Genomic DNA, 72,089 nt, shown 5'->3' with positions numbered 1-72,089 from the left:
TACTTAACCAACTACTCTAAAAATATTAAACACACAATCGATACCCTCACACTTGAATGATTACTTATTCTCAAGCAATTTGAAAATTAAAAATGTAAGTTTATCATTGAAAACCATGCTCAAAATTGAACATTTCTCCATGACGAGTGAGTTGCAATCAAATATAAGGAGTCTAGACAAGTAACAATCAAGCAATCTTACAATTCAAGTGCTAAAGTCATCCAACTCTTGAAATGCGAAGTGTGTAACTATGTGCTTTGTCATGTATCAAGTTCATTGCAAACAATCTAGTTCAGATCATGCAAATATATATGAAATGAGCATCCCATATTCTTGCTCTTCTTACTAATTCTCCACTAATGTTGACAATCCAAATCAACTTCAATCAAGTAGGACTTTCAAGCTTGTAATGTTAGGCTTCGGTATTGCCTAACAAATGAAAGGGGAATGGATAAAAGTAAAGGATAAGAGAGTTTAACAAATGTATTAGCTCACAAGAAATGAACTTCCTTGATAATCAAATATCACATCCCCTCAAATATACTCATTATATGCACATGAGGTGTGATATCAAAAGAAGCATAAGGCATATATATACTCTAATTTCGAACATTCTTTTCATGCTCTTCTTTCATCATTTGCTATTTTATTTCTCTTCATTCATTTTTCAATCATTTTTTCTCGAAAATTTTTATTTCTTTTTTTCACTTTTTCCTTTTGTTTTTCATAATGAAAAGCAAATCACACAATCACATTCTTATCAATCAAGACATCATCTAAACTCCTCTTTTTATCACTATTAATCCCTTATTTCATCTCACAAGTAGAAAATATACATTTAAAACTCTCTTACAAGAGATATTCAGAGTTGCACAAATATAAATTCAAACATGCTCATGATGTAGGAAATTGAGATTTAAAGAAAGAAATTGAATGGTGGCTCTCTTGATTCTTATACATTTTAAGCTCAAAGGCTTGCTAGTGATTAATGAAATAAGATAGGCTTGAAAGGCTCAAATAGACAAAAGAAATTCCTCTATTACCGTCTTTAAGTCAATTTAGACTGTGCAGAATTTAGCCTCAAGAAGTAATAAAACAAGTTCAAGGATGAATGAAAGAAAAAATTTCACATGATCATTTACTAAACATTCACAATTTACCAAAAAAATGGTTTCAAAGTGTTCAAAAACTTCATCATTCATGATGTGGATAAAACAGCAAAAGATTACTCAATTACACAAATATTACTCAATTTATTCTCTCAATCATAACGTATAAAGACCTGTACAAAAACATTTGAACTAAAATCTGGAATATGAATAATAGTCTTGGATCTCAGTTATAGAACAAAGCTTCAATCAAATGTAAATAAAGCCCAAGGGAATCAAAGTTTAGTTCTGAAAGGTTTTAGATTTCTAAGAAGATTTCCACCTCTGTCATGCACTATTTTAATTTCATGAAAACCCTAGTCTTCTATTAGTATTGAGAGGAATCATTCATATTTCACATTTAAAAATTCATTTTTTATACTTTTTAATTCAATTATTCTTTTTGACAAACACTTGGAAAGCCCTGGTTTTGTAGACCTAGTGGCCGAAATTTTGTCATATTTTCAATACTTGAATTGGTGAGATGGTATGGCAAATTTTAAACTACTAGATCTACATAGATCTGGTCTACCCAAGTGTTTCTCTTCTTTTATACCATAGGTTTTCATTATAGATCAAATACGCTGCACACGCATGTAATCATGCGCAAACAAAGGCATAATAGGACAAGAAAATTCTAGACTGCGCATCATAAGGTTATAATAGTTCATGAATTTATATTCATATGTAAGTTTATCATTATTGTGAGGACCCGCAAATTTTCTACATTTTTTTCCTCAAAAATGCCTTTTATTTGAAAATTATTATTTATTAAAGCTCTACTATCTAATTGTTCAACTATAAGTGCAGATGAACCTAGAAAATAGGGTTTTCCGCTTCGGTTTCATGACTTGAGCAAAATTAGGGTTTTTCGATTTTTCCGCCGGATGAATTTTCGGTACTGGCCGAGGATCAATTTGATGATTAAAAGTGACTTTTAAATGAGAAATAATATGTGAGTAGTAGCCATGAGATAAGGTTAGTAAATGGAAAGTAAAAACCCTAGTACGTGAGTTTTAAGAAAAACGGCGCGAACCGGCGGGTCCCGCGCACTACCGATTGAACCACCACTTGATCACCACTTTCTTGCCATACAAGTTTATCATTAATGGAGCAAAATATCTTCCCCCTCTTAGCCCTCCTATTGGCCGAAAATTAGAGGTTAGAAATGCAACAAGAGAGAGAAAAATTTGTGGTCAAGATTAGTCCAAGTGTTAGCCAAACTTGTGGCTAGAATTAATCCTTAGCTTTCCAACCTTCTTATAACACAAGCTTAGCTTAATTTCCTTCATTAATTCTGCATCTTGGCTGAAATAAGAGAGAGAGAGAGAGACAAAGAGAGTTCATCTCATTCTCCTTCATTTCTTCTCCAAATCTTGAAAAGTTTCTTCTATTCGCGCAAATCTACTCCGATTAAGTTGTTATCTAGCACAAAGGCTACCTACCGGTGTAATTTTCTTGAGGATCAAAGGCCTTGAACACTTGTTTCTAGTCTCCTTGGAAAGGTATACATGCTGGAACCTTGACTCTCCGATTAAATTCACGATTAGTTGCTAAATATGTCACATATGGTTGAATTATTGAGGTATGTGGTGAAATAGAGGCTTGGGTCATGATTTTCCATTTTATTGGAATATTTTTCAGCTTTCCTATGATTTCTCTAGTGCTTAAAATTTGGGGCTTTGATGTTTAAAGTTTAATATGGGAAGTTAAGATGGTGAAGCAAGCCAAAAACAAAGAAGTTAGCAATTGATTATAAGAATTCCAGATTTCTGGAATTTCATGTTTCACTTCTGTCCGGTTTTGTAGCCTTATCTTAGAGGCCGAATTGGCCTTAGGTCAAAGAAGGAAAGTTGTATAGAATGGTGTTTTATAGGTGCCTATAAAATTTCAGCTCAATCGGAGCAACGTAGGATGTGAAACGTCCAAAATACCCTCACTGTTTTAAAAATTTCCCAGCAGTCCGTTTCATCAGTTAAGTCCAGTTTATCACGTTTTTTGACTAGTATTCATTCTGATTTAGCTTTTTGCCAAAACATGAAAGTTGTAGTATTCTGAATTATCTTTCAAATGCCTCTAAGAAAACCTGATTCGGACTTGTGTACTCTGAGATATGTCCATTACAGTGTAATGCATTTAAACAGCCGACGAATTGATTTTTGGTTTAGTAATTTGAGAATTTGACCAAGTTACATTAGAAACTGGACTAAGTTACCTTCATGAACATTGTAGCCCTGTGTCTTAGCTTCGAAACGGCATAAGTTGCGTCTTAATCCGATAAGCGTAGCCTCGGATAAGTTATTTCCGCTTTCATACGTCAAATCTGTCTTTTGCTAAATTGAATTTCTGCACTTGTTATTTCTGTATTTCTTATTCTTATGATATTGTGAGCCTATGGAACGGCTCTTGACTTGAATTGCTTATGTGTGATGTTGGGTTGTGGTTGAGGAAAAATAATGAAGCCAAAATGGCTGGAAAATTAGGTAAACACAAAGGGCATGCTGCCCAAATTTTCGCCCGAAAGCTAAGGTTTATTTGAACTTGTAAAATACTATGACCGTTTTTCCATCTTAAAAACATGATCCTTCTTCAATTGGAAACTCCAAATGTTTACTTACTCTTACCAAATAAAGAGGAGTAGTTTAGGATTTTCTTGAGTATTTTGTCCTCTCTTTTTCATGAATTTCATTAAGACAATTAGTCTATAATATCTACTTGAATATAAGATAAGTTTCAACCACATAAACGATTCCGAAAATGGTATTTCCTAGTCTATCTAGTTGGATTTTGATTTGTCTTTAGCTCAAGTGTTTCCATTAGAAAATTTTATAACCCTTTTGAGTTGGTTTTATGTGTGGTCTATGAAACCCTAGTTATTTTTATCCACGAGTCCAAATGTCCACGTTCCACTTTAAAGTCTTTTTATACGTTCTACTCATCATGCGACGAGTCTCTTTGATTGCACCTAATTGGTTGTGACAAATGAGTGGTAATATTCTTTTCATTTAATCTTAGGTTTTCTCGGTGACTAAAGATAATATCCGGAAGGATATTTTGCACGTTGTTGTGCGTAAATAGGTGAGTGTTCTATATACATTTTGTTCCTATGACTATGTGGATTGTTGGATCTATGTGGTTATTTGTGACTATTTGATTACATGTTACTTGTTTTCTATGATTTTTAAAATGAACTTTTGCTAGGTGAGTGTGTACTTTATCGCACTCGACCTAAATAAATATGAAATTTTCGGTGATTAAATGTTGAAATACTAGTTGCGCATGAATGTAAGCCTTTTGGCTGAACTGGGCCCTTGCCCTTGTTACCGGTCGTCTCGAGCCAGAAGCGGACTCGGTCGAGCGATTAGGAACCTGGGTGAATTTGGTATACTCGAGTATTACCTTGTAGACCGGCCATGTCCGGGTAGGTGGAGTCCGGCCAACGTCCGGATGGGTGGAGTCCGGCCAACGTCCGGAAAGGGATGAATGAACGAACGCAGGCACGAGGGTTTTACTTCTCAAAAAGGAAATTTTCAAATAATTGGAGGAATAAGGGGAAATGTCAGGGGAACGAACGAACGAACAAAGAGCTCCTTGGGAGCCCGTATCCTTTTAATGAATGCATTATCATTGCTTTATATTGGACATGTTTTCTGGATTAATTGTTATTACATGACTACTGTTCCTTGTTTAATTACTTGTTTATATATATAGAACCTCACTGGGCTTTTTAGCTCATACCACGTCAATTGTTTTCCTTAGCAGGGGAAGGCGAGCAAGGACGAGCGTTCGGTATAGTCTAGTTGATCTAGTTCTTTGGCCTTGTAATGGTTCTCGCCCTAGTGCTTGGCACGGGCTGGTTGTATGAGGAATGAGAACCCTTGTATATTCGATGGTTGTACTTGAATGGTAAAAACTTTGAAGACTTCTGGTGTGTAGAAGTTTCTTATCTCTTACTTGAGCATCTATTGTCTATGGATGTATATACATGATTCGAGTTCCATAGTGAGTGAGTCCTGGCGAGAGATGGGCAGGCGATCCGTCGAACCCTTTGGTACGCCTTAGGGGGAGGTGGGGTCGTCACAATTATACTATAGAAATAGATAGAATATATATGTTCCATTAACTTGACTATAAGTGAAGAATAGCAAAGTACTTACTTCTGTAGTTAAGGATGGCAAACTACACTTAAAGTGAAAGTTCAAAAATATTTTACTGTAAACTACATTTTAAAGTCCACCTTCTTTTCTTTCTTTCTCATGCCTAGTTCCCTTGTTTCCTTTCAACAATTTTGAATATAGTTGCTTCTTTTGAACTCTACCAATGATACACACATTTTCTTATAGAGTGAATCTTATATATATTGACAATATATACACTATTATCACCATTGGATCCATGACACGCACAAAAGTTGGATTTTAAATTTAAATTTTGTATAGTTGTCGTTCATTCAAAACTGACAGTGTATATACTGTTGGGGTCAAAAAATAGTTTGGTTTCAACTACTTCATGTGATAAGAAGTTGGCTGACTATTTGGTAATTTTATCTACTTCGTTCTAATATCAAGCTAATTAATATCCAAATGATTAGGAACCATAATTGCAATAAATCAGCCATGTCCTAACCGTTATCCCTGTGATTAAGGAAATTAACACGAAACTTCCTCATTTTTTAGAAACACCCACTTAACTCCCCTGTGCTTTGGACTTCTTAGGATTTTACCTATTAACTGGCTGGAAAGCTGATAATAACATGAAATACCAAAAATACCCTTATATATAATATGTGAAAAGTTACAGATGCAGTAGAGGATCAGGAGTGGACTTCTGAAAATCGCGTAGAAAGAAACCCTAAACCTACAACCAAGAAAAAGAACCATTATGCATAGTGGTGTGAGTTACGGTGAAGATCAGTCGGGCTTGAGCTGCATTTCATAAAATGAGAGATAAACCCTAAACCTACAGCCAAGAAGAAGGTGTTTGTGTTACAGATCGGCGGGATATATAGTGAACATCGATCGGCGTTATTGTGCAGATCGGTCAACATTTATGTGCAGATCGATCGGCATTGCTGTGCAGATTGGTCGAGAGTTGCAACGCATTCAGCATAGCTATTAACCAGGTAAAATACATATCCGAACCTTAAGCAGTAGATGAGTTGATTTGTTTGGTGGCATGTGATTTGGTAGTAAAGTGTTGTGGATATTTTGAAACTTGGTAAAAGAACCACCATTGTTAGTTTTGGCTTAGTCAGAAGTTTCTCTAACAATGTTTGTGGGAAATTTTTTTTTTAAATTCGATAAATATGCAAAATTTCAGTTTTGGCTTGGTCAGAAGCTTTTCCGACAATCTTCGGACAATGTTTGTGGGAAATTTTTGTTTAAAATTTCTAAATACGCAAAAAGTCACCGTTTGACTTAGTCAGAAGCTTTTCTGACAATCTTTAGGGGAAATTTTTTTTAAAAATTGCAATATACTGCAAAAAGTTTGGGTCTTTTTGGAGTAATCAGGACTACTGTGGTCCATACTGGTATTGATTATGGTTTCTATCCTTCTAGATAAGTGTGTTAATGTTGATTATTTACTTTTTTGGAGTAATCAGGACTACTGTGGTCCATACTGGTATTGATTATGTTTTTTATCCTTCTAAATAAGTGTGTTAATGTTGATTATTTACTTTTCTGAAACTGAGTGTGTGAAATATTGCCTGTCCTTTTTGATACATCTGAAAAGCAAATGAGTAAATTAATCTCTATTTTTTTATACATATGAAAATTGAATTAGTAAATCAATCTAGGTTACTTTGGGTTAGGTGCATACGAAATTAATCTCGGTTACTTTGGGTTAGGTGCATAAGAATGGGAGATAATCCATGGCAGACCATAGACATACATATGCATTATGGTGGATATTTCAAACGGAAACCGAGAATTAGATACACTTGCGAACACGTGAGGGTATTTTGTGGATGGGACCCTGATGAATTATCTGTATTTGAGTTTGAAAAAATGTACCAAACAATTAAGCACGGCGTAGCAAATGTGAATTTCTGGTACTCTATTACCTTTCATGACCTTGATGTTGGTGTAGTTCCCATCAAGGATGATGTAGATATCGAATTATTGACAACATGTTATGAGGGGCTTACAGAAATGTACATATATGCTGAGAGGGTGCCTGATCCCATTGAAATTGTTATGACTGTGACTATGTTTTGGTTGACTGCTGCCATTGTGGTATTGTACTCAGATTTTTGGCTATGTTTTGGTTGACTGTGGCATTTGTGAATGTATTGCTGGTGAACCTTTTGGGCACGTTATGGTAGGATACCATTGTGGTATGGTTGTCGTAATATGTCACTTTTTTTTGTTTATTTATAGCAATCCAGATTACTAGCCACATCTTTGCTGATTTATCATGTCTTGTGAATGTATTGCTGGTGAACCTTTTGGGCACGTTATGGTAGGATACCATTGTGGTATGGTTGTCGTAATAGGTCATGTTATTGGCAATATCTTTGCTGGAGATGACTAAATCTGACAAGTGTTTATGGATGGCAATATTACTAGTTATATGTTTGCACTTAACAGAGTGTCTTTGTTAGATCAGAGTGTCTTTGTTAGATTACTGTACTTGCGTCTTTGAGGATGGCAACATCTTGAGAGGACTAATATTACTTCTAAGTGTTTATGGATGATAATATTACTTGAGACACTCTGATGACTTGATTTAACAACTTCATTGCATTTAAATCTCAGGGCCTTTACCTTAGGTCCTGAATAAAAGCAGCTTTTTTCAATGTCCTCAACAAAAGCAGCTTCATTCGCTCAATTATAATTGAAACATGAAAATCAACTCCAGATTGAAATCAGGATGTGATTTTTGCACTACAATTTGTCCCAACTCCAGATTCTATTACACTACTTTTACATTACAATTTTTGCCCAAAATTCATCTCAAACATATAACAACCAGTGACAAAAGAGACGCAAGTACTGTCAACAACATCATCATATTCATCAGCCCCATCGTTGCTTCGACATTGTGAATCTTCGATTGTAATCCCATAATGATGTTATAGTTATTACTTTCCATTCCTTGCCCACGCATGATAAATCTTTCTACTGTTGCAGGTCCAATTGGTGAAACCCCTCCACGTATAGACTTTGGCAAGAATAAGGTTTTTTGAACCGCTAATGAAAGAGGGATAGGATAAATAGTTGAGGGATCAAATATGTTTTTTGGGGATAGAGGGACTTGAACCCTCACGATTTTTAAAGTCGACGGATTTTCCTCTTACTATAAATTTCATTGTTGCCGACATTGACATGTAGAATGGGACTCTATCTTTATTCTCGTCCGATTAATCAATTCTTGAAAAGATCTATCAGACTATGGAGTGAATCATTTGATCAATGAATATTCGATTCTTTCTTCAATGTGGAATCTATTCACACCAATTCTTCCTCTCTACTAATGAATATATTCATTAGTGCCTCCCTCTCTGCTAATTGGGTTGCACCATGCCCAAAATGAACAAGCACCAGTTTCACATACATAATACAACATACCTTTTGATGGTTTTTCAGATTCTACAACCTTAATCTTTGTTTTATTGTTGCATAAACATCGCCGGGTTTGGTACCTTAGGTCCCTCGATCCACCGCCAAAATTTTGGGAGCTTGACATTTTTGGGTTCTCCCTTGAAATGATAGCTGATTTAGCCCCTCCAAAGCTCTTTTTTCCCATCCAAAGCTGCGCTGCGCTCTTACGCTTTTGGGTCTTCGTTTTGCATTTCTCTGACAAATGGTTTCATTTGCAGAACTACAACTATGGTGGGTTTCATTTGTAAGAGACATGGAGGGCAACATTGGAATGAAACGAGTTTCTTCTAGTCACAAGTTACCATTAGCTCGCATCAATATCACTCGCTAGCTTCCCAGCCGGTTAACAGGTAAAATCCCAAGAAGTCCAAAGCACAGGGGGGGTGAAGTGGGTGTTTCTAAACAATGAGGAAATTTCGTGTCAATTTCTTTAACCACAGGGGTTTTATGTGTTTTACCCTATGTTAATTGACTCTTTTAGAATTATGTAAGTAAATAAGGATAGTGGTATGAGGTTTTTGTTGTTTGTTGTAGAACATTGTTAGGCAATAATTTGTGTGAAATTAGTTTTTTTTGCCCTTTAGGTGTTAGATGGTTAAAATACTTGTTAGGCTATTATCAATTTACTCCCTTAATGTTTGGTGTCACTATCAATTTTTCTCTTAACATTATCTTTTAGTCACTTTACCCCCAAGACTAACGGTCAAAATTAACGAAATTTGTTAATTAAAGTGAAAAGACATGTTTATCCCTTATAATTATTATCATTTTATCCTTATAAACTATAATCTCATTATCAATTGATCCCATAGAGTTATTTTTTAGGCAATTTATCCACCATGAAACTAACTTAACAAGTTAAAAAATTTTAGAAGAAAGTACTCTCCTCTTTGTATAATAAAAATAATAAAAAATTTAGAGTGACTGTTCTTCTTTTTAATATCAAGAAAAAAAGTCAATGTATTAATTTCTCTTTTCTTGCCAATCTTATTAATATTGAAAAAAATAGAAAGATGGGGAGGGAGAGATAGAGAGAGAGCACTCATTTTTTTTTAAAAAAAATACAAATAAGAAAGAATGAAATATTTTTATTATTGTAAAATTATTTTATTTTTCTATTTACCACCTAATTCCAATTATAATCCGGACAACCTTAAAATAAAATGATAATGTTGGACTCTTTGTTTATTTTCTTTCTTTGTAAAATCTAATTTTCTATTTCCTTCTTTCCTATCTCTTTTTCTTTTCTTAGTATTAATAAGTGTGGAAAAAGAAATTTGAAAAAATCCTTTTATTTATATGTTTTTGGATCTCTTAAAGTGAAAACAACAGGAAGAATAACCATTCCAACTTTTTTATTTTTAACTGTATATAAAAAGAGTAAATACATTTAAAAAAATTTACAATATTGGTTAGATTAACGATTAGGTAAAATATTTAGAAAATAATGTTTAAGATTAAAGCGATTGTATTACTATAATTTAAAGGAATAAAATGATAACAATGTAGTAATGCTATATAACAAAAGGGTACTTTTGTCCAAATATTCTTAACATGTTGAGTTGAATTATCTATGGGGGTGAAGTGACTAAAAAATAATGTTAGAAGGTAAACTGATAGTACTGATACAGTTTAAGGGGGTAAAGTAATAATAACCCTACTTGTTAACCCACGTGAATTAAGTTGCATTCACATTTATTAATTATTTATGTGTAATGTTTATTCTGCCCTCAAAATTAGATACATAGGTGCTATTTTGTTTTACAAATGGTGATTTATTTATCAATTCATTTATAAGGGCAAATTTAACTGTTGTAAGAAATTCAATGTTATTAACTAATTGATTGCATTAATAGCCATTTGTAGACACCAAATTTTGGTGTAATTTCATTTACTATTTATTTTTTTAGTTTGTGCTTGTTTTATTCACTTTTTAGTTTTTAGTTTTTTTAGTTTTTTATGTTGTTATTGTTTTTTAAGTTTTTAGCATAGAATTTCTCGAAAAGAAAAGAAAAAGCATTCAAAAAAAAAATATGTTTTAATTGTTTTGATTTAAATTCAATGTTTTCTTGGAAAAATGAAAAAAATGAAAAAAATGAAAAAAGAAAAATCATAAAAAAGAAAAAAAAGGAAAATTGTTCACAAAAATACGTTCAAATTCAATCTTTTGGCATTTTGGTTTATTTTTGTTAATTTATTTTGAAAAAAAGAAAAGGAAGGGAAAAAGAAAAATGAATGAAAAATTGAAAAACAATGAAAAAAAGGAAAAAAGGGAAAAGAGGAAAGAAAAAGAAAAGAAAATTAGCATTTCATTTTTTATCCTTTTATGCCTATTTCCGCTCATTGTATTTAATTTTTTTCTTCATTAGTTTTTTTTATTAATTAGTTATCTATATTTTGTTAAGTTGTTTAAAAAAAAAAAAAAAGTGTAATGCGGCATGCAAGCTGCGTTTTGTCGCAGCTTGCAAAGAAGGGCTCTTGGGCAGCTCCTTGGCAGCAAATATGGAAAAAAGGACTGGAGGTTTTAGGGTGAGGGAGGTTCCATATAAATAGAAAGAAAGACAGCAGCCGCAAAGGGGGATAACAACGGAGAGTCTTGGGAGATAGAGGGGGAGCTAGAGAGAAGAATGAGAGAGCTGGGTCTTCGTGAGAAGGGAGCGACGACCGAACATCTGAAAAAAAAAACAACGGCTAGGAAAGGAAACCAGAGAAGAGGGTTTCAGGAAGAGGCTCTCGGATGAGCAAAAAAACAGCGGAGGGGAGAAAAGAAAAAAACAGCGGCTGAGAGAAGAAGGAAAAAACGAAAACTGGGCAAGGACCTTCATCTGAGAGTTTGACGGCTAAGGCTGAGAAAAAAACTAGAAAAAACAAGAGAGAACACGGACGGCTAAGAAAACTAGAGAGAATTGGAGTTGGGGGGTAGAGTGAAAGAAAGGCTGAGAGAGTGAAAGAGAGGGAACCGAGAGGGAAGGTGGTGATAGTTTGAAAAAAAAAAAAAAAAAAGGAAGGCTGAGCTTTGGGGTAAACCAGAAAGTAGAAAAGGGAAGTTACGGGCTGGGGATAGAGAGAGATCTCCGGTTGAACAAAAAGAGGAGGAACAAGGGGCCAAGGCTGAACGGAGGAATCTCACCACCACCTGAGGCTGTTCTTTGAAGAGAAATCATCACTGAAATCTATCATCGTAAGTTTCCTTTCCCTTTCCTGCAGATAAATTGAACATGAAGCTATGCTTGAATCGATAAAAGGGGTTAAGAGTCTTGGTGATGATCTATGATTATAGCTTAAAGGTGGTGCCTTTTGCTAGCATGATGTGCGATGGGTATGTTGTTTGTTTGGTGGATTGTGTGGATTGTGTTTCGTCCCTAGGCTATAGCTCAGTAACAAGACTCCAGCTTTGAAAAGAAAGGACATTCGCATGACCTGTACGTTTGAATTATTGAACAAATTGTGAAGAAGAATGGCTTGTTTTTGCTTTTTATTGTCTTGGTCTGTTCGGATGTTAGAGCAGTGTCTTGGTTGTTGCTGAAACTTTTTGTTTAGACTAAAATCTGGGATTTGTCGCTTAGCTCATACACCATATGCATACCCAAACTGAAATTCTGATTTTTGGGCCTGTGCTGAGAAATGATAGGAGAGTTATAGCAGTTTTTGTTCTTCCTTTTTCTGCATTTTTCCAGAATTTTCGTATAGTATCTTTCAAAGTTTCTGGTCATCGGTCTGTAACCATCATGAAGTTTTGACTAAACTTGCTCATGGAATCTGTGAACCTTTTGTTGGGCCAAGGTTACAAACGCAAAAGCTGCAATAAGCATGAAATTTTCAGCTCATTGTAGCAATATATGCGGACAGGTGTTTGCTCTTTTTGTTTGATTGAACTTGTGGTTTGATTAACATGTTCCCTCGTTTTGTTATCTGTCTGTTAGGTTATAAACATTATCTAGCAATTAGTTTGAACATGAAGGGAATGTTAACTAGACAATTAGTATCCATTTCTTGGTTGGAAAATGAACTCCAGGTTATCAAATCATGTTTCATGAACATCCTGTCCAGATTGTGTTCTCTTGTGGCATCGATTGCTGTTATGTTTCTTGCTTATTTGATCATTGAAGTTATGGGCCTTCTGCTTAGTTTTATGCCATGATTTTGATTAAAGATTTGGTTTTCAAGGCAAATCTGCATTCGGATGTGTATTTTTGGCTGCTGAATGTTTAAGGGAGTTGTTGCAGACGCCTGTTTTCTCTTCGTAGATTGCATGAGCTGCATAAAATTTTAGGAGCTTGCATTGTTTCTTTCTATGTTTGTTGATTGTTTGAGTTGTAGTATTGTTGTGGTTTTTGCCTTAATCCAAAGCTTTTGATGCTTGGTTGAAAAATCCTGCTGCATGAATTTGGGTTGCCGAAAGCTTTCAACAGAAATTTCTGCTGCAAAATGTTGTTTATCAGGTTGTTTTTCACGTAGCTTGCATGAAGATTGCATGATATAACTTTCAGAAATTGCCTCTTTAACCCTCCAAGTCCCCTCTTGACTCACTATGGCCCAAGTAATTGGAATACTTAATCAATTTAATCCCTCAAGCTTCTCCATGTTCCACAAAAGCCCAAGCATGTTCTAGTTTTCTTGCAAATAGGTCCTAGAATAATTGCATTTTAACCATTGCTTGTCCTTTTCGTTACTTATGGACCCGTGAACTTCCCAAAATGTGTTAATTGAGCTTGAATGATTAGTCAATTTTGCAATTGGGGCCTTGATAGTTTTTCCATCTTAAAAGTTTGACCAATAGTTTTTACTTTCTTGGAAATTATGCATTATTTGATTGCATTTACGTTGCAATTAGGAAGGCTTTGGTGATTTTGTTTATATTTTACTTTTAAATTGGTGCCTTGACCCCTTTATTGTTTTGAAGCCATTTTTCCTTCATTTGCTTATCATTGCAAGGGAGGTACACTCTATCCCTCATTTGCACTTTATTTGACCCTACGTGTTCCTACGTGTTATGTGAATATGCATGTCTACTTGTTTTACTAGTTTTTCCTTAATTTCTTTTATTTATGTCATTTACTTTCGCTTTTTTTTATTTATTTAAGTTATGCTTTATGGGGTATGTGTACACCTCTTGACTTGTAATAGTTAAGGATTTAATTATTTTATTCCTTTTCCCCCTTTTTAGATGGTAGTCTCCCTAATGTAATAGATAGAGCTTGGAGGAGCATCCAATGAAGACCTATCGAAGACGTGTGCCTAGCTAGCAAATGTAATAGTTAGGGCTTTAATTGTCTTATTTGTCTTGCATGCTTACGTGCTACGTGTTAATTTGCTTTGTTAGGGCCTTGCATCTAGTCGAGCATGCTAAATGTTATGTGCTACGTGTTTATGAGTGTTTGGCATGTCTACTCGCTTTCCGTAGCCTGAATGAATGTGATGGATGAATGTACGTTTCCACTAGTCCAACGCTAGTCGGAATTCATAGAATGGGCTAGTCCAACGCTAGACCCTTAGGGATTTCCCCTCGTTAGTACATATTTGCGTGTTCATTACATGTCATGCATTCTTTTTAGTTTTATCATTTTGCATGCCCCTCGAACCCCATTTCCCTCCATTTTAGGATTTTTGCATTTCATGCTATTTATAGGGTTCATTTGCTTGAGAGTCCCCTTAAATATGGAATATAGACGAGTGTGGCTTTTTCTAAGCCTTAGCACGCTTGTATTCCCTCTACAAAAGGGTAAATTGAGTCACGATTTAGGTCTCCCCGTACCCAATATGCATGCATTCCCTAGGTTCATGCATCCACCCTATCATTACACTTTCATTTTTTCCTCCCATTTGCACACGTACACCTTTTATCCCTTCACTTGCACACTAACACTTTTGTCCCATTTTGCACACGTACACATTTTATCCCTTCACTTACACACGAACACTTTTATCATCACTTGCACACATGCACTTCATATTACCATTGCACATACCATACCTTGCCCACTCACGTGCACATTTTCACTTATGCATCTTTGTTTTTTATTACTTTTTCAAATTTATGCCTTCACATTGCATACATGCATTCCCTTCATTTGCATCCCACTTGCATTATTCGTGACTTCTTCAAAGGATCGTTATTGGGCTTCACAATTAATGTGATTGGCACCACTTAACCTTTGAAGGGAAATTTCCCCCAATACCCCTAGGTCTAGGGTTTGCATTCACGTAGTGCATCCAAATGTAATAAATTCTTTGGTTAAAACAAGAAAATCTTTGATTAAATCATGCAACTAGTGTTGGCTAGGTCGAAGGGGTGCCTTGGATTTTTATCCTTGCCTTCCCCTTCGTCAAATGTGACTCCCGAACCTTTTTCATTGGTTTACGTGGACTAGGAGTCGTTTAAAAGGGGTTTCTTATAATTTTTTCCTAAAAAATTCATTTTTAGGTGACTTGGTACACCTTAACTCATTACCAAGTGGCGACTCCCATTTTTTTCAAAAACCCTTTTTAAACTATAATTTTGGGTCAAATCGTCGCATTTTCAAACCCCCATCTAGACCCATTTTTCTTTTAAATCACGATTCATTTTCCAATCACAAAATCCATTTTTCAAACCATTTATTTATTTCATCAAAAAAATGGGGCGCGACACCATTACAATTGCAACAAATTGTAATCGTTTTTCGTCTAGAAACTGAAAAGAGGGAATTTAGGCGGACTCTTATATTCATCCATTATTTCATAGTTTTAATTCATCCATAGGATTTCTTTTCCTCTCATATTGTTTGGAAAGTCATTTTTTTTCTCAAAAATTTTTACGTTTTTCATGAACACATTTTCGAATCATATTTTCAGCTAACATAAATCAAATCACTATAATACATTTTTCTACAAAAACTCCAAAAAATTACAATCCAAATAAGGCCTGTCTATTCCTATAATTTTGCTTGGGATTTGGTATTTTTCCATTTCTTCCTTCCAAATATCTTCCCCGAGTTCATCATCTTTTCCTTCTTTATCTTTTAGAAATTTTGTTGTACGAATTCTGGAATATGATAATTTATTACTTGGTTCCAATATAGATGTATCTATTAGTTTGTACTCTCCTTTTTAGTGATGAGATTTTTCTTATTTAGGCATGTACTTCAAAACTAGATTTGATTTGTAAAAGATTTTAAGTTAGTTCCTAATTATGTGCCTACTGCCTATTATTAGTAGTGTTGCTAAAAAATTTTGCTGTAATAGAGTTTTTAAAGTATATTTTGGGATAGTTTTAGAAATTATTTTGGGAAATTTAAGAGTAGAAGAGTTTCTAGAATATATTGAGATATTTTTTAAAATTTAAACTAATTTTTAGATTACCTTTTAGAGTACTTTTTAAAAATTTTAATTATATTTAAAAAACTAGTTTTTGAAAAACACTCCCATCCAAACAGAGTAGTGTTTTGATATCCAATCTTAGCCTATGTTATTTCACTGTAAAGTATTGGATGCTTGCTGCTTTATAACTTCATTAAAGGCGTCTAATGGTTCAGTGTTTTTATTAATATATAAGTGCTGGCAATGCGTACCTACTTCAGTAAGTGATCCCTCATAGCAAGACAATATTTCACATACATTTTTTTAATAGGTTATGATGTCACGTACTTTCTTACAAGTCTCACAATAATTGTTCATCTACCTATTTTGTCGTCTCATATTTTCCTACATTTACCATACCGGTTACAATGACACCTTTTCATGGACCTAAGTATTTAGCCAAATTTGAAATATTGAAATTTTTTCCTTTTTTTTTATAGTGCCACCCACATTATCAATTTTAGAAGTTTAAGTAAGTTAGAATTAGTTATGTAGCTAATTATCATGACTACATCAGTTGTAATTTCTAATATTCTCTTGTAAATATTCTACTTTTTCTTGTAATCAAGAATTAAACAAAACTTCAGACACAGGCACCTACTCCCACGCATATTGCTAGCTAATTTCCCCTAGTCTAACAATAGTAATGCACGCATAGTTTGTGCCAAAAACACTAGTAAGAAAAAAATAGGGAGAATTTCATATATCTCCCATGAGGTTTTTAACACTTGCATTGACATCCCCTGAGGTTTTAAAAATTTCATTGACCTCCCTTACTTTTGAGTTTTTGGTAACAATTCTGTCCAAGTAACATTAAAATAGTATTTTCATGAGTGAGATGAAAATTTTATTCCATAAATGCCCTCGTAGTCCTTGTATTAGTAAAAGATTGAAAGTCATTAGAAAGTTAAAATGATTACTAAAGTTTAGGGGATGTAGGTGCAATACTGAAACTTTGGCTTCATCGGATGCAAACTAAAGCAATGTTTCAGCAGCAATTGCAATGGCTAGTTGCAGGTTCCAACAACCAAATTTCTCATTCAGTAATAACTAAGATCAGAAGGAAATTTATACATGTATTGTTGTGGTTGCAACTCTAAATAGCAGAAAATATTTCAGTCTTTACCTTGATTTAGATCTTACATAACCTTCACTTTTTTTTTTTTTTTTTGGCATGAATTGAAGGTTTCAGATCCAAAATTTCTCACTTACACTCCCTTTCTCTGTATCACCCAATCTATCTCTCCCTCCTTGCACCTTCACTTCCTATAGCTTCACTTTGCTGCTATCAACGAATATCAAAAGAGCAACATCAAAAACTTTGCCTTGATTTTGTTCATCTTCTTCCTCTTTTTCTTTCTTCTCTATTTCTTCCTTTTGACGTTATATGGCTCAAATGCAAGAAAATTGATCCCTTCTCCTTGTCAAATCATTGCAGTCACAAAAAATGGCGCCATATCTGTGTCTAAGTTGGTGCCTTTCACTAAATTGCATTATTAGAGATCATAAATCTATTTTTCTCATTAAACTTAATTAACTCTTTCAGATTTTTTTTCTTCCCAAAGTACATGATGGTAATAAACCCTAACTTCATAGAACAAAGTAGTAATTTCAGCCATGATGATATAAGCAAATGGGTCCAAATATATGATAGGGGAGGTTAGTAAAATTTTTAAAACCTCAAGGGAGGTTAATTATCCCAAAAAATTACGCCTTGCAAATCTACTTTGCTTTTTGCTCATGACGTTCTTCGTCCATTACTAGGCCTGTTTGGGGTTGTGATAGTGTATTGAAAAGTATTTCCTTAGAAGGGTTTTTCATAAAAGTATTTATTAACAACTTAAGTGTTTTTAAATATATTGTTTGGAGATATAGTTCAATAAGTACTTATTGTATTAGATAATGTATAATTTGAAAATTTTTAAAAGTGCTTATCTCTTTATTTGGTTCATAATATATGATAAAATGATTAAATTTGATGTTTTATTTTTTAAATCACAAAAGTTACTTTAAAAGCACCAAATTTGAGCTTTTGCTAAAAGTTTTTTTGACACAAAAAACTCTACTTCTAATTTTATGGATTTATCAAATACTTTAAAAGTACATTTAGCATTTAAAAGTATTTTTTTCTCAAAAGTTTCACAACTCCAAATGAGCCTTTAGTCTTCGGTTACCGGTTATAATATAGTTCCATAAGATTTCTGAGTCCGTATTTTACTCACACATGATTTTTCCCGTGCCTACTTATGGGTTAATGTCTTTTCAATTCAAGCAGGGATCGGTGGCGTATGACCAATGTTTTGAAACTCAGACCGTTAATTGAATCGGTGAGATGTTCGAGTTATGGTTTAACCGGTCGAACTGGTTCAATCCTGATTCAATGAATTTTTTAAAAAATAATTTATATAAATAAATAACTATATATATATCTATATATATATACACACACACAAAATAAGACATGCAATGGAGTAATTTAAAACTTTATATGGTGAAAAGTTTAATATTTTCAAAGAACTTGGATTTTCACAAATAAAAATTTTAAATTATAAGTTGCAACAAATAAATTTCATCTTAGTCTCAATTGTATCTACCAAAAAATAATCTTAAATCCAATCCAAAAATAACACAATATTTTAAAATTATACAAAATTCGCATCCATGGGAATTAGACATTGTGACTTTATATTTTTAATTCACGTTTTTGGGATTTAGATATTGCAACTTAAAAAAAAAAAAACTTTGGAGTTTGGAGGAAATCGGGAAAATAGAAAATAGAAATGCAAACTTGATAAAAGGCAAAAAATGACAAGAAAGTGATTGGATGTGGCATTCAATAATTAGTCTTTAAGGTTAAAAAAACTTATTCTTTTTATATTTTTTTTCAATTTAATAGACAAAAACAAAAAACCACCGATTCAACGGTTAAATGGTTTTTGTCAGTTTTTACGTCAACCCGAGCTATGAACCGGACTGAAATTATGATCCATCGAATCGATTGATTTGGTCCGATTTTCAAAACAATGCATATGACTATAATTTAATGCTCTAAACAATTGAAGTTTGTTCGGACAAGGGGCAGGAACAGTTGCAGGTGCAATCGTTTCTGGCGATTTTGTGCATTTTGCACACCGCACAACTTTGTTTGCACACGGCATAACTTTATTTTGCACAACGTGTAACTTTAGTACAAAATTTTATGGATCCCACACATATTGTGAAAATCGAGATACAAGAAATGATCTAAACCGCATATTTTTTTTTTGGTCAAAATCTGACCGTGAACAGCTCAGGAGCGGTCCTTCTGATGACCGCTCCTACCCTTCATCCAGTTTGTCCATACTCCATGTACGCCATCCATTAGCATCTTTCTCACTCAATGTGCCAATAATACTAGACTACAATATCTATCTAACTATTATATATATTAGAAATTTAGAACCAGTTGGTTCTTACAGTAGCTACTTTGGTGCTACCACGTGGCACGCTAGAAGAAGAGCTTCAATATGTTTTGTTCTGCCTTCAAAGGGCAGTGCAAGTTGAATTTGTCTCCCGTATATTTAATTGAAGTTTGGCCCGTGTGAATGATTTTTGGATCATGGCGTGTAATGACTTCGCTACGGGCTGCAAAGTTCCGCGCGTAGGCTAGTCATCACACGAGCGTAGTATTATGAGATTTTGTGCTTTAGTTTTTTCTTTTAGCTTTTCTTGCTGTTTGAAATTTAGAGAAAAAGCAAAAACACAGGAAAATTTTTATGATCACAGAAGAGATCCTATATCCAAGATAATTTATTTCCTACTATCATTTATATGCAAAAACACTAGCAAGAAATGTAAAGATTTTCTTCACCAACTTATAAAAACTTTAGCACTGAGCAAATTTATAAATTTATAAATTAATTGCAATTAATAATTCTGCAATTACCCATCTATATATAGGTACAGAAGAAAGAAACAACAAAAAAATCATTTTGATGATTTTATCTTTTTTCTTCATGTAACAACATTAATCTATTACATATATAACCTTCTAATTATTTCATTTCTTCACAATATAATCCAACAGTGCAACCTTATTAAAAAAAAGGAATATACTATTCCAACTTTACAGAAAAAATTTCATCATATAATTGAATTCTTTTATACTATAAAAAAATACATAGTTTAACAATCAATAAGTACTTCTTTAAAAATTAATAAATCAGTTACATTTTTTAAACGACCATGTACATTTTTCTTTTTGACCACTAAAAATTAACAACCAATAGAATATTTATTGAAAGATATACACATTGTTCTTTTTACTTTTAATCACTAACTATATTATTAAATCCAAAACCACTAAAACTATTTATATGATAAATATAAAAGTAAAAGGGCACAAACAATTTGTTATATTTTCCAAAAAATACGATTGTAATTAAATGCTTTCGGATGGGCACTCGGCACAGCCAACCTCAACTGGTAATCCAAAATATGTACACGTGTGAATTCAAGATAAGCATGACCGCGCGGAGGAGTTTAACCCAGTGGGCTTCCCTTCTCTTTCTTTGTCTTGCCATTTTTCTTGTTTTGAACGAAAACCCATCATTTCTTTCTTCTGAAAATATGGCTACCGCGGACGAATCGCCTAAATCCATCTATGACTTTACTGTCAAGGTATAAATTGGATTTTTTTTTAAAGCTTTTATGAGTTTTTATTTGCCGCTAATCGGTACCTGATATTGGGATACCTTCTGCTTTTCTTTTTGTCATGAATTTCATATGCCTATAATTCTGCTGGCAGTTACAGTTTCCTATATATCTGCTCGCCTGAAAGTTTCCTATATATTATGTGGGCTATATTTCTGGTGGAATTGCCGGTTTCATTTTTGTTTTCCATTTTTGGGTTGTTTTTGTGTGTGATACTCAGGCAATTGTTTTGCCTGCTGATTTGAACTTTCATGCTTGTTGTCTTTTCTGTTAGTTACTGAGGCCACAAAGTGTCAAATTCTTGCTGTTGTGTGAGGATAATTTACTAGAAATTTAGTTGTAAAAAACCCATAAAAGCAAAAGAGGGTGGTAGTGGTAGTCAGAAAAAAGCAATGATGGTTGTCAATGGGTACTTTTTTCTGGATAAGGGTCTGAGATTTGAGTCCAATTGAGATACCCTGGAAACGGGATATCGAGTTACCTCTTCCAGCCCCTTTTTTGCCAGATTTGATTAGTTTTCGTAAATACGTAAATAGGTACAAATATGTTCACTATAATTTGTTACTAACCCCTTAGCAACTGTATTTTTAATGGGGGGAGGGATGGGTTGGGTGGTACGGGTTCGAGTCCTCCTGCTTATACTAAAAAAAAAACTGTATTTTTAATGTTTTATTAGACATTTTGTTTCAAAAACCGACAAAGCAAAAGGATATGCAGAGGGTGGTGGGGAGACAGGAAAAAGTAATGATGGTTGTCAATGTGTACATTATTCTGGACTTGGGTCTAAGATTTGAATCCAATTGAGATACCCTTTAAAGGGGATATGGAGTTACCTCTCCTGACCCGCGTTGGACCAGATTTGATTAGTTTTAGGTAAATAAGTAAATAGATACATCTATGTCCATTATAAAAGTTACTAACCCCTTAGGAACTGTATATTTTATACTAATAAAGTTTGTGCACAATTGGAAAATTGGAGCATTGGACATTCTTCACATGACATTGGCTTTTAAGGATTGGATATATCCAAACCGAATCCACATCCGGATCCAATCTGAATTGAATTGGAACTACATGTCCAGAATGAGTCAAATAATTGGAACAGACTTCGAACCAACATCGCTAATCGGATCTGTATCCGGAACTATCAATACCTATACAGGTCCTACCCATTAGGAGCCTAAACGTGATGATTAGAAATTTCGTTTTCCTAGATCTTGTTCACTGTATAAGCTTTTTCCAGTTTCTCCCTTTGCCATCCAAGTTTGCACTTGCATTTAATTTGCATGAAAAGTAGAAAAGTTAGACTGGATTACTGATCTTTTATCATACTTTATCAAGCAGCCTATTCATTTGCGTTGATATAACTATGCACCACATGTTGGGTTGCATGAATTCTTGCCAATAACTACGTACTTGATTGAAAACATTATGGGTTTGTTTACAAAAAAATAAATAAATAGAACAAATAAGGAATCCACTATGGATGGCCAATTGGATTAGTCTTTACTTGCTCTGCAATTGTGCTTTGTGAATTGTCCATACTTGTATATCTTGTGGTGAAGCTAAGACAGTTCTTAGTGTCATAAGCAGTTTAAAGTTTATTACTCACGGAAACTTGTTAAGCAATTTCCTCACCTCTGGTTGTAGCAAGCAAGTCAGATCTAATTTTTGTACTTTGGTTGACAATTACCGAAGCATGAATCAGATGACAAAGTGGGAAACTAAAACAAGAAATGGATAAAAAAGCTGTTGTTATCCTAGCGAAAATTCAGTGCTCAAGATGGTAATACTGAGGGCCAAGAAGGCCTTGATCTAGTGGCTAAGGTTGATGCCCTAGGACTTAGAGGTCCTAAGTTCAAATCCCCCTTCCCCCTCCCCACTTCTTAAATCCCATCCCTCCTTTTGCTAAAAAGAAAAAGAAAATAAAAAAAAGGTGGTAATACTGAGGCTCTATACCTTTTGCCATCCACATGTATCTTTTCCATGTTTGAAATTCATTTTTCTGGCCGTCACAGATTTCCAGCCAAAATGGCCTTCGATATGTGTCCCAGCACTGATCATCTTTCTCATTTAATTTCATTGCAGGATGCTCATGGAAATGATGTGCCCCTTAGCAATTACAACGGCAAAGTTCTTCTTGTTGTGAATGTTGCTTCAAAATGGTAATTGCAGTGCCAGTATCTTTTGAGAATATCCTTCTAAGTTACTTTTGTATGTTATGACAACATTATAGAACTTCAGTTAAATAGTTTTTGGCTGTTCTGTCTCTTCTAGAAGCATGAGTGAATGACAATCAAAATCCTGCAAAGATAAAAATTCTTTCCTTCACTCGACTCAGTGCAGAACATCGAATTTTGTTTTGAACTTTCTGTACTGCTAACATTTCCTTGGTGTCTGCCAGGAGCTGTAATGCAACTTTTATAGTTTGTAGCACAAACGAGATGTAATGCAATGGCTGATAGATGAAGAACCTCTATTACCATAACTCAGCTAATACTATACCAAATTGTTGGCATCAATTACTAGATAAGACAGCAAAATCAATCTTGAAGAGTCACTGAAATTGGTGCTGGTTAGTTGTTTCAACATTGAGATCCTTAGTCAAATTAGACAAAAAGTTGGCTTTTTTGTTTATCAAGTATAGTTTCTCCAAGAGAAGACAGTTACCATTTTGAAGCCATAAACCTGTATTATTCCTATAGCTCCTGTAAGAAGATGAATCTATTGATGAAAGAGGTGACAGGTTTGGCTCCTTCAGCATTGTCCTTCACCTAATAGGAAACTCTATCAAGTTTCTTTTACACCGAACACAATGAGTTTCAATTGTAATGTTGTTGTTCTTCTATTGTCAGTTTTTAGCTGCCTTTCTACTATGTCTGCTTTTGGAATCCAAGGTATCAAGTTAAAAGTAAATTGCCATCTATGCTTCAAAATTAACTAGTTGCAATGAGTGTATATTTGCCTATACTATGTCATTAAGAGTGGAATGCTTGTAAAGATCGTAAATTTGAGGGAAGATATCTTCATAAGAAAAATTATTGGTTCTTCAGGCTGAAACTCAATGTGAGCCAATATATCTTCAAAGATTCAAGTTTCTTTGCCTTTTCCTGTTCAAGGCTTTTCTTCTTAACTATCAAAATTCATTTTTTGGTTGCAGTTCAAATGTTACATTTGATCAGAAACCAGTATTTGGGACAAATATTTGATCACAGTTACATCACATTTTTCCCGAACACGATTTAGACAACTACCTGTTACTCTGAGACATTGCTTTACCCCTTTCCAGTTACATTTTCTATGCTACAACCCAAAAATTTATGTTGGAAATGAGGAGAGGAGGGAGTGAATAAGACTAAATTCTGCAAGGTGTGGTCATAAGTTTATAAACGTTTCATTCAAATATCATAGGAGATATCATTTCCCTTGGGATGAGAGTCCATGGCTCCTACTCTCCCACTAGTCCTTGTCGCTGACCAGTAGTAGCAGCCTGTTGTCTCAATCCTTCACTTCTTATCTCTGTATCTGCCTCTTTCTCCATCTCCGTCTCCTTTGCTTCATTAGGATCAATCCACTACCTCTGTTTGAACTTTTATTGTCAAGGTGATCTTAAAACATCTACAATCCTCTAATTAGCTAGAACTTGCTTATTAAGTCCAGTTGTTATTGATTTGGTTACTGAAAACTTCTTAGTCAAAATGCTTAGTTAAATTCCAGGTAACTGTGAAAAATTCTTATTCAAAATGCTTAACCAAATTCTGGGTAACTGTGGAATCATTTCATTTGTATTTATTACTTCATCTTACAAGTAAAGAAATGTTCCCAAGCTTTCAGTGCGCATTCAACGTGTTTTGAATCCTAGTAGTTGCATTGGCATTGTCTACACAAACACCATTTTGTAAACAAAGTAACAAAATTGATTACCAAGCATTCTGCTTGAGGTTAATTTGCGTCTCTTTAGCCCATGTTAGGTATGCAAAGATGCTCATTTTGGCTTTTTGTTTTTTTTTTTTTGGGGGACGAAGTTCATGTTTCCATGTTTAAAAGTGCAAGGTTACAATATTCAGTGCAATTCTAAAGGTTTCGTCAAGCTTAAATCACACTGACAGAAAACTATTTTCTGTTTAATCAGTAATCTAATATGCCAAATATCATTCTTTTTCAGTGGTTTTACAGACTCAAACTACAAGGAGCTGAATGTTTTGTATGAGAAATACAAAGATCAAGGTGGGTCATATTGTCCTCTCAAATTTTACTTATTAGTTTGGTGATTATAGAAACATAATGAGTTTGCTCTCAGGTTTTGAAATTTTAGCATTTCCTTGCAATCAATTTGGTTGGCAAGAACCTGGAACCAATGAGGAAATCCTGGAAGCAGCATGCACTCGGTTTAAAGCTGAATTCCCGATATTTGAAAAGGTAAGTTTGTTTAGTAATTATTTGATTGGACTTCTTATGGGCTAGCAGAAAAAATGCAAAACGTACTGTGACTTTCAACCTCAAAGAGTAAAAGAGCCCTCCCTGGTGTCACGGGCTGATCATGCACCATTATTTGGCACACAGCAGCGGATCATTTTCACCCGTGCAGCACCCTTAGAACCATCCAAGTAATAACAAATTGGCCAGATAAACGGTATTGTTGGATTTTTTTATCATCAATCACTTTTCTCATAGCTCGTAGTGATAAACTTCAAGTTCAAACTGATATGGGGTTTGAGATTGTGAAATATGTTCGTCCACCCATGCTCCATTCTCATCCATGTCCACTGTGAAGCAGCTGTTGAGCTTTAAACCTAGTTCCCATGTTTTGCGATTCTAATTGCCATTCTCATTATGCATGGGTTAGTGGTAGTGCATTGCTAAGAGAGACCTATACGTACCAAACACCCCTTTTTTGAATGTTGTCAGATTGATGTGAACGGAAAGAATGCAGCTCCACTCTATAAGTTCTTAAAAGCAGAAAAAAGTGGTCTGTTGATTGCTACCATCAAATGGAACTTCACAAAGTTTTTGGTTAACAAAGAAGGAAAGGTTGTGGAGCGTTATGGCCCTCACACTTCACCTCTTCAATTTGAGGTAGGCCCATTTGTCCTTTTCTTATCTCTGCTCTTGGCTCCCTGAATGTACTAAATGAAATTTAAATAATATGCAATTGGCCCAGAGCAACTCAGAAAATTCTTGCTTTCCTGGCTTGTTTTCAGAATGCTTCTGACTATTCTTTCCTCTTATCTGGCAGGAGGACATAAAAAATCTGCTTGGCTCTTCTTGAACAGGTTCCCAGTTTTCCTGTTACCTACACCATCTCTACCAATTTCCATCCCCATCTAATTTGCTTTCACTTTCTCATTTTCATCTTTCTACAAAAATACACAGGACATCCTATCATAACAGGAAATTATTGTTTTATTGCTGCACTTCATACACTCTAACTTGACATCTCTTGGTTTGGTAACCAAATAAAAAGAAGAAAGATCTGCTGGCTCTATACATATGAATAAGAAGTTTGTCAGTTTATCTTTCTTGGGTAGACTTAGTTACGCATCCAACAGAAAAGGAATTAGCACAATTAGAAACATCTTCAATCTGAAATCCCTTCTCCAGCCATTTGCAAGTCTATCAGCAGTAAATTACATCGTACACATAATTCACTAATGAACAGGCAATTATAAAATTATACCCAAGATATGGTAGCTAAACAGGTGGGCGTCTGCCGAAACCCCCCATCATCTCAAGTGGTTTTTGCTAATATATAAAAAATAATAAAAGTAAAACTTATATAGGATAGCTGCCGGATGAGTAATTCATTCTTGTAGGTGGTTGATTTTTTATTTTGAAGAATTTTTGTTTTGGGAAATTTGTCAGAAAAATCAACAATTTAGAATTGGGTTATTCTTTACTCTTTTCAGTTGGGCCGATGCTCACTGAGCTCTGCATGCAGAACACTCGGCCAGCACAAACTCAGATTGGAATGAAAATGAAAAGTTGACTGATTAAAAAAGAGCCAAAAGAGAGAAGTAAAAGTGTGAGTGAGGACACTGATCGGGTAGGACATATGTTACAAACACAGTGAGCCAAAATCTCTGGATAAGATAGATATTGTGGTAGTTTCCCTGAAATATTTGAAAGTGCAAGTTCTTGCTTGAGTTTCTGTTTTCTTAATTATTTACTTAGTTTTCCGCATTAGAAATGGAACTTTTTTTTTTTATTTTTAAATCTAGGATGAACTACTTGAAATCATTTATGCACTCAAAACTTGGGTAAGCTGGCTTCTGAAACTTTCCTCTGGTTTGACAAGGCAGGACATTCTGGAACAGCTTGGGCATGAGCTTTGCTGATAATGCCCTAGAAGTGGAAACTTCTCTGTAATAGTCTTTTGTCTGTGTGCCCATATATGTGTCATGTTTATAATCACTTTGATCATGTAAACAATCAACAGAAGGTTAATTGTGTTATGTTTATAATCGCTTTCATCATGTAAACAATCATCAGAAGGTTAATTGTGTTATGTTTATAATCGCTTTGATCATGTAAACAATCATCAGAAGGTTAAGTTATTGATGGTACTTTTTTTTTTTTTTTGTCAAATATTGATGGTACTTTTAGTACTGAATTTGGATATTTTTATCTGTGACAACTGCAATTTTGTTGCATATGTTTGGTACATTTTACAACTCATTTGTCTATAGTACGAGGTCTATATCTCTTTTAATCACATAATACTTGGTAAGATTCATGAGTTCGCGAACTTGGGCCTTCATCTCAAAACTCGTCAGATTTCATGAGCTTGTAGTACTTGATAAAAAACTTGGCATTCATTTCAGAACTGTCTTGTCATACAGAAAACCAAGTCCTATGAACTACTACTATTCTAAAAAGTATTGTAACTCTAATATCAAATTACGTTGACCCAACTAATAAGTTCGAATTTAGAGTTTAAGTTTTGTCAATATGAAGGTCAAAGAAAACTACAGAACTTGGACGATAATCTCCTGATAATCAACCTAATGTACTGAAATATATGTGTGGTGAGTGGTGACACATTTTGATGCCTGGTATGTCATATGAGAGGCTCAAGAATTCTATTTTTCTTTTTCTTTTTTTTGTCGAAACAATAATTTTATTAACTATATTTCGATAGTGCACAAAGTTGAGCAAAGGCTCAATAATTCACTTTACAATTTGGGCAACTAGCACAAGGGAATAGGATTAGACCCATTCCATATTACAATGGTTGCTCAAGACTTGAGAGGTTCAAGACTTCAGTATACCAGGCTCATTTTGAAACAAGCCTTTGATTTTATTTTAATGGTGGTTTCATGTTCCAAGCTACCCATAAGCTAATCGTTAATTTCATTGAAACAGTAAACAAAATTGCTTAAATGACCCCAGTGTTAGGAGTGTCAATAGGGCCGGGTCAGCTCGAATGCCGAATTCAATCCATTCGAGCCGATAAAAAACCCGATGAACCTACAATATCAGTGAATCAAACTGAGCTTGGATCTCAAAACTAAGCTCACATCAAATATGAGCCGAGTTTGAGCTTTATTAGGTTCAAACCCGATATAGGTCCGACCCTATATATAATATAGGTAATATTTATAATATTTATATTTTGATAATATAATTATATATATAGGTATTATATATAATATTTATGTTATATATATATAATGTCGGTAATATTTATAATATTTATATTTTGATAATATAATTATATATATAGGTATTATATTATATACAATTAATCAATTCTATATCAATTATATAATATTTAGTAACTAAAACTAACTATGCAATAAAGGCTATAAAGCCTTTTTTGCCTCATTGTCTCTTCAAGAAGAAGTCTGACTCTTCAGTCTTCAAGAAGAGAATCGGAATCCAAAGCTCGGTCTTCACTCACAGGCCACAGCTCACAAGAAACAAAGAGTCAAAGCTCCACAAGACCACCGAACTGACCGAAGTGATTCTTCCTTCGTTTTCATTTCTTCAAAGAATCAAAATCACAAGTGAGAGTTCTCCAAAGTTCGAAGGCCGGTCGAAGCACTTAGTTTGGTTACCCTTTGATTTCTCTCATGGCCAACCACTTCACCAAAGACCAACAATTTTCGGACTCTTCGTGCCTCCACAGACAGCCTCACACTTCGAATTTTCCAATTGCAACTTTCAATCTTGGTCTCCAAAATCAGAGGCAAGGTAACTTTCAATCTTGGTCTCCAAATCCTTTATCTCTTCGATCCAATGTGTTTTTCACTTTTTTGTTTAGAGTTTTTATTTTTATTATTTTTTATGGCACTTATAAACTGCACCTTCATTTTTATTTTTTATGATTTTTATGGATGTCAAATCTTTGGGTCATATAATGGTCTAATATATCTAGGTTTACTAATTACTATCTAGAACTGCACCTTTAAGTCTGACTTTTGTGAATCCTTTAACTCAAAAGAAATGAAATTTACCGTGGTTCCCTAAACATAACCCTGAAGGAACTAGTCATCAATATAGTTTTGGGTACAATGAAGTTACTGATGACTACGTGTAGGCAGTTTTACTTGAAAATTCTTCTATAGAAGTCATGGTTTATAGCCTTAATTCAAATTCTTGGAAGGTTTTGGATTCACCATTTGAGGGTGCGACAGCTTTTGATGATCAAGTTAGAGGTGTTTTCACTAGTAGGGCTTTGCATTGGGTTATGAGAGATTGGGATTCCATGGATGTTTTTGTTGTTGCCTTTGATCTCCAAATTGAGCAATTTTATTCCATGCTATTACCTGAGTACCCCGGTGGTAGCATTCACTGGAATGTATGTTTAGGGAGTTTAGGTGGTTGTCTTTCTACAGTTTTTGTTGGTAGGTATCCAACTTATGTTGATGATATGTGGGCAAACTAGTATTAAGGTTTGCCGGTTTTCACAATGAATTGGGTTGGATACCCAATTAGTTATTTTATTTTAACTTAAACTTGCTTATTGATTTTTTTTATTTCTCAATCAAGGAAAAAATTATCATGTCAATCTTTTGACTGCTGTGCATATTCGAACCACTTTCTTAGAAATCAAAACTGGGAAATTCTGAGGTATGAATTTGTTGTATTTGCATAGTAACATTTTTTATACAATGATCACTTTCTTATTCCTCTTATTTGTACCAGTAAATACTTTACATCCTTAACAGTGTCTTTTTTTTGGCATTAGATGTCAGATACAAACAATGAAGACATTGTTATTACAATCACAGATGTTGAAGCAACAAAAACTGCAGTTGAACAAGAACCTGAAGGAGAAGAAGCAAATAAAGGTGAAAAGAGGAAAAGAGAAGTAAAGGTGAGGTCCAAAGTTTGGACCCATTTCACCAAGATTCCACCAAAGGAGGAGGAATGTGCTTGCAATTATTGCAAGAAAGTTTTCTCCTGCCGTAGTAAAGGAGGAACAACTCATTTGCATCGACATATATTTGAGGGCATATGTGTAGCCTACAAAAGAGCCATGGGTGGACAATTGTCAAAGGGCAAATGCTTCTTACTTTCCCCAAAGGTAATTCCAATCAAGCTAGTAACTTTGTTTGGAAGCACAATTTTGTTGCCATTCAATTTGATCAAGAGAGTAGTCTAAGAGATCTAACAAAGCTTATAATTAATCGAGAGCTGCCAGTTAATTTGTTGAAGATAAATCATTTTAGAAGTATGCTCTGGGTCTTAATCCGAAGGTTAATTTTGTGTCTAGAAACACAATGAAAAGTGACTGTATGAAAATATATGAATTTGAAAAAGTAAATTGAAGGAGATTTTTTTGCAATCCAAGCCAAGAGTATGTTTGACAACAAATACTTGGACATCTAAGACAGATCTTCCTTTCATGGCATTGACTACTCATTTCATAGATAATCATTGAAAATTACATAAAAAAATTAGCAATATTGTCTTGGTTCCAATGAAGGCATTAGTGGAGAATCTATTTGATATAATTATCAATTGCCTGTTAGAGTGGAATATTGATAAGATATGCACCGTAACTATGGATAATACTTCAACTAATGATGTTGTTGCTAGCTGCCTACAAGAGCATTATTTATTTAGAGGTGCATTATTGGTAAATGGGAACAATATTCAAGTTCGTTGTTGGGGTCATGTTCTTAATTTGATTGTTCAAGAAGGATTGGATGAGATTAATGATTGTATTCATAGAGTTAGTGATACGAACTCGACCCAACAAGAACCTATCTTGAAGAACCGAATCGATCAGGCAGCGGAAGGATCTATTTTGACCAGGTTATAGAACAATAACTACTTTGTTAGACCTAAAGAGAACCCGTCTCTAGAAACCTAGTGGATTGGTTATTGGCTTGAACAATAACTACCTTGCTAGATCTAAAGAGAACCCGTCTCTAGAAACCTAGTGGATTGGTTATTGGCTTGAAAGAACAAGATGATGTGATCATCTTGTCTTGAACACCACAAGTATCCAAACTAAATACTTGATACAGTTCAAGAAGAAACTCAAGTTCCATCAAGGAACTCCATAAAAGGAGACAACTCTCTTTTTATTAATTATCTTCAATATCATATATTTGAATAGTTAAAATAAAGTTGGCTATGCCTTACAAGACTCAAAAACCTAATCTAAGTTGGAAACAAATCAAGTTTTCTTATTTGACTTGACTTCTAAATTTGACATAATTTCCTAAACAAATTTGGAAGCAATTAACTACTTTCCTAAAACTCTAATTCAATTAGAATAGGAAACTAACTAACTCAAATTGGCTTAACATGGTCAACATGACCTTAGCCTTTATTCCCTAATTCAAACAACTTACTTAACTCTCAATTTGGAAATCAATCAAGATATTAATCAAGATTTGGAAATCAATCAAGATATCAATCAAGATTTGGAAACCAATCAAGATTTGAAAATCAATCAAGATTTGGAAGCCAATTAAAATTTAGAAAATTTGGATCTTCAATGATTCTCGAGCCCAATTGCACCATCAACCATCATTGGAATGTGAAGACTTGTAAAATGAAAGGAATCCATGCAAATCTTCATGTTCTCATCGTTTCCCTCCTCTTGAAAGACGATTTGTCCTCAAATCGAGTGCTCGTTTAAAAAGGAGTAACTCGGAGAATGTCTTGATATATGCAATCCAAGAAGCATGTCGCCAACCCAACTTGATTGTGAACATAAACCATTTGTCAAAGAATATCTTCACCCAATTGTACTTGGCTAGAATTTGGAAATTCAGTTTGGTTGATTCTTGGATTCACTTTTGGAAAGTAAATTGCTATTTTGAGAAGGTTTCCTAAGTGTTTGTTTGGATTTTGGCAGCTGATAATATGAACAAAGACTAACAAGAATTAGAAATCAAGAATGTGGAAATAAGATTTCAAATCCCTCTCAATTTCCAAATCCAATGCAAGGTTGCTTTTTTTTTTTCCTTCTTTCTTCCCTTTTTTTTTTTCTAACTTGCCAATTCAACAAAACAAGGTATGGGAAAAAAAAAAATTTCGGATGTACAGTACTGCTACAGTACGATGAACGTACCCGGCTACAGTAGCGGCGATGAATAGTACTGCTACAGTTGTGGACAGTGCCGATGAACAGTACCACCGTGAACAGTCATTTTTATTTATTTAATTTTTGCTTTTGACGACTCGATGCAAGGTTACGACTTCACTTGGAAGAAATTTAATGGGAGTTAAAACTCTTGAAAAACCTGTTTTCAAGAACGTAATCACACCAAAAAAATTCAACCTCGATCAATCACGGGATAGGTTAGTCTTAAGTGATAAAATCAAGAAAATAAGAATAAAAAGTTTTTTTTAGTTTTTTTTAAATGAAAAGGAGGCTAGGGTTTTGGCAGAAAAATAAATAGAAAAAAAGAAAAGAAAAGGATATTAATCTGAATCAAGAGCCGAAACTCTGATACCAGATGATACGAAATCGACCCAACAAGAACTTATTTTGAATAATCGAATCGATCAGGCAGCGGAAGGATCTATTTTGACCAGGTTATAGAATAATAACTACCTTGCTAGACTTAAAGAGAGCCCGTCTCTAGAAACCTAGTGGATTGGTTATTGGGTTGAACAATAACTACCTTGCTAGATCTAAAGAGAACCCGTCTCTAGAAACCTAGTGGATTGGTTATTGGCTTGAAAGAACAAGATGATGTGATCATCTTGCCTTGAACACCACAAGTATCCAAGCTAAATACTTGATACAGTTCAAGAAGAAACTCAAGTTCCATCAAGGAATTCCATAAAAGGAGACAACTCTCTTTTTATTAATTATCTTCAATATCATATATTTGAATAGTTAAAATAAAGTTGGCTATGCCTTACAAGACTCAAAAACCTAATCTAAGTTGGAAACAAATCAAGTTTTCTTATTTGACTTGACTTCTAAATTTGACACAATTTCCTAAACAAATTTGGAAGCAATTAACTACTTTCCTAAAACTCTAATTCAACCAGAATAGGAAACTAACTAACTCAAATTGGCTTAACTATGGTCAACATGACCTTAGCCTTTATTCCCTAATTCAAACAACTTACTTAACTCTCAATTTGGAAATCAATCAAGATATCAATCAAGATTTGGAAACCAATCAAGATTTGAAAATCAATCAAGATATCAATCAAGATTTGGAAGCCAATTAAAATTTGAAAAATTTGGATCTTCAATAATTCTTGAACCCAATTGCACCATCAACCATCATTGGAATGTGAAGACTTGTAAAATAAAAGGAATCCATGCAAATCTTCATGTTCTCATCAGTTAGGAATGCAGTGAAATATGTTAGAGGATTTGCTAAGAGAAAACTTGAGTTTCTACACTATGCTGACCAGGAATGTATTTCTAGAGGCAAAATATTATCTCTAGATGTATGTACACGGTGGAACTCAACATATTTAATGCTTGAATCTGCATTACATTATAGGAGAGCTTATGACCGCATTAAAACTTGTGATTTGAACTTCAAAGATCCTCCATTGGCTGAAGATTGGGAAAAAGCTCGGATTGTTTATGATTTTCTAGAAACTTTTTACACTGTCACAAAAATTCTCTCCGGCAGCAAATATTGCACAGTTAATGTGTTTCTTCATGAAATTTACCGTGTGTTCATGTTATTAAGGGAAACTTCTATAGCGGACAGTTCACTTCTTGGAAGCATGGAAGCGAACATGATGGTGAATTTGAGAAATATTGGCTAGAAAAAGAGCCAAATATCTTGCTATCTGTTGCTTTTGTTTTAGATCCCAGGTTTAAAATGAGAAAATTGAAGACCATCTTTAGCAAGATTTATGAGAGCTATTTAGCACCATATATGTTAGATCGTGTTCAGAAAACATTTCAAGATCTTTTCATTGAGCATGTAAAGGCTTATGAAGTGAGTTGTCAGCAGGATATAACTTCACAAAACGAAAAAACTACAGCAACACTTCTTTCGCAGCCAAGAAGAACTACATGGATGATTTTTATAGCCTTGACAAGGAGGAAGATAGCACTTGTAGCAAGACAGAGTTGGACTCTTATTTGGAGGAAAAGATCTATCCAAGCAAGGTCGATGAAGAAGAATTATTTGATGTATTGGATTATTGGAGAACTGATGCTTCCAAGTTTCCAGTATTATCCATGATGGCAAGAGACATTTTAGCTATTCCTATTTCTTCAGTTGCATTTGAGAGTGCTTTCAGTACAGGGAGACGTGTTTTGAACAAGTTTCGTAGCTCATTGTTGCCCTCCATTGTTGAAGTATTAATTTGTGCTCAAGATTAGATTACAGATGCACCTAAGGAGATTGATTTTGAACAAGAATTTGATCCTGATTTTACAGGTTAGTAGCAATATTTAAAAATTTTCTTTAATTATTTGATTTCTTGTTGATATTTAGACTAAGTAGTGTTTATTCTACTAGTTTCTTCTCAGTCCAAGAGTTAAAATCAACTCCTCTACCAGCTTTTTTGAGAGCCAATATTGGTAATGCATATCTGAAACTCTAACTTTGTTTATTAGTTGATTAAATTTTTGTGTTGACATAATATTGATTGATTTCTTTTTATGTTGGCATGTTTGAATTCAAGTCACAAGGTTATGAAAAAGTTCTAATATTTGAAAATATATTGGTGTATGACTATATGTTTTATTATTATTTTTAATGTACTTTGAACGAATCAGACATAAATATTATTGGAAAAAATTCTTGATTTATGTATTTTTTAAGAATTATTACTCGTTCATGTTTAGTTTTAATGTTGTAGTTCTGTGAATGTTAAATTAGTTTTACAACTTAATAATTATAGCAATTATATTAAGAAATTGAGTAAAAAGTGAGTTTGGGCTAAGGCCGAATAAGGCTCACAATCCGAATATTATGTGAGTTGAGTATGAGTTTTACATTTATTAACCCGAATCTCATAGCCCAAACCCCGAAGGTGTTATAAATTAAATGAGCTGAACTTGGGCTTATAAAAGACTGACTCATTAGGCCCGATTGACAGGCCTACCCAGTGTACAGGAATAAACTCACTCAAGAACAAAATAAGTTTTTTTTTTTTTTTTTTTTTTGTAGGTAAAGAACAAACTCCTTTGTTAAACTTCATATGCCTGATCAATTCGTTCCATCAAGATGCTTAGCACGAATAGTAAGATACAATTGCAGCAGGACTTCTTCTTTGGCCAAATTTATTTTCATAACAATCAAGTGTCATAGCTGAGCAATTCAGTTAGTGTTTTAAAAGGTAGAGAAATTCAGGCAAGATGTATTGTGTTTGAAGAGACGAAACAAAAATTTTAAAGGCTACATCTAGTGATTTGTATTTTTAATGTTTAAGAAGAGAAAAGGTGCAATAAAATGTGATTAAAAGTACGTATAATTTAATAAATAAGGGAAAAATTTTAGGAACAAGTGGACAAGGTTAATTCCTTTATGAAAGCTAACTAACTAGCGTTTAACTTTATTAATTTTCCCATTACATTTCTTGTTACAATAGAAGTATCTAAAATCTTCTCTTCACAGTCCATTGTGCAACATTTCCAAATCCAAGAAGAGTGAGAATATGGCTACTTTTCCTTCTAATTCAGCCTTTAAATTGTTCTACAACAAATACAATTATTTAGCTTAGTGGCCACCAAAAAGGACTAAATTCCTCTTTGGGCTGCAAGTCAAAACCCCACCTGTTTTGAAAAAAATTCAAAAGAGGTGTCAAATCATCCCTTTGGTCTAGTCAGGTTATTATACCTACTAACTCCTTATACATAACCTCTTTAGCCTCCCCACCCTGTAGATTAGGATAGATTAGATTATAGAAATATTCTCGTTACAATACAAAATTAAAAAAGTACAATTATTTAATTACCCATACACCTGGTTGGAACTTGGATATTGGAATAAGGGTAGCGATGGTTGTAGCAGCATTTGCTCCTAACTTTTGAAGGTTAAGATTTGGCCAACAAATTAAAATAAAAATTTGGAATATATTATTTAAATAATAACACTAAATCTGACAGAATGACATGTCCGTTTTGTTATGAATAATGCTGGTTTTCAATGTTTCTGTTACAAAGTTTTACAAGTTATTTGTGATGGATTACAACTTGTGCAAACTTTATAAGTTTATATATAGTTTAGGAACAGTGACAACTGCTTTTACCCCAAATTCGACCTGGTAATATCATCTGTGTTTGTGTTACGAACGATATCAGTTAGTGGCAAACTTGAATAATGTTTCATTGTAAAAATAAGTTCTCTTAGTTTTGATCAAACGTTGCAAAATCTCTTAGTTTGGTGAATAGTAGTAGACGGTAATAAATAGCTGTACATTATAAGTGAATGTAATACATTATAAGTGAATGTAAGAATTTACTAATATCCTACTAAATACATTAGCATAGAAATACACGCATTGCACGTTCACTTGTTACTACAATTTTTTTTTGTGTGAGTGGAAGGTGTTGATTAGTACTATCAATAGAGTCAAGTTAGTCGAGCTTGACTCGTTTGGCCCAAAAAAAAATCCAATTGAGAGGATTCGTTTATGGTAGGCACCCTTTGATCGTGCCTACCATAGGAACGCAGTTCCAGTTCGACGCGTGTCTAGAAGATTGTCAAAGTGGACCGTGCAAGGTGAAATGCACATGAAGAGTCCCATGCACACGGAATTAGGAAAATCATTTAAAAATCATGCCTAAGTACATGGCAGGGGAGGAAGCGAGGGTGCAAATACAATGAAATACGGGGGACATCGTAAAAATAGGAATTTATGCGATGGAAGCAGGAGGTATGAGGCAACAAGAGACTACAATAGGTAGGACAAAATAAATCGATGTAGGGGGCAGAGTGGGAAATTTAAGTCACACCTGAGAACAACAGAAGTAAGGGAAGAATGTGGAATATTGGATGGAGTAAATTTGATTAGATTAGGAATATTATCACAGGCTGTATTGGTTGTAACAAAAGATAGCAGTGAGGTAATATGGAAGGAGGAAAAAAGTAACGTTGTCGTAACATATGTAGAAATTTGCGATAATCAAAAGGGAGAATATGTGACGCCCCCACTTTTTCCTAAGGTGAACTAAAGGATATCCGCAGGACGCCTGCCCAACTCTTGTCAGGACTCACGCAAATTCCCATTCAAGCTTAATACAACACTAAATTACAACCAGATAAAGTAATTGCAAATAGTGCGGAAGTTTTCAAAATTAACTACACATAACCATTATTCAATCCTTACGATGGGTTTCCAAAATACATCCCAAATACCAAAATTTTTCGTAGCCATAATACTTGGCCACTAACACTGGGGCCCTATTACAAAATATCACAAAAGGGATGTCCACTCCTGTTAAGGAAAACAAATCTATAGGGTGAGCAAAACGCTCGTGAGGCCAAGAACACACATGCAAGCACGTAGTTCAAGTAACACTCCCAAATTAATCAATTTAAAACAATAACCATTCAATGAGGAGCACTTTACTGAAAAGTAAATAGAAACAATTCAAGGATATGGGAGCTCTCAGGAGCTATTTTTCACTTGCACGATCACGAATCTCCACGCGTTGACACTCCGTCAACCGGGTATGTTTAATTCGTAGAAACATCACTTACACTTTCCCTTCTCAACCTTACATACCACACCGGGTCCGCAATACATTTATGAGGCGATACTTCAGCGAATATGCCAAGCAAGACCTCTCAATAGGTCGAGCTTATGAAATCTCATGGTTTACTGAGAAGCTCGACCAAACCCATATTGGCTCGAGTCCAACGCTAGCTAATAAGAGAGTTTGGGCGTCCTTCATTTTTACACTTTTGTATTGAGGAGGTTCACTCCAATGACTTATGCAATCACAGCATAAATAATCACTTAAACACTTCACATAAATTCACTCAACAAGTTATTTAAACAAATAAGCACTTCATTTCACGAATTCAAGTTCACTTTGTTTAAATGGGGACGAGTGCGATAAAGTATACACTTGACTCAAAGGTTTCAAAAACTCAATTTATATAACACTTATCACTTTGTAGATATATCACATAATACACACACTTTGACACTAACTGTGAGTCAATAGCAAAAGTGTCACTTGGAGGTTCAAGCTTCCACTGTGGGATCCTCTTGAATGTCCTTATGTGCACCTGAGCAAATAATAGTGAATTATCATTCACACATCCCAATTATCAAGGAAGATTGTGCACTAGTACAATCTAGGGAAATTTCATGAAAATAAACCTCAATTACTTGTAAATCGAGGTTCAAGTGGAGTTCTTAAAGTACAAGAGCAATTGAGTTTTTTTATCTTGGAAATCAAGCATAAACGTTCAAGTACTATCGAAAGAATAAGAAATATTTGAAAAACTCCATTTCCTTGAAATTCGAAAAATTTCAGTTTTGATATGATATTTTGAAAAATCTTATCTCACATTTCACATTTCGAAAATTGGAAAACTTGGTACCGTTGGAAACCTTTTCCTTACTAAAAATTCCTAGAATACACTTTTCTAAGATTCCAAATGAAAAACATTCAAAAATGAGTTCAAAGTCGCTGTTCTGGTTCATAAGGTAGATTTAAGTTGATTTTTGGCCAACTTTGAAAATTCGGCAAAATTCACTTGATTGGAACTAGCCTTTGAAATTTAGAACACTATTAGAGTAGCAATCCAAGTTTACAACAAAATAAGCGCAACGAGAAACGGAGTTTTGAGCACTAAGATATGGCAATTCAAAGTTACCAAAATTCCCTTGTGAAACAAGGGTTTCCAAACTCGAGTCATGAACTTTGGTAATTTAGTCGAGCAGTGAAATGGACTTGGATTGGTACCAAATTCGGCAATATAATACTCCTATATAAAGGGTATCCCTCTATCAAATTTCATGAAAAAATACCTTCGGAAAGGTAGTCAACCAAACAACCAAAGTTTCAAAAAATCCTAAGGCAAAACTGCCTTGAGCTTTTTGTTTTCCATTCCAAACATTTGGCCAAGGAAAATCCTTCAAACATGGTTCATTTGTGTAGGAAAAACCTAAGGAATATTCATGGTATATTTGGTAAGTGTTTTAACTCCAAGAAATTCAATTGGCAAGTCCACACCAAGTCTAGCACCAATTCTGCCCAAAATTTAGGGTTTTCAAGAATAGGGCAGGTTTCGTATTCTGATCACAAATCACTCAAATCAACTCGGAATTGATCATGGTTAGTGGAATTGGAAAATACATTCATAAAACAGAAGAAATCATTTTGAAATTCAGCACACAACTAGCTCAAATTTGAGCCTCAAGTTGCAGCTTCTGAACTTCGTTCCAGGAAAACAGAGAAACAGGACACTCATCTTTAAACGGTTGGTACGGGATACTTGGGTGGAATTAGGGGTTACATTTTATACCGTTGGAAAGTTGGGAATGTCTAGTTTCAAATTCCATTGATGGCACTTGATTTCGACGTCGGAGCATAGAGTTTTGGACGAAACAAGAAGGCTGTCTGAGCATTACGGGGAAATTTTTCCAGGTTTGCTAGCTTTGCGAGATTAATCCATTTGACCAATCAAACCTCAATATTTTTCGATGAAACTTTATACACCACCTATACAACATATAAACATCATATACAGGCCATTAAAATCTCAAAATTTCGCAAAAAGAGGCACGATCATAACAGGGGCAGAATTGGAAACTTTACATCCATGCACTTCTTGAAGTTTATACTAACTATGCACCATTAATCTACCATTTTGAACACTAAACCAACATTAAATCTATCATCAAGCATCACATCAGCCATCAATCTAAGAGTGGGAGTTCATAGAGCCCACATTCAAAAATTTTCAACAATAACAAACCACCTATATGAATATCTAAGCTCATAAGTGTAAATCAACTTCCATAGGCCAAGAATTTGAGGGTTGATCGTCACTTACTTGTGTTGGTGAACAAGGGCAGAATTTTGGCCCTCTCTTAGCTCAAGAAAACAGTGAAAAGCTCCCCCTTTTTGTAGTTTAAGATGATCTTCAAGTATTAAGCTAAGTGTGTGTGAAATTTGGAAGGAATTGGAGATGATTTGTGCAAGATTTAGAGATGAAAAATGAAGAACTCCTTGGGTTATTTTTGCAGCTGATGGCCGGCCACTTTGTGAGGAAGAGAGAGAGTGTTTTGATCTAATTTGGCTTCCTAAGGAAGCTTCGTTTGCATGGCTAGAATTGGTGCAAAAGTCAATTCTTCAATAGTGTACGTACGCGCGCGTTTTGTGCTCGATTCCTCTCGCGTTCATTTCACTAGTGCACTAAACCTCAAATATACTTATATTCATACTATTATTATCCACTCTTAAAGATATAAAATGAAGGTCTATAGTCTCCCAATTAATCGCGCGCGCAAAAATGTGAATTTCCAATTTAAGCGCGATAAAGCGAAACTTTCAAGAAATTCTTATAACGATAGTACTACTAACCATCATCTGAGTTTTTAAACTTTAAATTATCTAATTTAGATCCATAGTACAAGTCTCCAATGTTTGAAACTTATTGTACTCTCCAACGGTTAAAATTTCCAAATACATTTTCACTAATTTCACTAAACGCGCTTTCGAAAATTAATTTTTTGAAACGAGTCACTTTAAAAATACTTTGAAGCTATACTTCTATGTAATTAAGTTCAATAGGACTAGAAAATGATATTCGGAATAAATGGACAATTACATGATTAAATAAGCTCGAAATAGGGTTTTTAAAATAAATGAATTTTGTGAATCCTTACATCCTCTCCCCCTTAAGAAAATTTCATTCTCGAAATTTACCTTGATTGGCGAATAAGTCTAGATATTTCTCTCTAATTGTCTCTTTAACTTCCCAGGTTGCTTCCTCTACTCCGTGGTTCCTCCAAAGAACTTTTACTAGCGGTATCTGCTTGTTCCTTAATTCCTTCACCTTTCGATTCAAAAGTTTTACCAGTTTCTCCTCATAGGTCAAGATTTCATCAATCTCAGCACTCTTTGGTCGTAAAACGTGAAAGGGGTCTGCATGGTATTTCTTAAGCATGGACACGTGGAACACATTATGAACTCGAAATAAATTCGACGGCAATTCCAACTTATATGCTACACTTCCCACGCGTTGAATAATCTTGTAAGGTCCTACAAATCTCGGTTGTAACTTCTTTCCTTTTCCAGACATCAACCTCGCTTTCAGCGGTGTGATTTTAAGAAACACTAAATCTCCAATGGAAAATTTCAAATCCTTTCTCCGATTATCTGCATAGCTCTTCTGACGACTCTGCGCGATTTGAATCCTTTGACGTACCAATTTTACCTTCTCATTCGTTTCCTCGATCCAAGGCACTGTGGTCGGGTCTAAGATTTTCCGTTCGTCCAATTCATCCCAACAAATCGGGAACCTACACTTCTGACCATAAAGCGCTTCATACCATTTGAATAGAAGAGTGAAAATTATTGTTATAAGCAAACTCTTCCAGAGTCAAGAACTTACTCCAACTATCATCAAAATCTAGAACACAGGTCCTTAGCATGTTCTCAAGAGTTTGAATTATCCTTTTAGATTGTCCATCGGTTTGAGAATGATAAGTAGTACTAAAGTTCAATTTAGTTCCCAACATTTCTTGCATTTTCTGCCTGAACCTCGAAACAAATCTCGGGTCTCTGTCGGACACGATACTCACGGGAATTCCGTACAGTCTGATAATCTCATCCAAATACAACGTGGCCAACTTCTCTAACGGGTATTTCATATTAATCGGTAGAAAATGAGTCAATTTGGTTAGTCTATCCACTATTACCCAACATTTTTGCACTTCAGTGTCCTTTCCTTGAGATTCCTTGATGTGTTCCAATAATGTGGAATTCACTACTATATTTTCCAAATTACTTTCCTGGTCCCAGTCGAGGATTCCAATAACTAATTTCTTCCAACAATTACAATTCCTTGGTCATCAATCCAACCATTTGTACTTGACGACTCAAAATATCGGCTACTACATTGGCCTTTCCTGGATGGTATTTGATTGTGCAGTCATAATTTTCCAAAAATTTCATCCATCAACGTTGTCTCAAATTCAGCTCCTTTTGAGAAAATAAGTACTTAAAACTTTTGTGGTCTGTAAAAACCTCAAATGTTACTCCGTAAAGATAATGTCTCCATTTTTTCAAAGCAAAGACCACAGCCACTAATTCCAAGTCATGAGTCGGGTAATTCCCTTCATGCGGTTTCAATTTTCTAGAGGCATATGCTATCACTTTATCATTTTGCATTAAAACACATCCCAATCCTTTCCTAGATGCATCTATGTATACCACAAAATTATCATTTCCGTTTGGTAAAGCTAACACAGACGCTCTTATCAATCGTCTTTTCAATTCCTGGAAATTATCTTCACACTTAGGATTCCATATAAACTTTTCATTTTTCTTGGTCAACTCAGTCATGGATCCAGCAATTTTAGAAAAATTTTGGATGAATCTCCGGTAATACCCTGCTAATCCAATAAAACTTTAGATCTCAGTAGGAATTTCTGATCTTTTCCACTTCGAAATAGCTTCAACTTTGACTGGATCCACTTTAATCCCATCCTTAGAAATTATGTGTCCCAAGAAAGTCATTTCTTTTAACCAAAATTCACACTTACTAAACTTGGTATACAAGTGATGTTCCCTCAAAGTTTGCAAAATAATTCTCAAATGTTTCTCATGATCTTTCACATTCTTAGAATATACCAAAATATCATCAATGAACACTACTACAAATTGATCCAAATAAGGTTTAAAAATCCTATGCATCAAATCCATGAAAGCGGCAGGTGCATTCGTTAACCTAAAAGGCATTACTGCGAACTCAAAGTACCCATATCTCGAGTTAAAAGCAGTTTTGGGTATATCCTTCTCCAAAATCCTCAATTGATAGTAACCCTGTCTCAAGTCTAATATCGAGAATACTACGGCACATTGCAATTGGTCAAACAACTCATCGATGTGGGGCAATGGATACTCATTCTTAATTGTAGCATCATTTAACCCTCGATAATCTATACATAGTTTTAGGTTCCCATCTTTTTTCTTAACAAACAAAATCGGGGCTCCCCACGGAGAATCACTTTTTCGTATAAAATTCCGTTCCAACAAGTCTTGCAGTTGTAAATTCAACTCATTCAATTCGGATAGGGCCATTCGATATGGCGTCTTAGAAATAGGGGATACATCCGGAGTAACATCGATCTTAAAAGCTATTTTCCGTTCTGGGGGTAAAGACTCCAATTCATCGGGAAAAACATCTGGAAAGTCTTTTACCACTGACATGTCCTCCAGATTCACCTTATCACTAGGAGTGTTGATAAGAAAAGCCAGATATCCCTGAGCTCCCTTACTTAACATTTTTCTAACTCGAATCCCCGAGATAAGTGCAGATGAAACTAATTTACCCCTCGCATCCAATTTTAGGGCCGCCTCTCCCGGGATGTGCAATTCTACAATTTTTGTTTTACAGTTCATCTGAGCATTGTAACAGGCTAACCAATCCATGTCTAAGATTACATCATATCCCTTAATTACTAATCCTATCAGATCGGCCAACAATTTGCGTTCTCCAACCCATATCTCACAGTCCCTATATATCAAATTGGCAATTAAACTTTGGTCCCCAATAGGCGTTTTAACTTCCAGGTCATAGGGTAACTTAATTGGTTTCAAGTCTACTCCACTCATGAAATTAGGGTTTACAAAAGAATGAGTAGCACCCGGATCAATTAAAATCTTGGTTAGACGGTGGAAAACAGGAATTGTACTTTCAACCACCTCAGTTGCATCAGGTATTTGCTGGTGCTCCAGTGCATAAACCCTAACCGATACCTTTGGTTGGCTCCCTCCAGCACTAGTCTGCTTAGAAGTTGACTTCTCTGGCTTCTGAGGATTACTTCCCAACTTTGGTGCCTTTGGACAACTTGCGAGTTGGTGATCAGTACTCCAGCAATAGAGACATTTCCCTAACTTCCTGCAGTAATCACTCTCAGAGTGGTTAGATTTACCACAGTACCCACAAGAAACTTGAGGAGTCACAGCCGAACCAATAGAAGGCGCTCCTCTAGCTTGAGTTAACCCACTACGACCTCCTCTGGGTAAAGTCCCCTAGAAGCTCCGGTATTTCTTACTTCTCCCATTCATTTTTCTATTTTGGAAGGTTGAGCACCCTTACCAGTCTGTCCAGAATTACGGGCAGAAAAATTTCTTTTTCTATTATGAAAGCCCTCACTTGAATTCTTGCATTTTCAACCCTTTGCGCTTTCTCTATAGCCTTAGTAAATGAAGGGATTTGGGCAGCAGCCAAACCCTCCTGAATTTTCACATTCAATCCCTGTATAAACCGCTTTCTCCTTTTCCACTCATTGGTCACCAATTCGAGAGCGTATTTTGAAAGTTTAGTGAATTTTCCTTCATACTCTGTTACACTAAGGGTTCCCTGTTTCAGTTTGATAAACCCATCCTCCCTTTTTTCTTGAATCAAGGATGGAAGAAATTTTTCAGTAAATTCCCTCGTGAAATTCTCCCAAATCCAAGGGGTTTGAGTTTTTTCCCATTTTCCTTCTATCAATCCCACCAAGCACGGGCTATTCCTTCAAATTGAAAGGCAGCAAAATTCACTCGTCTATCCTCAGAATAGTCTAGAGCAGCGAATATGTTGGTCATCCTCTCTAACCAATTCTCTGCTATTTCAGGATCAGGTTCTCCAAGAAATTTAGGTGGGTTGAACTTTAAAAACCTCTCTAAGACTCTATCCTCTCCTCTTTCCTGACCCCCAGATTGGTTGAGTGGTCCAGGACCTTGTCTATCAGCTAAGCGTTCTAGAATATCAGTCATCCTATTAATGGCAGTAGTCATTTGATTACCCTCAATATTTTTCTGGCCTTGGGTCGGTCCAGTTGCCGATCCCTGGTCATCCCTTTGAGGCTGGACCTGTCTAGTCCCTCGCCCACGACCTCGACCACTTCTTAGCCCTTCCATAACTTAGGCGTGCCTAGTGCAGGAAATGAATCAATTATACGATGCAAAGTAGAAAGCAGGCACTAATCAAAATATTGAAAATAACAATAATTTACATTCATTAGCATATCAAGTTTATACAACTAGCAAGTCATGGGATAGTCATAAAAATATAGCACACAGGTGCCACAAGAGTACTTTTAGTCACAGAAGACTAAAGTAAAAGCAAGTGCCTCAAAAGTAAACCACATAGTCATGCAAAATACAATGGTCTCAGCACTTAGCATCACCGCTGCTAATCCTAGCTATACTAGTCAAAAGGGTCACAAGGTCAATCACTAGGGTCTAGTCCACAGTAGGACTACCGGGTGGAATCTCCTTCTCAGGATCCTCCTCCTCCTCAGGGCTCTGGACTACCTCCATCGCCTCATCCACTAGCCAAGTAGCATCAGTCAATATGTCAGAAACCCGACTACGGACCTCCTCTCTCAACCTAGTAAGTCGAGCTCTAGTACTCTGAAACTCCTCACGAACCACAGCAGATGTGGCCATCTCGCCCTCGAGTACCTCCTCGAGCTCAGCAATTCTCTCACCCTGAGTTCCCACCATCTGTCTAAACTCGTCCACTTCAGCCTGTAAGTCCAAGTTGGCATTCACCAACTGACGACGCTTGTCGTCCAAGACCAATATAACGTGGTTTGGGTAAGCAAAGGTTACCTCACAAGCACATCGGGGGTATCGAGTAGTAGGCGAGTAGCGTACATGAGCTCCCCCACCTAGAGCTCGGTAGTAGATAGGTTTAGGAGGCACTACATGACCATTCGCATGGCCATTCCCGTTAGTTGCCGGAGTCCCATTTCCGTTTTCCATCCCTGCAAAATAATCACAACTTTCAGGTTAGAAATTAAATCACTATCTATTTCGGATGTCGTTTATGCATGCCTAACCCACTCACTAGTATGCCACAAATACCTCTTAAGGTGTAACTTAATTATCCGGTCTCAGGTCTTAAGGGTAGAGTATCTAATATGTCTCCCATATGGATCTCTAACTCAGCGCTCTGATACCAACTGTGACGCCCCCACTTCTCCCTAAGGCGAACTAAAGGATATCTGCGGGACGCCTGCCCAACTCTCGTCAGGACTCACGCAAATTCCCATTCAAGCTTAATACAACACTAAATTACAACCAGATAAAGTAATTGTAAATAGTGCGGAAGTTTTCAAACTTAACAACACATAACCATTATTCAATCCTTACGATGGGTTTCCAAAATACATCCCAAATACCAAAATTTTTTGTAGCCACAATACTTGGCCACTAACACTAGGGTCCTATTACAAAATATCACAAAAAGGTTCTTCCATGTCTCAACCCATGTCCACTCCTGTTAAGGAAAACAAATCTATAGGGTGAGCAAAACGCTCGTAAGGCCAAGAACACACATGCAAGCACGTAGTTCAAGTAACACTCCCAAATTAATCAATTTAAAATAATAACCATTCAATGAGGAGCACTTTACTGAAAAGTAAATAGAAACAATTCAAGGATATGGGAGCTCTCAGGAGCTATTTTCCACTTGCACGATCACGAACCTCCACGCGTTGACACTCCGTCAACCGGGTATGTTTAATTCATAGAAACATCACTTACACTTCCCCTTCTCAACCTTACATACCACACCGGGTCCGCAATACATTTATGAGGCGATACTTCAGCGAATATGCCAAGCAAGATCTCTCAATAGGTCGAGCTTATGAAATCTCATGGTTCACTGAGGAGCTCGACCAAGCCCATGCTGGCTCGAGTCCAAGGCTAGCGAATAAGAGAGTTTGGGCGTCCCCCACTTTTACACTTTTGTATCGAGGAAATTCACCCTAACGACTTATGCAATCACAGTATAAATAATCATTTAGACACTTCACATATATTCACTTAACAAGTTACTTAAACAAGTAAGCACTTCACTTCACGAACTCAAGTTCACTTCGTTTAAATGAGAACTAGTGCGATAAAGTACACATTCGACTCAAAGGTTTCAAAATCTCAATTTATATAACACTTATCACTTTGCAGATATATCACATAATATACACACTTGACACTCACTGTGAGTCAATAGTAAAAGTGTCACTTGGAGGTTCCAGCTTCCACCGTGGGATCCTCTTGAAAGTCCTCGTGTGCGCCTGAGCAAATAATAGTGAATTATCATTCACACATCCCAATTATCAAGGAAAATTGTGCACTAGTACAATCTAGGAAAATTTTATGAAAATGAATCTCAATTACCCGTAAATCAAGATTCAAGTGGAGTTCTTAAAGTACAAGAGCAATCGAGTTTTTTTATCTTGGAAATCAAGCATAAACGTACAAGTACCATCGAAGGAATAAGGAATACTTGAAAAACTCCATTCCTTGAAATTCGGAAAATTTCAGTTTTGATACGATATTTTGAAAAATCGTATCTCACATTCTACATGTCAAAAATTGGAAACCTTGGTACCGTTGGAAACCTCTTCCAAAGTACTAAAAGTTCTTAGAATACACTTTTCTATGATTTCAAATGAAAAACATTAAAAAATGAGCTCAAAGTCGCTGTTTTGGTTCATAAGGCAGATTTAAGTTGGATTTTGGCCAAATTTGAAAATTCGGAAAAATTCACTTGATTGGAACTAGCCTTTGAAATTTGGAACTCTATTAGAGTCGCAATCTAACTTTACAACAAAACAAGCGAAACAAGAAACGGAGTTTTGAGCACTAAGATATGGCAATTCAAAGTTACCAAAACTCCCTTGTGAAACAAGGGTTTTCCAAACTCGAGTCATGAACTTTGGTAATTTAGTCAAGCAGCGAAATGGATTTGGATTGGTACCAAATTAGGCAATATAATACTCCTATATAAAGGGTATCCCTCTATCAAATTTCATGGAAAAATACCTTCGGGAAGGTAGTCAACCAAACAACCAAAGTTTCAAAAAATCCTAAGGCAAAACTGTCTTGAGCTTTTTGTTTTCCATTCCAAACATTTGGCCAAGGAAAATCCTTCAAACAAGGTTCATTTGTGTAGGAAAATCCTAAGGAATATTCATGGTATATTTGGTAAGTGTTCTAACTCCAAGAAATTCAATTGGCAAGTCCACACCAAGTCTAGCATCAATTCTGCCCAAAATTTAGGGTTTTCAAGAACAGGGTAGGTTTCGTATTCTGATCACAACTCACTCAATTCAACTCAGAATTGAGCATAGTAGGTGGCATTGGAAAATACATTCATAAAACTATAATTTCACAAAAGAAATTGTTTTGAAATTCAGCACACAACTAGCTCAAATTCGAGCCTCAAGTTGCAACTTCTGAACTTCATTCCAGGAAAACAGAGAAACAGGACAGTCATCTTTAAATGGTTGGTATGGGATACTCGGGTGGAATTAGGGGTTGCATTTTATACCTTTAGAAATCTGGGAATGTTTAGTTTCAAATGCCACTGACGGCACTTGATTTCGACGTCGGAGCACAGAGACAAGAAGGCTGTCTGAGCATTACGGGGAAATTTTTCTAGGTTTGCTAGCTTTGCGAGATTAATCCATTTGACCAATCAAACCTCAATATTTTTTGATAAAACTTTATACACCATCTATACAACATATAAACATCATATACAAGCCATTAAAATCTCAAAATTCCGCAAAAAGAGGCACGATCATAACAGGGGCAGAATTGAAAACTTTACATCCATGCACTCCTTGAAGTTTATACTAGCTATGCACCATTAATCTACCAATTTGAGCACTAAACCAATATTAAATCTATCATCAAGCATCACATCAGCCATCAATCCAAGAGTAGGAGTTCATGGAGCTCACATTCAAAATTTTCCAACAACAACAAGCCACCCACATGAATACCTAAGCTCATAAGTGTAAATCAACTTCCATAGGCCAAGAATATGAGGGTTGATCGTCACTTACTTGTGTTGGTGAACAAGGGCAGAATTTCGGCCCTCTCTTAGTTCAAGAAAATAGTGAAAAGTTCCCTCTTTTTATAGTTTAAGATGATCTCCAAGTATTAAGCTAAGTGTGTGTGAAATTTGGAAGGAATTGGAGATGATTTGTGCAAGATTTAGAGATGAAAAATGAAGAACTCCTTGGGTTATTTTTGCAGCTGATGGCCGGCCACTTTGTGAGGAAGAGAGAGAGTGTTTTGATCTAATTTGGCTTCCTAAGGAAGCTTCATTTGCATGGCTAGAATTGGTGCAAAAGTCAACTCTTCAATAGTGCGCGTACGCGCGCGTTTTGTGCTCGATTCCTCTCGCGTTCATTTCACTAGTGCACTAAACCTCCAATATACTTATATTCATACTATTATTATCCACTCTTAAAGATATAAAATGAAGGTCTATAGTCTCCCAATTAATTGCGCGTGCAAAAATGCGAATTTCCAATTTAAGCGCGATAAAGCGAAACTTCCAAGAAATTCTTATAACGATAGTACTACTAACCATCACCTGAGTACTTAAACTTTAAAATACCTAATTTAGGTCCATAGTACAAGTCTCCAATGTTCGAAACTTATTGTACTCTCCAACAGTTAAATTTTCCAAATACTTTTTCACTAATTTCACTAAACGCGCTTTCAAAAATTAATTTTTTGAAACGAGTCACTTTAAAAATATTTTGAAGCTATACTTCCATGTAATTAAGTTCAATAGGGCTAGAAAATGATATTCGGAATAAATGGACAATCACATGATTAAATAAGCTCGAAATAGGGTTTTTAAAATAAATAAATTTTGTGAATCCTCACAGAATATAAGACAGCCGAATTATGTGAAAAACAAAATTAATTGGTTAAACCAAGGTTTTAAAACCCAATACGCAGTGCATGGTCTAATCGGTTGAAATGGAGGCCAAGTGGCTGTTCGAGCCGAGTTATGCTTGAAACCGAGTGTGGCTAAGACTGTAGTCAGTAAAAAGCAAATGACTGGATTGGTTAACCGGTAAACCTTCAAAACTGGAATAGTTTGTTGTAAACCAATGCGGTTCATTGAAGTGGTCAAAAAATATATATAAAGAAAGCCTAATAAGTCCAAAAAAAACCAGTAAATTAATTAGATAGTCGAAACTACAGTCGATTCTGTGATGATTCCACCTTCCCCTAAGGCAAACCAAAGGGTTCGGCGGACCGCCTGCCCAACTCTCGCCGGGGCTCACTCATGTATCACTTCACGAGCAAGTAAAGATGGGCCAATCAAACTTAACATATATACAATCATTAACACAGATATACAATCGTCAAAGTTAAGTACAAAAGTTCAGGATCCAACCAACTGCTAATACTATCACTATTACACAACAAAAGTTCTAGTCAAAAGTTTAGTCTTCCTCTAATCACTCGTCCTTGCTCTCAAACCCTGTAAGGAAAACAAATATAACGGAATAGAGGGATGAGCTAAAGCTCAATGAGGTTCCCATACACATAACCAAGCAATTGAAGCAAGGACATTAGTCATTTAATAACAATCAATCGAGAAAATATTCACAATATAAAAGCAATGAGAGCACACTCATTAAAAGGATACATGCTCACGTGGAGCCATTCGTTCATTCATTCGCCAACCACTTTTCTTATCCCTCCAATATTAGAAAACATTTTTTCCAAGTGAAAACTCCTTCAGTGTTCTTGACATTCATTTGTTGATTTCATTTACTGCCACTAGCCAATTCACTAGCTAGTTCTCCACCAACCTTCATGGTTATATTTGAGTTTACCAGACATTATTGGAAGGTCACCAGTCGCCCGACCGAATCCATTTTTGGCTCGAGTCGACTGGCAATGAAGGGCAAGGGCCTAATAAGTCTTACATTTATGCACAAGTAGCATTCAATCATTGAAAATTCACTTTGGCTTGGGTCGAGTGCGATAAAGTACACACTCGCCCATCGAAAATCTATTTAGCAATCATTAGAAAGTATTTAACACTCAAGAGAATATTCACAACAAGTACATAGTCATTTAATACACAAAAATGCAAAAAGCACTCACCCTAAACAAGTCACATTTTATCAAAATTCAGTTCAGAGCCGGTACCTGTACCACTCTCGAAATCTGCAGTCAAATATTGTCCACAAAGAGCCAATCATACACAAGTGCAAAGCTGCATAACTTATATTTCTATATCAAAGGAAAAAGGCATGAAAAGTATATTAAGCCATATTGGCAAGGTGCACTCATAATTTGTAAAAGAAAATGATAAAAAACGTTTAAGTTCAAAGCCAATATGTGCACCTAAAAACCATGTTTTGAATACTTGTTTAGAATGTTAGAAATCAGGTTTAAAACACTTGAGAAGTACATGTTAAGTCGGACCAAGGAAATGGAAAATAAGAAAAAGGTAACGAGAAACAATGAAGATGGCAGCTTTGCCATCCTTTGGTGTTTTGATCACAACTAAAGCTACACTTATCGGATTGAGGCAAATTTTATAGAGTTTCGAAGCTAAGACATAGACCTACATTTCCTATGAAGACATCAACACCCAGTTCTCACATTTTCAGGGTAAACAATGGACGGTCAGAAGCATATGAAAAACAGGTCAGGAAAGTTTGAGTTTTTGTGCAGTCAGGAGAGCTCTAGCCAAATCATAAGCTAAAATGATCTATTTAATCTGAAATTTTGTAGATAGAAATTTAATTCAAATACCTATAACTTTCATGTTTTATCTAAAAGCTGATTCAATCCATAAGTCAGTTAAATTTGAGCCTCAATTTGCTACTTCATCCAGTAAAAGACAGAACAGGTATACAATTTCAGTCAACTTTGAAAAATCATAGATATTCATGGGAATTGAGAAAAAGACTGAAATTTTCATGGTTGATAGTATTCTAACTCTAGTTTCAAACGCAATAAACAGAACTAAATTCTGATTTTTCTACATCAAGATATAGTAGATTTCCTAAGGCTACCCAAGGTTTCCTGCGGACAAAATTTTCAGCGGCACCTCCTTTGTGTTTACTACTTCTCTAGTCAATTCAAGTCTTCATTATTACCACAAAACAACCTCAACTCAAGCTATTAACTCACTAAATCAAGCATATAACCATCACCTACTCAAGTTAGAAAATGAAACCCTAAACTGAAATTTATGCACCCAAGCTGGAAATTTCTTTAGGCAAAGTAAACTAGCACATAAACACTAGATATTTCACGTGTCAAAGCTAGTAAATCATGGACAACCCTTAAGCTTCATATATGAGCAGAAAATTCACCAATAAAACTGAAAATCTACATATCACCACCTCCAATCATGAAATTTCTTATAAAACTACACATTTAGCAACCCTAAATCACTAATATGCAATTATTAAAAGCAAAGAGAGATTTCTTGGCAAGTTACCTTAGAACCACAAGAAAGATGGCAGCTTAGAGATTTTCCCTCCAAAATCACTCCACCAACACCTCTACCCTTCCTTAGTTAACACTTTGTATGGAGTAATTTGCAAATTTAATGGTTGGAACTCAAGATTGTAGCAAGAAATTACAAGACAAGATGAAGTTTCTCTCCCTTTCTCTCCCTCAAGAAATTCGGCCAAGCAAGAAAGAAAAATGGAGAAGTTTTGGTCAAATTTGATTTTTAGTAAAGGTGAAGAAAGGTTGGTCAAAGTCCAACTTGCAATGGTTTCGTGACAAATGGCGACCTAAGGTTTTAATCTCATTTTCTTGTCTTCCAAAGGTTAAACTATCTAGCTAACCTCTAATTATCCTTTAGCACCTTATAACTAATATCCCTTTATACAAAACTTCACCTAGTTGTCAAAAATTTATCGCACTTACCGTGCTAGCGGGTCCCGCGTCCATAATGCGCAACGAACTTAACATGAACCAACTTATTCAAGAAAAATGATTTAAAAACTTGACTCACTTATAAAAATATCGAGGAAATTAAGGCAATAATTTAAAGTAAAGAAAATACATTCAAAGAAATAAAATAAAATATAACCTAATTTTTCGGATTCTCATTGACTCAAGTGAAGATGAAGACTCCAATCTTCTTTGTGTGGTGCATTTCTAATTAGTAACCTAATTTGTCTTAAATTTGTTCTGTTCCGAATAGCCCGTCTCCCTTTCTTTCTCATGTCATCAGTAATCTCTAAATATCCGTAAGTAATGTTAAATTTTGATATGGAACTATAAGTGTATGATACATTTCATAATCTATCATTCCTTTGTTTTACTCCGTAAATTATAAATCATATTTTGTTGGTGTAAAGTTCGACATATTCGTATAATTAGAGCTATGCATCATATGTTTGCATTTCTCATATTTTGATTAGTATTGTTGCTTTTGTTTGAGTGTATTTTATTATTAATTGATTTGCAAAGGACTATGCTAATGAGCATGTGGGTAAACCTTTATAGTGGAGTACTTGTATATTGCAGAAATGGCAATATTAGCAATATATAATAAATTTTTTATTTATTTAAGACGTCACAAGTCAAAAACTGAAAATGGCATGGTTGAACCCGTGACCTAGTGTTTTTTCAAATTGAAAAAATGGTTTGGGTTTTAAAACGTTGAGAGAGTCATATTATGCATAAAAAAAGTTACAGTTATGGGAGTGGTAAAAATGCTGCACAAGAGAAAATGTTAAGAGATAGTAGATGGAAGTGGTAAAAGTGCTGCACAAGAGAAAATGTTAAGAGATAGTAGAGTATAATAGTAATTAACATGACTGTTAAATGTAAATTCACATTGTATTATGTTGAATATTTTATGACTTATAAAATACTTTGAAAGTAATATCCATATGTAACATTAAAACTGACAATTTCAATAAAAGTAATATGCATATTTAATGTTTTCATAAGAGTGGCATCGTACGATGTGAAATACAAATCTTAAAATGACCATTGGAAGGGGAACAACTAAGGAACATGTTCTTCATTGATCAAATGTAGTATGTTGAAAAAACATAACTATTGCACAATGGCTCTGAGGGCCTTTGGTGGAATGGAGTTGCACAAGTAAGAGTCATAGTTCTTGAACAACGAGCCGAACTAGCCGGTTAGACACGTCGAATCACAAACCATTGATAACTTTAGCAATGATTCATAATATGGGTTGATTGGTTGTAACTGTCATGCGCTACGATCTTCATCGTTTACCCACTGACTTATTCCCTAGGGAACAGGCTGTTATGATATTCACAACTCGTATTTGATTGTTCCTTACTTCCAGCAAAAGATGAATTCACACCATGTTGTTTATGCTGCAATGTGTAATTTTGGAAAACCATAACTGAAAATGATATTCCTAAAGAAGTGTGTTGGAGGATTTACGAATATTGAAAATTATTGGAATGAATTTCCATAGTATTTGTTTGTATTGATACAATTGAGCTTGATAGTTATGATATAATGTCATTACACCATAAAAATGCTTGTTGTATGCTCGTTAAAATCCAACATTCACTATATCTAGTAAACCTTTTGTCACATAAAGTAATAAAATTTTTTCATTTGATGTCATATTTTGTGCACATTGACTCATACAAATATTTAAGTAAAAAGATATATAATTGACATCGACTTGAATTGGGAAAATCGATTGAACCGCGAGCGAATGTGACAAACTGGTTGAAGTAACGATTCGAAGACAAGTACTAAGTAAGGGTGAGGTGCAGGTCATGTCCGCTTATGTTAATATAATTTAAAATCCCAATTTAGGCTTTGGTAAACCCTTGCAAAATAAGTAGACATTTCGCTGGTATCCAAAGCTATAAATAATTGTTGTATGGTAGGAAGGGACTGGTGAACAGGTAGCGGCGGGAAAACATGAATAGGAACTGGTGGGAAGTTCTGCATAGTGAATGGAGGAAAACAGAGCAGGCCACATAAAACACTTAATTGGCACGTTGTGCATATCATTCGGGATGCAAATCAAAAGGGTTTGGAGGAAAACCATGGCAACGGCGGGCTAAGCATAAAAGTGACACTGTCTGCCTCTAGCAGGACAATCAGTTGGATGTTTTACCTTACCATGCTTGACAAAATGTTAGCATCTACACGTTAAAGCCTCGTAGGGCAAATATTTGAAGGGAGAAAAGTTTGGGCTGCAAAAATTTTGTCACTTTTAATGCATTATAGCATGCTTTTTGGTTGGATATGTCTCAGCGACTACCGCAGGCTAAAAATGAAGAGTTGAATTTGTAGTTGCATTTATTAACAAATTTATCTTAATTTACCAGTATCAACTCACCTATTTGGTGGTCCAACTTGGGTGATTGGGATAAAAAAAAGGAGACAATGTGTTCAAATTTAGGAAAAGACAACCAAGGTTCCATAGCTGTGGCCCATTTTGGGGGAACAATCTAAAGTTATCCCATTGTTGATTGACCAAGATAGGTAGTAAGTTATAGGAATGACCTACTTTTCCCCACGCTGATTGGCATACATCAGTTAGGATGGGCTAATAGAAAAAAATGTCAACATGCTATAACCGTAAATATAGCATGATGTTTTTCATTAGTCAAATGTTAGTCTGTAATCATTCATGATTGTTGAAGCTTGCATCACCAACCAATATGCAACACCTAACCGACCCATCCCACTCCCCTCTCCCCTATTCTGTCTATTTATTATGAATAGCGAGTGTTAGCGACGAATAGATGTGGTCATTTGGCCCACAACCCTAATGGTAAGTTGGTAAATCTATCCTTTGCAGGGAAGGAGATGAGTGCAATGTGGACTGCCATCTTCTTCTTTCTCTATACTCTAGTTCTACTGTTGGAAATTCTGATTATGTTGAGGCAAACAAGATGGAAGGGAACGGATGTTCAACAGGCCATCCGTCTCTGGCACAAGACCCAAAAACGACAGACACACCTCATGTGGTGGAGCATGAGAAATCCGTCAGCAGATGCTATAGGGCAACAGATTTGTACAGTTGTTGGGCTGGACAACTAGCATACACTCTTGACATTGGCACCAACCAGCATGTCACAGTGAAGTCGAGGGTTGCAGATGGCCGCGGTGGATCCCCGTCGCAGGTACGTTCACTCCTACAAGGCTACAACACTTTTCCCTTTAAAGTGTGTAAATACGCCCAAGCGCAACCTATGCTATGTGCCATGGTTTGCAGTACACAAGTCCCACTAACCTGATAGCAATTAAAGAAGCCATTGACTATCTAACACTGAGCAAAGAGAAGTAGTCATCGCGAATAGGTTTGAGGGTATCTTGTCGATGAAGCCCTTCGTCCTGGAGGCAGAATTCTTGTCTTGGCTTGTTGCCAATTTTGATTGGGAGTCAAGGAGCCTGCAAGTCCACGGACACTATGTGCAAGTAACCGTAACCGATATGGCAGCGTGTTTCGGCCTTCCTATGAAAGGAAAGGCCGCCGCACACAGTCTCCTCAGCACTGATATCAGCTCGGACGTCGAAGCGGTGCTAAACATCCCCTTCAAGGATGGCGAAACTGACTATAATGAAGTTCAGCTGAGTCTACGCAATTTGAAGACCTTCGACACTGAGTTCAGGACAAAGTTTATTCTACACCTAATGCACAACCTTCTCTGCCCAGGCAAAACCAATGGATTCAACCGGGAGGTCGCATCATTTGTTATCCACGAAAATGACCTGTCTGGGTACAATTGGAGCACATTCATCCCAAATAAGCTGGTTTCCGGGATAAGGAAAGCCCTATCCCTAGCTATTTCAGTTGTATTTGGTTGTGTAGTGCTTCTGATGGTGAGTAGAAATGGTTTGCCACAACAAAATTCCAAATAAAACAGTGTTTGAGACTGCAGCACAATGTTTTTCCCTCATTTTTGCTTATTACTGTCATTTGTTGTAGATTGTGTACTTGGAGCATTTGTCAGTTACTGGTCCGAGAGTTGGCATCAGTCTCTCTTCTCAGACCCCTTGGGTTGCCCAGTGGCGAGAGGAAGAAGTCGGGATTCATGTGGCAAAACTGAAGTCGATGCATATATTTGGTCAACTTCCAGCCCCTGCTGGAACACCCGACGTTGCAAATGTACATTTGCATTATATTACTCTCATTTGTTACCCCTTTCTGGCACTATGTCCCCTGTTCTATGCTTATATGCTGTATTATTGTTACAAAATGCTACAAAGATATGTACTTAGGACACTGAACTTGGCAATACAAGCGTAGCTGGCGAACATGTTGGAACAACTGTATCACTTAAAGCTGCAGTTGAAACAAGGTTAGAACTATTGGAGCGCAGCAATATGGAGATGAAACAACATCTGGTTGCTGTTGCGATACCATTACCTCCATTGCCCAATCATTGGAGATGCTTAGAGGTTGTGTACTTCGCGATAATGTGAAACCTCAATCGGAGACCAAGATATGGAGGTCAGAGCCAGGCATAGAGAAGATGGCCACCTGCTTCCCCCAAAGTGTTTTGATAGCAGTAGGGTTAATGCACAGCGTGTTGCCAACTTGGCCAAGGCAAAAATGACGTCAATCGTTCAACTATCATCTTTTGGAAGAGGCTTCCAACCTCAAATGGCCGACATCTAGGATTCGGGTCACCGCCTAAACCCATTTCGTATCCGAGACTCGGACAGTGGCCAGTCACTGGTTGTTACTTCCCCCTTGAAAGATGGCATTGCCAACTTGAGCGGCATGAGCAAACCTGTGTGCATGAAATCTCTCTGGCCCGCTACACCTATAATACCAGCGAGAATGATCCCTGTGTCGTCCTGCGAAAACTCCCAGATGTCATCAACAGGGATCCAAAAAGGTTCGCAGGGAGGTTCGCAGGGTTGGCGTGAAGAAGCCCCGAAGTTTAAAAAGGAATGGAACATGTAACTTGAAAGGGAAACTTATGAATGCTGGCCGTCGCCGACACAAGGTGAACTCTTAATTGGGGCTTAACCACTACTGCAGCTCGAGACACATAAATATGAATGGTGTGCTACAAATTCTTACTTATATTTCATTCCTTTTATGCAAGCCAGTATACGTGGAGTTCTCCCTCAACAAAGCCATTCTCCCCAAGTTTTCACCTCTGTAAAACCTATAGTACATCTGATTTTCACAACTTGCATCGCCTTAACCATTTGTGATTGTTGTAATCTATGTCTATAATTTTGTGTCATCATTAAGACCCCCTTCTAATCTTTCAAATATATTGTTAGGCATACGCAGGAGTTGATATGGAGTTATTACCTGTGCATACATTTGCACTTGATGTTGATTTCATATTTGACCCACGACAACTGCAGAGGTATACGCGCTCTCAAAAATTGTTCACTAGGCAAATCAACCTTAGACCATATATTTGGACCTATTCTCTGTTGGCTCATTTACCCTACCATGAATGAGAATACCCTATGAAAAGGTCCACCGGGGTTGTTCGGCTTCTTAAGCTTTTACAATTTTTTTTTTGCAATGAATCACTTGTCCTAATGATGGGTCAAATCGCTTGCCGGAAAAATCTTATGATGTTGTTTCCTGCTACTTGGATAAGCTTTGAGGTTTTTGTCGCGCCCCACTTTTTGAGGTGGTGAAAGTAGTGTGTGGAATATGTATATGAACGTGTGTGAAAGTGAAAATAAAAGGCCGTGGGATTGTGAAATGCGACGGTTTGACCAAACAAAGGGTTTTAGATAGAAAAGGAGTCGCCACTTGGTATAGAGTTAGGGTGTACCAAGTCACCCAAAAAGTGATTTTTTGGAAAAGAAAAGTAAACAAACCCTTTTTAAAGAATTTTTAGGTCTACGTAACCAAAGAAAGGGATCGGGGGTCACATTTGATAAAGGAGAAGGCAAAGGCAAAGCCTAAGGCACTCCCTTACCCTAACCAAAGCTAGTTGCGTGACTTAGCCCTTCTTTTCCTAATTCTTCTACCCAAAGTATGTGTTACATGTTGGATATGACTAATGGATGCAAAAAAAGAAAAATGCAATTCTAAATCTAAAATGTCTCTTATGAGACTTTTTGGTCCCAACCACATGAGTTGTGATGGCCAATAAGGAAAACTCTCATAGAGGTCACGGGTGATGCAAGTGAAGACCCAAATATGAGTGCAAGTGTGAAAATGTAAGAAGAATGCAAAATAAAATAAAAATAAAAAAATACAAATGTAAGTGCAAGTGTGCCAATTGAGAAAATAAAGGTGTTTGTGTGCAAATGGATGAAAATATGGTATAATAGTAGTAAATGCATAAGTGCAATTGGGTGCAATTTGTGATGTAGAAAAATAAATAAGTGATAGGAAAAGAAGAAAAATGTGTGAACATGGCATGTGGATTGAGAAAAATATAAGTAGTGAGAGAATGTGGATAAAGAAAGTGAGGAAGTGATATGATAAAAATGAGAGTGTATGAACCTAGAGGAATGCATCAAGTCGGGTACGGGAATGACTCCTAACTTCACGATTTTAAATTTTCCTTTGATTAGAAGGAAGAACTAGCGTGCTAAGGCTATTTTGTAGCCACACTCGCTCGTTTCCCTTACCGAAAAGGGACTCTCAAGCAAATGTACCCTATAACTAGCATGAGGATGCAAAAACCTAAGATGAAGGGGAAAGGATTGGAGGGACATGCCAAATGCTAGAAAACTAAGAAAAATGCATGAAATGTAGTGAGACATGCAAGTATGTACTAACGAGAGGGGACGAGCCTAATGGGTCTAGCATTGGACTAGCCCTTCACTAAGTGCTTTATCACAAGCGTTGGACTTGTGAGGATCAAAAGGAGGACCATGACTAGCATTGGACTAGCCATGGTATACGCATTCATCCATCACATTCATCTACGATTATAGAAAGTAAGTAGACATGCCAATCACCTATAAACACGTAGCACATAACACTTAGCATGCTCGACTAAATGCAAGAGCCTAATAAAGCAAATTAACACGTAGAAACAAAAGCAAGCAATCAAGCTAATGAACCTATTACATTTGCTAACTAAAACAAATGGGGAAGAGGGAAAATGAATAAAAATGCTCTCCAAGCCCTATCTATTACAAGCCAAGAGGTGTACACATACCCCATAAAAGAATAACTTAATAAAAGCAAAAGTAAATGAAATAAATGAAAGGAATCAAGGAAAGGCAAGGAAAGCAAAGTAGACATGCAATTTTCACTTAGCACGTTGGATCACATAGAGGAGAGACAAAAAAGGATAAAAGAAGTTATACCTCCCCATTTGTGATGTTAGTAAAGCGAACAAGACTTAACTTGGGCTAGAGTCACCAAAGAAAGAGATAACTTGGGGTAAAACCGTCAAAGCAAGGGATTAATGCACCACTTTAAAGATAAGTGGAATAAAAGGCAAAAAGGAAACTCAGAACACCTTAGAAACTTCAAAAGGGGTACTAACAAACCACCAAATTCTTCCCTAATCGCGACTAAAATGTAGTCAAAAGATGCTTAATTTCAAAGGAGGTAGATTATTGACCAAACTTCTAAGATAGAAGAACTTCTAAGGACCCAATTGCAAACATTAATCAACCATTCAAACTAAATTAAAACATTTTAGGAACTTCAAGGGTCCAAGAGTAAAGAAGGGATCAAGTAATGGTTCAAATTGCAATTACCTTAGGACCTAATTGCAAGCAATTAAAACATAATTGGGCCATAGTGAAACAAAGGGAAACTTGTTGGGTTGAAGTGCAATTTTGGGAATATTTCCCACGTAAAATCCATGCAAAAGGCTACGGAGAAAACTTCTGTTATCAAAATTAACACCAACTGCGGTTCCCTTTCTCAAGTGGAGGTTTATCCAAGCTTTAAACTAAGAAGCCAATCCAATTACTTCCACAACCAACGACCGAAAATATTACAGAAAAAAATGCAAATGCTTATGAAGCTTTCATGCAAGCTCGAAGAAGATTTCTGTAACAGAAAGGTTTCAGCAATTGATGAAGCCTTTTAGCAACCAAACTAGCTGTGACTTTCATTTTTCAGCATCACGCTAAATGCAAATAATGAAAACCAAATAGCCAACACTTTTCACCTAACAAGCAAACATGCATTGTATCATTAAGGCCCAATCCTATACTTTGCATTCCTAATGATTTTTCAACCCAAATCATGCACAAAGGGAATCAAAAGAAACAGCTTTGAGCTGCTTGCAGACCCATTAGTCAAACCAGATTTCATTACTTCAAAAAATCCATCCCAACAGATTTAAAAATAAAGAAAATACAGCAACGGGACATAATGAAGGAACTTGTATCGACATTGTCTCAACAACAAACTTTGCACAGGGGCCATGCTAATATGGTTACAGCAAATCTCGGCTATTCGAAAGTTTGCATAACAACGAAACACGGCAATGAAAGAAAGAAAACAATGACAGCGTGCCCCCTTTGACGAATCAAAAATGCAGCCCTCTAGTCTCAAGAGTATCAATGGAATTATCCCAATTTTAACAAGAGAAACAGTTTTTTTTTTTAGGACACAAAACTACCCAAACGAAAGGAAAAACAGCCATGAAGGCCAGGTTTATGAGCAACGTGCATGACCTGAAAACACCAAGACCGACCCAAACCTCAGTTAGGCATTTCGTCAAACATCGGCTGGGCATCAGAATTTAACAACTTCTCACTCAATTTGATGTAAATCAGCACCCAGAAGTTATTCAGAAAAATGAATATCTCAATTCAATCAAACCACAAAAACACGTATGTTCAGCAAGTTACAAGCAACCAATAAGAGAGTTGCAACAAGTAAAACCACGGGAGACCCATCTTAAGGATGTAAAAACAAGAACAAAAGCAGCCAAAATTTTGGCAATTTGGACAAATAATCACCTTCTCCAAATGGTCTAAATGCTTGCTGCCATAGCACATCAGAAAGTTCACCTCCAAATTCCAATCAAAATTTACCCTCATACGAGTCCCCTCTCAATCAATTTCATATTGCTGACTTGCTTTCATACCAAAGGCACACCAAGCAAAAAGGGAAACAGAACGGATGCTAAACACACGGATGCCAAACAAAACCATCCGAATCTTTCAACAAGAACTCTCATCTCTTTTTCATGAAAATGAACTACTTTGACAAACATGGACTGGCCGAATGTTATGCAAAAACAGAAATCAATTCGTCCTTAAAGTTGTACTCTCGGCTGGGCATTTTGTCAAACAGGTTGGGGCATAAAGAATCTGTACGATTCTTTGTTCAATTGATGCTAGAAGTGGCCCCCAGAAATTGTCCGAAACAAAAATTTCAGTCCCAATCAAACTCCATAAAACATATACGGCCAAACAATTATGAATAATCACTGGAAAATTGCAAGAAAACTGATTCACCAGAGAATAATTTTGAGGTTGGGATTTCCAGCATTTAGTCTTGAATGGAAGCTGAAATTTAAAGGAAAATGGCTGCTTACCGTACTCCTTCACGGTGAATGTTCGCCGGTGATGGTGGAAATTTCCGGAGCCGAACCAGCAAACGGCAACTCCTCCGCTTGGCTTTTCCTTTTTCTTGCCCCAATGCTTTCCGACCTCTCTAGCGTTTCTTCTCTCTTTTCTTTGTTTTATTTTTGTCCGCCCCCTTTGACTCAGCCACCATTGGCTTCACACTTTACTTTTCTTCCTCTGATTTTTCTCCAAGCCTCCCCCCGAAGCCCTCTTTTCTTTTGCTATGTTTTTCCTTCATGCCCTGAAGCCCCCCTTCTTTCCCTTTTTTTTTTTTTAGTTTTCCTCCTTAGCAGCCGTCCGCCGCCACTCTCTCTGTTTTCCTCAGCCGCCAGTGCTGTCACCAGATTTTCTTTAGCCGTTTTCCGTAGCCTCCACCGCAAGCCCTCTCTCTCGGTTCCTCCCTCTGCTAATTTTCCTGTCCGCCCCCATTTCCTTCTCAGCTCTCTTATTTTTACTCTCTCTCACTCGTTTATTTTTTCCCCGGAAAACTTCCCCCAATTGCCTTGTCCACCGCCCCTGTTCTAGCTTCTTCTTTTTTCTTTTTTTCGTTTTTCCTGTCCAGCCCGTAGGTTTTTTTTTTCGCCGCCAACCTTTCCTTATCCTCTGTTTTCGGCTCCCCCCCTTTCTTTTAGCCGACCTCCCCTTTTTAATGCCTCCCCAAAAAACTAACCCTAAAATGAAAGGTCAAGATCTCATCCTCAAAATAGGTTCATGTGTCTTGTTTTTGTCCTTTGATTGATTTTTGACTTTTCCTTTTCTTTCTTTCTTCTTTTTTTTATATGCTAAAATGTCTAAAAATGAGATTAGTAAAACCAAACTAAAATAAATATCAATAAAACTAATAATGAAAAATAAAGTCAAAAATTTGGTGTCTACAGTATTCATTGCCGACGACATTTAAATTTCACCCCTAACTATTTGTTTATGTGGCACTTCACTACTGCCGTTATTGGCATTCACATTATAATGTCATCACATTTTGAATTCTAGAGTTAGATTGGAATAGTAAGTCAATGTGACAAAGTAATATGTCTGCACAGATCATAAATTGCTATGCTGCTTGGTTGACAAGCGAGTCGCGCCGCATGAATCCATTCTGCACAGTAGCAGTCTGGTACTTCCCTGCCGTAGTGCAAATATAATATTTTTTTGCTTAAATTACCGATTGTTATGATATATGGCTGCCTTTTTGAAGCATTTGTTGGTTGTAAATTGTATGACTTCATGTGCTGTTTTCATGTACAGCACCTTGTGTTGGCTAATAACTTAGCGGCTGAGAATCTATATGCTAAATATCTAACTGACGTAACATTCAGAGGACTGCTGTATTCTTGCACAAAGGTTAGGCATCTTCTGTTATAGTAGTGGGGCAAAATATGTTTGGACTCCTCATGTGGCAGTGTTATACAATTTTTGCATTTTTTTTGTAGTAAACCGACCTATTTGTCTCTATATAAGCATTGTTTTGAATTTTATTTTCCATTGGGTACACATAGATATGCGTTCCCTTGAATTATCAGTGTGAGCATTGGTTCTTGATGGTTATTGACCTCACCGGGGAAAAGATATTGTTGTACAATAGTTTACCTGACAAGAACCACAATCTTGGGAGGGAAGTAATTACTAATTTGGTGGTCAGCACTTTCTTCCTTTTATTGTGCCACTTTATGTTCAACTAACACTCTATTACCATTATTTCTTATCACAGCATGTGTATTGCTTTCTTACGTTGGGCATCAGGACTTCATAATGCATTTGTTTTTCTTGATCTCGCTATGCACTAAATACTTGACAGCACTATTACTATAGCACATACCAGTTGTTGACTCAACTTCCCCCTAATAAGCCTTTGTTCATTTTGCGTAGCTGTGGCGTATCCACGAAGCATTTGTTTTCAATCTAGGACTTATATATAAGCAGAATATTTGCAACTTCTCATTGGACAGACCCAATTGGACTCCCATCCAGCCAAACACGTACGTATTCTGCACTAGTACAGCCCCGTGAAATCTCACTTGTATGGTCGGTAAATCAATGATTTGTGTCTGCAATATTAATCAACTACTTGATTGCATTGTCCCACTTATTTTGTGTTGCACATTGATTTTTTGTGGAGTCCATGTTTTTTCTTGCCAGTTTTAACTGCAGACTGTATGTTATGAAGTTTATGCAGCACGAGCAGGACCTTCGGCCAGGATTCGACTTTGAGGTATTCTTTCCTAGCCAATTATGGTCGCTCTCTCCTGTCCCGTCCTTGCAGTCCCGTGGACCAAAGAAATTTCAATGCACAAAAAAATTGTATTTCTCAATTACCAAGAGCGGCTAAAGATAGCGGTGCAGTTGTTTTTGTATGAATGTAACTCGATTATGAGGGTCGTGGTGCTGGAAGGTGTTCCAGGGTTTGAACATCTCATTCGAGGCCCGGTATCTGCTGCACAACGTTAGACGGCCTAGGTGTGAAGCTTATGTAAATCCAAACCTCGCTTGCCCTATATGGATGTTAACTATTCTCTGTATTTTCCAACTGTGCAACTTTTGAAGTGCGGGATTTGAATCACCTCAAACCGGACTTCCCATACGGACTGGTGGGAGGAATAGTTGTGTCCAATTATGGCAGGCATTTTCATGTACGTTGGCCTGTGCCTTGTAAATTGATGTGGCCCTTTTGGTGTACTTGGAATTGATGTGAGATTGTTTTGGTATGTTTTTTGCACCTTCAATACGACGTCTATGGGGGAAAAGTTTTAAAAATTAAGTTCGGTTGGGGTGAGAATTAAATATGATCATCAATGTTGCCAGCACGGTCAAACAAAATCCAACCATAATTTCGAACATGTGGGACAAGGCTTTAACAAAACAAAACTTTGTAACTGTGTGCAAAAAATAATGAACAATACCTACAGCTATTCTTAGCGTTTGGGATTTATACTCTTATTCAAATTTAATTATGGTAAAATTTGGAATAGATATATACAAATTAAGTTGATACAGTTTAGAGTTAAATGATCCATATTTTCCTTGAGCAGTATTTTTTTGTTTTGAATTTTGATAGAATTGGAGTTAAAATTTTTTATTTTTTTCAAAAATAAATATTTCAAACAAAAATTTACATTTGTAAATGCTCTTAGTACTTTGTTTACTAATTAATGATTTCATAATTATGATTTCTGAATGGTATCTTTCTTGATTATTTTAATCCATCACTAGTGAATATTATTTTCTTTTTATTTAACTTTACATTAATAGACTTGATACCAACTCCGTACATAAGTGGAGCTACTTCATACTTTTCAATTCGAAAGGCATGAAAAAATATATAACAATTTTAAGAAAATATCAAAATTCTGCATGACAAAATAAATTTGGAGTTCAAAGCATTCTTGCAGCAACAATACTAAAAGTCTATTCTGAAATTTATATAAATATAGATTTGTATAAATACTTCAAAAGAATGAGAGGCCAAAACAAAAATCGAGCAATTGGGGGATACAACCACGAAGACAAGTCAGATCAAGTAGTATCCGAATAGAATCGGTGTACCTGACCTTAAAATAAGGTTTGTCCTACCCTTGTAGAGTGGCTCTGTTCCCCAAGCAAGGTGTTTTTGAAACTGCTATCTGGAGGCTGGCCGCTAGAGCACCTCTTCTGTTATTTCTCCATACACAGCATCTCATACAAATTCGGTGGCATGGCCACAAGTAGCAGCAAAAATTCTGGAGGATCCTCCATCCTGCGATGCTGCTGTGGACTTCAGGCACCTATTAGGATGTCTTTTACAAGGGGAAACCCTGGTCGGCAAGTTATAGCCACAGTAATTTATTGTCTACAGCGCTTACAGTCCTGCTTTCGTTGACATGTTGGCCGAATGGGTCCTGTGTCTAGGGGAATAGGTGTGATTTTTTTTACATGGATTGTCGCGATAGAAGGAGAGAGGTGGCGCAATTAGTTGCGGACAAAATAACTACACTGAAGGAGGCAAAGTCGGGGTTGGAGGCAAGCAACAGGCACATCGTAAAAGTAAATCAGTTCCTACGGGCTAGAGTTGTGGACTTGAAAATGAGGAACAACAAACTTAATGAGCAGGTGCACGATATTAAGGTTGAGCAGATGATGATGCAGTATAGGATTAGAGCTTACCGACGCGCGGTAGCCATACTTATATCCTGCCTCATGGGGATCTATTTCATTTGAGGCGGTACTTATCGGGACACAGTGTTTGGTATGGGGGAAGGAACAACTTTTTGCTACCATGAAGAGCCATTAGGGGAGAGGTAGGGTTTGAGCGTAAGGGGTTTGGTGTAAGTAGTGCATGAGATGATTGAATAGTTGGCGAGCTGTGTGGTAATGGGCAGGCTTTTATAACCCAAAGTAGGAGTACAATGGGGGAAAAATCAATTATCAGCCCCATTGCAGTTGAATGGGTGGGCAACGGGTGTTTAGTCTTTTTTGTTTTGCTACTTGTATCCTCTCAGTCGTGCAAATGCCTGTTCAACTTATGCATTTGGTTATTTACTGCAATAGATTACAATTCAACCACAAAAAATTGGGTTGCAGTTGGGTAGGTAAATGAGATTGATTAGAGTGAATGTTAAACTTGTATTGCACCACTATCAAACAGTCACTGTGTTTCATGTATGCGCAAAATATAAGAAGTTGGAATAAAACCACAAAATCAAAAAACAAGTGCTACTCCATATTATGAGCCGAACTGATTCTACACTTGTACTTTGCCACCATCACCAGGTTTATGGTGTCGCTAATGACAGAAAAACATTCATATACACAAAAGTAAAAGCTTTCTCAGCATATACCCTCACCCAGCGAAGCAATAGTCATCAAGTGATTGTGACACTGAACAATCAAGTCACCATTCCACTATGTCAAATGCTACAGGAGGCTTCACATTAGGATCACTGGCATTGCCTATTAATTGGACCCCCTGTCATCGGCCAATAGTAATTACATCAAAATAGATGCCACCATGGTGCCATTACAACAATGACCATCGACGTCTAAGCTTTAATAGCTACTGCTACTCTATTTCAGTAATTAGTTTTCTAGGATATAAATTGCACCTGGTATGAAGACGCACTGCAGTTTTGCCAAAAATGCCCCACAAAGTCATCGGTGCTCTTAAGTGCGACCTAAACGGTTCAACCAAACAACAAAATAAAAAAAATATTTCTTAGCATATCTGCTGACACCCACATATCTAAGGTACAAATGTTCAGAGCAGGGTACTTGTGCCTAAGAAATTTAAATCAAATACAACGAATCTCAACTTTTGTCTATGGAAAGTGCTGGCCTGTCAAACCCTCGTGCATACGCTATCAAATTGTACCTTGCATGATCATTTTAATTTATTTATTGAAACTAACAGCATGTATGAAGCAGCATACGCCTGCCATAATGGTCAATTATAGGAGGTGTGCTTGGCACAATTCTAGTATGCATGTTTACCTTTACGATACATAGTGAAACAATGCCCATATCTGTACATATGCCATGCATTTTAGATATACATAAGGGTATACACAAGATTTGGGTGGGTTGAATGTAATAACTTTCAAACCTCATTTGTTATATGTTCGGTGCGATTATGAAAAAAGGGATACGTTGCGCGAGTGGACTAGTGGCTGTGCTTGTGCTGTTGTTTTGCTGAAACAGAGGAATGAGGCCAGGGTTGGCAGCATCTTTGCTCCCCAGTGTATCCAAACATCGCTTGCCCATTGATGGAAAAGGAGATGTTGCGTTGCCAAACGACACTTACCAGCTTGATTCGCTTGTCCACCACGTCCTCTGCAGTAGGCAAGTTGGATCGATAAATCCTGTTGACATAATTTTCACATGTGTACACTACATTCTTATTGGCACTGAAGCCCAAGCAATTTATGTTCATGCATAGGTAACACAATGTTTACAAACTTAAGTTAGGCAGTGAATGCACGTTTGCATAATGTATACAACTACATACATTAGGCTAAAATTAAATATGAACGCTTTCGTGTCACTACCCACACCCATCATCAAAACACATAGTTCGATCAAGAAAGGAGACCTAATTCGCTCTCCATTTTCTCTGTCTCTCATTGTATTCAGCCCACATGCTCTTGTAATATCTAGGTCCTTAACATGTATTCGGCTTCATTTTGTTGAACCTGTCTCTCTACATTGCAATGGATGGCTATTTGTTGTGTCTTATCTTGCAGCTCATTTGCCCGAACTATCTCATTGTAGAATAATTCCAATACATTGACAAATTCTCCGGTTGTCTTAAATGCATATAAATTTAGATTGTTAGCAGTAGACATTAAGCGAGAGTGCCGTGCCATTTCCGTTAGGCTAAAGTTGGGAGTATCTACAGCATCCCTAGTCACCATCCCTTCTTTAGCATGTCGAATCCACCATTTCATGATGCAGTTTTAGGGAATCCTTTGGAGTTTTGCTCTAAACATGTAGCAACATGGCAAACCTAACGTTTCGAGTTTCAAGCAAAAGCAGTTCATGTTACCAATTGCCCTGTTGTACAACACCATATACTCTGAATATATGTATGGATGCCTCAAGTAGTGGACTGCTATAATGCAATTGTCGCTGCCATTATACCTGCAATACATTCCCTGTTTCTTCATTTCTTCCTGGGCCATGATGTATGTCATCCTGGTGAAGACATCACTCGCATGTCTCTCTAATGCTTGCAATTAGGTTGCGAGAAGAAGAGTAGTGTGCTCCGTGACAGTTCAAAGCCGTCTTTCCTCATGCCTGAGTCGAGCAACAGCAAGGTCATAAGCTTGAACGCACTCATATAGTTTCAACTGGGGGGCTAAGGTGTAACTTCAGCACCTGATGCATTTTCTGGCATTGTTGGGTGCTTCTCATGTCACCAAAGAAATTTCCTCTGAGGAAAGCCATAGCCCAATGTAATTTTTTTTTTGTGTGTTTTCTTCACCCAGTCATTGTCCTCAACCCCGAATTGCCTAACAACCTCTGGCCATCTATATTCAAACTGCAGTGGAGTACAATTTATGAACATGCACGCTTTAAACGAGTCCAAAAATGCCATATCCCTCACATTGGTGTTAGCATTCATCTAGAGATGAATGCTGCACAATCTATGTTTTGCCTGGGGACAGAATTTTTTTAATTGACTTTCTCATTGATTTGTCCCCATCTGTTACCACGGATATTGGTTGCTGTCTACCCTTGGATTCCAAAAAAGTGCTAATTACCCAATCATAGCTTTCGTCTCCCTCTCGAACAATCAAAGCACACTAAAAAATGCAGGTGAAATAGTGGTTGTTCACCCCGCATAGCACTACCAGTGAAAATTTGTAGTATTGTTGTTGTACATGATATCGAACACCAACACATCTCTGAAACACCAATAGTCATCTCTAGAGATTGAGTCAGCCCATAACAATTTGGTCAACCTTCCGTCCTCATCCGTGGCATATTTTTAATACACATTTAGATCACTGCATTGCTTGCCCGAAAGGTGGGCGATAGCTGATTCAACATCCCCTCCTACCACTGCTAGCTGCCTATGCCGATGTAGGTCATTGTACATATCTTTCGAATAGAACCCCAGGTTATGGTACCCTTCAGTTTGTATTGCCATTACCTTTATGATGTGACTAGTTTTGATCCCAGCTTGTTTCATAACTTGTGCCTGTTGCAGCTCTGCTTCCATGACTTTTCTATGCGATCTCAGGAACTGGACACTTTGAGGACTACATAGCCGACGACTGTGTTGGCTTACAAACTCTGAAACCACATACTTTTGCTTAGTCTGAGCATAACGAACCATTAGCCGAGCTAAGTTGTTAGCCCTGGTTAAAGCTTTCACCTCCCTAATTCGATCCCCTCTGTTGATGTGCTTCGCCTGTCTCTCCCCTCCTTGCTACATAGCCATGACCATCTCCTAATCAATCCATCCTTATCTTTGCTCTTCAAACTTTTGCGCACGCAGAATCCCTTTGCCCTACCATACACCAGGTAGAAGCTTTCTGCTTCTTCTGTACTATCAAACTCCATGCCTCTGACATTATCATCTGTAATATCTTCAAATCTCGCCATTTCATCCCATACCGCCTCGCTTTGGTGATTATGTCCACTTCTGCACCCACTGCTCCCATGTCTGTTCCGATCATTCGTCACTTGTGCATAGCCGTGATCTTCAACGCCTTCGTCTACGTCAATCACTTGCCTATTCCAACTCAACTGTCCGTCCTCTTCCATTTTTTACCTCCTACCTTATTTCATATGTATGCTACCATGTAAGCCAACTATTCAATAATCTTCTTGTCCATTTAAATGTAATTGCACAAAACACTATCCCTACAGTCTAGCGAACAAATTTTTTTGCTGCCGTGCAACGTTTCTTTCCTCCCACCAAAATCACTGCTCTTGTATGTTGTAATTCATGCAATACCGTGCTATTTTAACACTCCTAATCCCATCCCTCCTATTGAAGCAAAAGTATAGCCTGCCTATTCACTGTTATCCCCTTTATGCCCGTTAACCTGCCTCTGTCTAAAATTGTCAAATTTGTGAGTCATCATCCATTGCCCATTACCTCCACAGAAGCCTACAACTACACACCCTTCTCAAATTTATATATGAGATGATTAGGGTTTATCGACACTTACCCCAGATTTGCCGTGGACGCAATCTTCTGATTACAATTACACAATACTGATCCAATCATCACCTCCTCTTCTCTTATTTCCACAGCTTACAACATTACTTCTTCTCTCTAATTCGATTTTGCTATGCAATGGATGAGAGAAGTGGTGTGCCTTGCCACCTCTCCAAATATTCATACTTCTCTCCCTGCTCCCCACTAATTTGCATTTCAAATTCTTGATATTTTTAAACCACTGTATTTATGGGCGTGCCCCTGACATTGTTTGTATATTTCATTTTCAAATCAGCCGTACTGCTAGTCATATTATTCCGTATATTTCATATTCTTTTCCCGTACTCCGATTTCTTGTTTGGCCCCATTTCATTGTGCCCAGCACGTTGCAAGTCTTCAACACGCAATAGACTTTTCTACTGCTAACAGTACAACCATTGCAGCTTTTCCGCTGCAATGGTCATTAGAGACACGTGTCAAACTGCAATCGCGTTCCTATGGTAGGCACAGTCAAGGCGTGTCTAGCATAGACGCATCGTCCAATGAGTCTAACTTTTTATTAAGTTGGGATGAGTTTAGAACTAAATATTAGGCCCAAAATAAATATGAGCCGATCTTGGACCTTATTAGATTCAAACCCAATATAGGTTCGACCATTTAATCTATATATACACACACACATATATTATTAATATTTTGATATATATAATTATATATCCAAATAAATAATACTAATATTTTATACTTATGTGTTATATGTCAAAATATATTAATATATATAAGAAATATTAAATATACAAAAT

General features: G+C 36.3%; 2 protein-coding genes and 1 long non-coding RNA gene across 4 annotated transcripts; all 3 read left to right on the top strand.

Moving 5' to 3' along the window:
- Positions 1-20,558: 20,558 nt before the first annotated feature.
- LOC113740160 (probable glutathione peroxidase 2) lies at positions 20,559-27,355 on the top strand. Of its 2 annotated transcripts, none has more exons than XM_027267680.2 (7): positions 20,559-20,749; positions 22,871-22,947; positions 24,948-25,009; positions 25,083-25,201; positions 25,691-25,858; positions 26,019-26,055; positions 27,082-27,355. In XM_027267680.2, the coding sequence occupies exons 1-6, from the start codon at positions 20,567-20,569 to the stop codon at positions 26,049-26,051; spliced, it is 642 nt and encodes a 213-aa protein (XP_027123481.1). In that variant the 5' UTR covers positions 20,559-20,566; the 3' UTR covers positions 26,052-26,055; positions 27,082-27,355. The 2 variants fall into 2 exon arrangements, with proteins under 2 accessions (XP_027123481.1, XP_027123480.2); XM_027267679.2 differs by having other exon boundaries at positions 20,668-20,749; positions 27,078-27,355.
- Positions 27,356-27,500: 145 nt separating this feature from the next.
- On the top strand, positions 27,501-59,065 carry LOC113740161 (uncharacterized). Its single transcript, XM_072046222.1, has 6 exons — positions 27,501-28,975; positions 29,774-29,854; positions 29,973-34,611; positions 34,693-34,754; positions 55,969-56,993; positions 57,100-59,065. Exons 5-6 carry the CDS (start codon positions 56,490-56,492, stop codon positions 57,418-57,420), a joined length of 825 nt encoding a protein of 274 aa, XP_071902323.1. The 5' UTR covers positions 27,501-28,975; positions 29,774-29,854; positions 29,973-34,611; positions 34,693-34,754; positions 55,969-56,489; the 3' UTR covers positions 57,421-59,065.
- Positions 59,066-62,981: 3,916 nt separating this feature from the next.
- LOC140005347 (uncharacterized) lies at positions 62,982-65,319 on the top strand. Its single transcript, XR_011813170.1, has 2 exons — positions 62,982-64,624; positions 64,813-65,319. It is a non-coding gene; the product is annotated as an uncharacterized lncRNA (long non-coding RNA).
- Positions 65,320-72,089: the final 6,770 nt, after the last annotated feature.

This window comes from Coffea arabica, chromosome 4c (genome assembly GCF_036785885.1).
Source record: "Coffea arabica cultivar ET-39 chromosome 4c, Coffea Arabica ET-39 HiFi, whole genome shotgun sequence".
NCBI lineage: Eukaryota > Viridiplantae > Streptophyta > Magnoliopsida > Gentianales > Rubiaceae > Coffea > Coffea arabica.
This window is presented reverse-complemented; position numbering and strand designations above follow the sequence as displayed.

Coding starts and splice junctions, on each gene's coding strand:
- LOC113740160 (XM_027267680.2), top strand. CDS start 20,567: ATGTACACGTGTGAATTCAAGATAAGCATGACCGCGCGGAGGAGTTTA. Junction 25,010..25,082: donor TGAGAAATACAAAGATCAAG/GTGGGTCATATT, acceptor GTTTGCTCTCAG/GTTTTGAAATTTTAGCATTT. Junction 25,859..26,018: donor CTTCACCTCTTCAATTTGAG/GTAGGCCCATTT, acceptor CTTATCTGGCAG/GAGGACATAAAAAATCTGCT.
- LOC113740161 (XM_072046222.1), top strand. CDS start 56,490: ATGAAGCCCTTCGTCCTGGAGGCAGAATTCTTGTCTTGGCTTGTTGCC. Junction 56,994..57,099: donor GTTGTGTAGTGCTTCTGATG/GTGAGTAGAAAT, acceptor CATTTGTTGTAG/ATTGTGTACTTGGAGCATTT.